This window comes from Acipenser ruthenus, chromosome 6 (assembly GCF_902713425.1).
Source record: "Acipenser ruthenus chromosome 6, fAciRut3.2 maternal haplotype, whole genome shotgun sequence".
NCBI lineage: Eukaryota > Metazoa > Chordata > Actinopteri > Acipenseriformes > Acipenseridae > Acipenser > Acipenser ruthenus.
Window position 1 is genome coordinate 55,221,484 of NC_081194.1, and position 53,752 is coordinate 55,275,235.

At 38.1% G+C, this 53,752-nt stretch overlaps 1 protein-coding gene, 1 long non-coding RNA gene and 1 pseudogene across 3 annotated transcripts; 2 read left to right on the forward strand and 1 right to left on the reverse strand.

Moving 5' to 3' along the window:
* Positions 1-255: 255 nt before the first annotated feature.
* LOC117411217 (solute carrier family 22 member 7-like) lies at positions 256-9,549 on the forward strand (annotated as a pseudogene).
* Positions 9,550-9,823: 274 nt separating this feature from the next.
* Positions 9,824-14,517, forward strand: LOC131737305 (uncharacterized). Its single transcript, XR_009328917.1, has 3 exons — positions 9,824-10,690; positions 12,246-12,788; positions 13,494-14,517. It is a non-coding gene; the product is annotated as an uncharacterized LOC131737305 (long non-coding RNA).
* A 2,083-nt stretch (positions 14,518-16,600) lies between these two features.
* LOC117410585 (cysteine-rich protein 3-like) lies at positions 16,601-51,365 on the reverse strand. Of its 2 annotated transcripts, XM_034017245.3 has the most exons (9): positions 51,197-51,359; positions 38,958-39,052; positions 28,555-28,612; positions 24,956-25,096; positions 21,547-21,621; positions 19,451-19,545; positions 18,434-18,491; positions 17,901-18,004; positions 16,601-17,499 (listed from the first exon to the last, which is right to left on the reverse strand). In XM_034017245.3, the coding sequence occupies exons 1-8, from the start codon at positions 51,237-51,239 to the stop codon at positions 17,928-17,930; spliced, it is 642 nt and encodes a 213-aa protein (XP_033873136.1). In that variant the 5' UTR covers positions 51,240-51,359; the 3' UTR covers positions 16,601-17,499; positions 17,901-17,927. The 2 variants fall into 2 exon arrangements, with proteins under 2 accessions (XP_033873136.1, XP_033873137.1); XM_034017246.3 differs by lacking the exon at positions 18,434-18,491 and having other exon boundaries at positions 51,197-51,365.
* Between the last annotated feature and the right edge of the window lie 2,387 nt (positions 51,366-53,752).

Sequence of the window (53,752 nt, forward strand, 5' to 3'; positions counted from 1 at the left end):
GATGTCTATATAAGTATTCACACTATATCATTATTAGAAAAAGAAAGCTGTGGTTTCTTATGTTTCCCAACCCATGACTTAGAAATCTACACAACCTAAAATTGGCAAGGATAACTCTTAATTTACAGTGACTGAAACAAATCAAACATGTGGTACATATTCTTATGACTGGGAACATCCTCCCATTCATTCCAAGCACTGCCCCGTACCTACTATACTACATCATCTCCTTCTCTCTGGTGCTTCAAAGTGAACATGAGGTTCCAGGAGCTTCTTGATGAAGTTGGTGGGTTCTCCAGGTTCCAGTTTATGGTCCGGTTCTTTTCCTTTGCATTCCAAGAATCATTCTTCCCTTTCGTTTCATGCTCCACAACTTCATCTCAGCTGTGCCCCCTCATCACTGCACCACCCCAGAGATACAAGGTGCTTTCTCCACACTTACTGAAGATGAGAGGCTGTCTGCAAGCATCCCCAGAGAGTCTGATGGGTCTTTCAGCTCATGCAAAATGTTCTCCACAAAGCAACTTCATATCCTGTACAATAACTCTGGAAAAATGTCCAATGATTCCATTGTGCCTTGCCAACAGGTATGGGTGTATGACCAGTCACAATTTATATCAACCACAGCATCTCAGGTAAGCAAACACATGTTTAAGTCAACTGCTTCTGTTTTTTTGTATTAATAAAGAACATAATAGCATGGTTTTGTTTTTCTCAAATCATATACAGTATAATTGTGGTACTTGTGAGAAGGGAACTAGAGTATTTTTTGATAATGACTACATCCTTCTGCAGTCAGAATGAAGTCGAAGTTATGTAAAAGTGAATTTCTTGTTTATTTAACTGTTACACCTTGGTTAAGATTTAAGTGAACATTTGTGTACATTTCAAAGGGATACTTTGCATGAAAACGACAGTGGTTTGTTTGTCTTTTACCTGATTACTGTATTATGAAAACATAATAGGAAAACTTACATTTATCAGTGGCAGTGCATACTGTTTCCCCCATTAAGGATAAAAATAACACATTACAGTAGTCAGTACCATAGAAAGTACTGTAGTTCACCTACAGCCACAGTATATGCAATAGAATATCTTAAATAAAGTGTCAAGACAAAACATTTCCTATAATTCTAGTGGGTCACACATTAACTTCTTAAAAATGCAACAGCAACCTTTTTTTTTTACTGTTAATAACATAAAGGTTCCGAACACAGTGGGGCAGTTTTGCATTGCAGTACACTTTTACTTTATAATTCTACAAAGTACATTTATAACTAGGGCTGAAATCCAATTACAGAAGTTGAATGTGGGCAGAAAGTACAGTCATTATTATTTTTTTATATTTTAAAAACCACATGTCTGTGCTCTTGTTAAACAGGGCAAGAGTAGTAGAAATATGGCGTGTGTTGAGGAGTTTAACAGTGTAATCGAAGTTTCTAAGTTTAGATATTATCTATTATGTTCTGTGTCGATCCACAGCCCGTGCCATTTTTCTGTTTCAATTCATAATTTAATTATTTTCCCAGGTCCTCATCCTTTTCTCACTTCTGCTACTGACACAAACTTTTCCAATTAATCATTTTACTTTAGTTATTTTTTCCATCCCCCTTTTGTACCTTTTCCATCTTGTGTATCACCCATTTAGAGAGGGGGCACAGAAACTACAGTGGTGCTTTAGTGGTTGGCAGCTAACAGGAATATAGTCCAACTACGCCAACCACAAATTCTCTAAGGAAGAGAAGCCTGCAAAAAGCATTCAAATGGCACATGCCACTTACCTTTTGAAATCTATCCTAATGTTCTTTTAATTGAAGCAGGAAATATGCTGGAAAAGTGCTGCGCCATTATCAAAATACCAGTAGAGTGCAATAGAAATGGTGTGTGAGGAGAAAAAGCTGAACCTAGCACTGCAACTGTCTTTTTCATTGGAGTCACACTGGGAGCTGTTGTATTTGGCTACCTGTCAGACAAGTAAGTTATTCTGATCTCTGTATGGTGTATGTACTGATTTACTGTGATAAACACATCCCCCCCCCCCCCCCCCTCCCCCCCCCTCCCCCCCTCCCCCCCCCTCCCCCCAACCTCTGCTTTCCAAGACTTCTGTGGGGAGTGTTCAATCCCAGCTCCATTTCACCGCCTGGACAAGATCTATTATTTAATAGCTTACTAGAAATGTCACTGTCAGTATAATTAACAAACACATTTACATTGTGCAATCTTTGATCTGTATTAAAGACTTTTTCAGCGCAAAAGCAATTTACTGTAATACTAGACAGCAAATAACACACTAGTACCAAAACAACACAGTGCAACTCTGAATGTCTTTATTTATATCCCAGTGAACCAATTACTACTAGTAAACAAAGTTTTGGACCATCTTCTGATGTTTATATAACAGGTATGGACAAGGTTGCAGGTTTTTCAAGGCTAGAACTTTCACCACTTGTTGTAAATTCTATTCATCAGGAGAAAAGGTTTTCAGGGGATTAATCCAGACCTTTTATTATCTTGTAATTTCAACATTGCTACTTTTTATATAGTCTACATTTTCATGTGAGCTATATTAGATCTGTGTTTTATTTGTAGTATTTTGTGACTATCTTTCTTTTGTGCAGAGAACGTTGCTCGTCTTTCCTACATACTTTATATTGTATATTACGTATATACATCTCAAAAACATGCTTTTTAATATAATTTTAACAGACTATGCTCCTAGTGTCCTCCTTAGCCATGGCAGTCTCTGGGTCAATGGCTGCGTTTTCAGTCTCCTATGTGATGTTTGCTATAACAAGGACTCTCTGTGTCCCTGACTGGAATGTCAATAATTTCTTTAGCGCTAAGTCAAGTGAGAGCAATTTCATGTTTTCTTACTTTTCACATGCTTCTGCTGAAAGGGTTTGTCAAGCATAACCCATTGTTGGGGTCTCTGCAAAAGGTGCAAAGTGTTTTAATGCTTCCTGGTTGGCTGAAACAAGTGACAGCACAAAATGTCCTGTTTATAGTCTAGATACTATTTAGTATCACACGTTATTTTTAGTTTTGCCATTTTATTTATCTGGGGAAGTCGGTCTTAACACAATATGGAGATATCACAAGAGAAATGTAAGAAACTTTAAAAATGTACGAATGAGAAGAGGCCATTCGGCCCATCTGTGCTTGCTCATCCAGTTCCTAGTAGCTGACGGGTCGCATAAGAACCTAAGAAAACTGAGGATTGAACCCTGGCCTCTAGGATCTGAGATTGAGTGCTCTCTATGTGGAGACATACTGAAGTCAATTTGTGTTTAAAAACAAGATAACTAGATATACTGGCAACATCCGGTATATAGTTCCATAAAATATAGTTCCATATAATCCTATCACCCTAATATGTATGTTACTCGTTTAGGCATACACATGCACAGTAAAATGTTAAGACATTTCTTTTTTAAACTCACCTCCCAATGTAGTTAGGATAACTTTTATGTGCCTCTTTTGTTAAGGCTACAAATACCAGAATGCATTGCAATATGATTTAGAAACTGCCCCAGTGAAACTGGGGCTAAACAGGCACTAACTTAAGCCTAATACAATTGTAAACAAATTAAAAAAGGGATCTTCTATTTTTATATACTTACAACATTTTACAGGAAATACATTCTTAATACTTTCATCGTGGGTTCAAAGCTACTACATATGTTTTAAATATGTTGTCTTTTTTTAATGCCATGTCTCCCAAATCCATTGTAAAAATGTCAAAAGTCACCTTAGCTATAGAGGGAATTTCTTAGGAATTTGGTCATACAAAACATGTTGACAGGTAGTCTGTAGGTCCCTGGCCTTGACCTCAGCCCGAATTTGGCTGCTACATAGTAGTGACTTTTTGGTTCTTTAAAATTATGAGAATCAGTACCATTGAAATACAAAATTTAAACATCTCTTATCATTGTTGATTAAATATAGCTTTCTAAAACCACCATATGCTTAAATGACATGCATGCATATATTAGTGCCATTTCTGATGTGAAACTTTTTTCTATGTGCCTAGAGCCTGAGCAAAGTACCAGGTGCAGAAGATCCATTTCGAAACTACTCATTCTGGCATCTGGTGAAAACTGCCAAAATGAGAATGAACAGTCTGGTAAGAAGATGAGCTACTGATTGCTTTTCTAAAACCTTTATCTCAATGGCAGCTTCCTACACATGAAATATTTTTGTGAGCAAAAACAGCTTGTAGAGGATTTCCAGAGAAATGGTCATCTCTTTCTTTAACCCTCTCTCTATCTCTCTATGTGTGTAAGCTTTTTGAAAAAATATGACCTTTTACACAAAACCGAAACCAGAATACCAAACCCTGCTGAATTGGCCTGAGCTCAAACAATTTAGTAATTTCCTTGAGTCTAAGTGGATGGATGTGTCACAAAACTGGTAAGGAGGAGGAGTTCCTGAGTCACATAAGCAAATGACAGCCTGGAATGATGAGCAAATCCTACTCCCTCCTCCAGATCCTGTATTAATCATGCTGTGAATCAATAAGAAGCTGTGGAGTGGTCCTGCTTTCTCCTGCATATCACTGTCTCACTCCGCTGTACCTTAGCAAGACAGAGGTGGTTCTGCAGTTAAAAAATATATATATGAAAAGGATTTTAAACACCAGAACATTAAAACGATTCTAAACGACAGGTTAAAGCATCCCCACCACTGACGATTAAAACGACAGGTTAGAGCATCCCCACCACTGTGGCAAGAGCCCACTTCCGTGAAGGAGACGTCTGCTGACTTAGCCACAAGGAGACATCCGCACAAATGATTGACAAGCCCTCATCATTGTGTTTTAACGACAGGTTTGGAGTTGCTTTAACATATTATGGAATCAGCTTTAAAATAACTGGGTTTGGTGTGGACATGTACCTCACTCATTTTATCTATGCAGTGATTGAGATACCAGCCAAAGTGAGCTGTTACTTTGTGCTAGATAAAATTGGACGAAGAAATAGTCAAGCTTGGTTTCTGATTATAACAGGGATCTTAATAGCAATTAATACAGCCATTCCAACAGGTAAGCAAAAAATATCTTCCTTAGCATGCTGTACCTCATGAAGGAAATAATGTGCAGCATTAGGATATCACACTTTATTTTGAAACTTAGGCCATTCACAATTGTGCCTTTGTATTCCATTATAATGCTGGTTCTATACTGGGGGCAATGGCAGCACAAGGGCAGCTGGAGTGGTAGGATCTATTTTCATATGCTGATATATCAATGGTATTAAAATGGCATGAACCAATGGGATCAACAAACAACATTGCAGTACCACTGTACCATATAAGTACCAGTGTGCTCCCATGTTGTATTGCCATTGCTGGTAATTCATGAATAATGGTTCTTATAAGGTTTTGTAAAGATAATTAACTAGTATTAAAAGGGAATCCAAAGAGATATGCTGTTGGACAAAGTAATTACTGAGAAAATGTATTGTGTCTGTTTTTATGAAACTGTACTGTTGTTATGGAATTCAAAAGCAGTTTAGAACTTTTTTTGTGAATTGCAAACTTTATTAAATTCACAAAAACAATCTTAAAGCTTTGTGAATAGGGCATAGCTTTTTAATTTTTTATGTTATGTCATTTGGTGATACATCATAACAGTATGTGAGGCACAAGCATCTTTAACATCAGTATTCATGTTGAAAATATAAAACCAACGATTAGATTTACAAGTACAGTGGAACGTTGCATATCCGACCGCCACATAACCGCCCTGATCAATGAACCGCCTCGCTAAATAAATAAATAAATAAATAAATAAATAAATAAATATTAAAATTAGGCTACGAGAGTAATGGGGCGTTCACACCGGACGTGGCGCAGCAGTGCCACGCGGCAAGAGCAATTGTTTTCAATGAAGGCGGTCACACGCAGCGGCAGAGGGAGGTGGCACTCAAGCAGCACCTGTAGTTAGGAATTCAGTTGATGCCACATGGACAGAAAGAGGCAGGGTTTTTTTTTAAAAGAGCCCTTATGGCTACAGCTTCTATTTCTATCAATATTGTTATGTTGAAATCATTTATACATTGGGAGACCAAATAAAATGACAGAAGACAAATAATCTTTATATTTGTGTAAAACAAAAGTCTTGAAATAATACACTGTTGCAAATGCTTTTTTAAGCAGCTGCAGAAAATGTATTTTTTCTATTTCACATCCAGGCACAAAGATGATTCAGGAAACCAGCCTCCTCCGGAAGAAATGAATGTTCTCTTAATACCAATGACCCAAAATGGAGTGGAACACCGATAAGGGATTTCGGCAGACTAGTAACTTAACTTTCAGGGTTTGGTAATCAAGTTGCTATAGAGATTTTAAAATAAAAAATAATAATAAATTGCACCTGAGGACAAAGTACTGCATATGCTTGAATTATGTATTTAGCACTATGTATCATTTGAAATGTTCGGTATTGTTTGACCAGAATTTGACTTGATTTTTGTTTTTGCTTTCTCCAGGGCCCCTTTGAGCTAGCAGGCCCCGGGGAAATTTCCTTCGCCTCCCCGCCCTCTTGGTGGGCCTTGGTATATCTATTCTGTCTTCCCCAGAAGTGGTGGCATGGAAGTTCCCTAACAAGAGCTATGTTCAATTTGTCTAGCTGCACTGTAGATTATGGGCTGTGATGACAGGATTGATTTGACAACAAAAGTCTGCAAGGCATTACGTGATAATTTATTTCCAGGGGTGCAAATTTGGTTCTATGGCGCTAGATTCTAGCACCAGGGTACCTCATATAGCACCAGCAACATTAAATTCCAGCGCCAGTAGACGTGTAAAAATCTATTTATATTCCTTAGCAACCATAGATGATGATAGTTTCTCATTGGGTCTGGACTCACCTGGCTCACCCACACTCATCCACATACACAGAAGAAGAGAAGGTTTGTGTCATGTGGGAAGTTGTGAGGAGGGTTGATTAGGGCAGGGTTTGATCATTTTCAAAATAGTTTAGCACCAATTTTCAAAACGATTTCCACCCCTGTTTATATGTATGTATTTAACAACACTACAGAGATGCACACGTTCCAGAAGCCTAAACCTCAGTTCAACTGTGGCATATTCAATTAACAACATGGTTTAGATTGTTTAAATTAATTAATTAATAATTCATTCAGTGTTACACATTAATTAAAGGTTGGCTTGACACTTTTTTTTTCCATCCACACAAACAAATGTTCTCATTACGATATAGCACACAAAACATCTGCTGACATACGTTTTTGTGAGAATTTATTTATTTATTTTTTAATACAAAAATCTGTCATAAACAGCATTACCAGGACAGGTGGTTATCTATAGTTTTGGATGTGGAAGTAACCTAATATTCCCTACCAAGACACAATACGGGTATAAGTTCTGGTACACCCAAAACTTGAAAGACAGCATCTTGTTATACAGGAAATGCCTGTGTTCAATGGAATTTTACACACAGTTCCCAAAATAAGGTGTCCTGGCTTTTCTCAAAATATTTATGTTTTTTTATATTATTTACATAATATAAATATTTATGTTTTTATATTATTTTCATAATGTAAACCTTCATAAATAAAGGTTTGGTGGTCCAGTGGTTAAAGAAAGGGGCTTGTTACCGGGTTCCAGGTTCAATCCCAGCTCAGCCACTGACTCTCTGTGTGTGACCATGAGCATGTCTCGTCCTTCGGATGAGACATAAAATCCAAGGTCCTATTGTAAGTGACTCTGCAGCAGCAGTTGTGATGCATAGTTCACCCCCAAGTCTCTCTAAGTTGTTTTGGATAAAAGTATCTGCTAAATAATAATAATAATAATAATAATAATAATAATAATAATAATAATAATAATAATAATAATAATAATAATAATAATAATAATAATAATAATAATAATAATAATAATAATATTTTTTCTGAGCGGTATTTTAAACTCTATTGTAAGGTAAATCCCACTTAATCTCATGTATTTTGTCAGCGCAATCTTGATATTCTGCTTTCATCAGCTTGCATAGACTGGAGCAGGGAATGCAGGGTGAGCCATGCAAGTGTAGTTCGAATCCCACTCACAAGACGTTGCAGATCTTGGCAGGGTTTAAGAGGAAAGTCAGATGGCCCCCATTTCTTCCACTGTTCAGTAGATTGGTAACAATTGTTTGGTCAGTGAGTTCCGGCAGAGGGGACAGTTGGATTGGCCTAATAAACACTGATTTATAAATCCATGGCTACATTTGTTTGGTACATGTACAAATAATGAATTTGTTTGAGATCATTAAGAGAGTGAAGCAGGTGAGGTGCTGCATGTGTTTCAGTAACACCACCAATGCCAGGTTGTGGGCAATGTTAGTGGCTGTTCTGCTTTGTACAGTACACTGTATATTTGTGTGTTTCTATGTTGTACCAACTGGAACGTCGTCCCAATCTGATATTGGCCCATAGCTCACGACACCTTAATGAGAAAAATATATGGTTACAATATGAACCTATGTACACTAGGACAGATTCAGACAGTTGAAGCTTTTCAACTCACATTGCATTGCATTCTGGTGCACTTTACCTTTCACAACAGGACTACACTTACCATAAGGCATTGGGTTGTGAGTTGAAAAGCCTGAACTACACCAAACTGACCTAGTGTATATGAAGTCATATGGTAACCCTAGAAAGAGATTTGATAGTTGGAACTTTACTGATGTGATCCTTCACTTCCAAAAAAAGGAAAATAAAACAGGAAAAGTGTATGTAAGTGAGGTGAGGCAGCTAGAATTAACATCACATGGGAATGGGGAAGGGGAGGATACATCTTTAACAACTCCCCTCCCTGATTCTTTAGTTAATATGCAGCATGAATATTTAAATAATTAAACAGAAATAATTTATAGTATTTTGAAGAGATGGAAAGACCACTTTTTTATTCTATAATAACCAGAAACCATTTTGAAGACCATTAAGAGTACAGGTACTTTTGTTTTCAATGGTCTCCAAGTCCATAAGGAGTTCATACAATAAGTGAAAGAAAGGGTTGTCTGGCACTCTTCTATCATCTCAGTTAAAAGAAGAAGCAACTCCACACTGACTCACTTAGATAAGCAAGTCAAAGATGAAGTTTACAGACTTCCTGGCAGACACTGGAGGCTTTGGGGGGTTCCAGGTTTTTATTTTCATCATCCTATGCTTTCCTATGATTCTCCCGTGGCACTTTCTGCTCCACAAACTTCATTTCAGCTGTACCCAGTCACCACTGTGCCATTTCAGACCCAGACAATGGAGACATCTTTGGGAACCTTACTGCACACCAGAAACTTGCTGTCAGCATCCCAATGGAGCCTAGTGGGACTTTCAGCTCCTGCAAGATGTTCTCTGAGCCCCAGTTTCAACTGCTTTCCAACTCCTCCGTGGAGGCTGGAAATGTTGCTGTAACTGTGAGGTGCCAGTATGGATGGGTTTATGATACATCTATATTCTCTTCAACTCTAGCAATAGAGGTACATCTTTTTTTTAAAATCTTTTTAAGGTAACGTTAAGTCCAAATGGGTTTCAAGTTAACTGAAACCCATCTTTTACCGTTTTACCGTCTTTTGAAGGTATTCTAAATCACATATAAAACAGTCACAGTTATTGATTTTTCAAAATAGCAGTTTTTATCCAGTGGATTGTGATGTAAAAAGTACAATTTAATATTTGCTTAAATGAAAACATACCTATTGAATATTTATTTCTAAGACAATTCTAACAAGAGATCTGGATAAACTCATCTAGGACAAAGAATGCCTAAATCCTTGCTGTAAAGATCGGCTAAGCTTGACTTTGTTAAGCACATTTAGATTGTTATCAGAACTATGTATTGAATTTCAAACAGATTTTGGTTAAACCCTGTACCTTGAAACTGACAACAGGACCATGTAAAGTTCAGACAGACATCAAATCTGAGGAATGTATATTTAATGAGAGTAATACTGCCATCTAGTGGACGATGGAGATGGTTCAGTTTGTAATTAAAATACATTGGCTTCACTGGTAAGCTATGTTAACTGTTATACAAATGATTTATACTTGTGAACTCTTAAATGTACAAAAATAGAAAATGTAAGGTATTAAAAGCCTTAAATAAATCACTTAAAATTAAGTAATTTATCATTTTAGGAAATGGATTAAAATCGAATCAATTCATTAGAATGATAATTATGGGACTTGTGTGATTTATTTTGGTACTGCATTGTGTAAAATCACATCAGGACATAGAAATGTGATTATTAAGTGAAAATGAATAACTTAGGAAAAATTATTTCACAAAAGAGTATTTTTAACTGAATGCATTTTCTGTGATTTATGATCTTTTGTTCAAATGAAAATGGGGAGGTGTCTTTTTGATGAAGTTATGATGTCATCTGTTTACATTCAAAGCAGCCAATAAAATTACCTGATGGAGAGTTTACCAATGGAATGACTAGCAGTAAGGAAATATAAAACACAACTGCTGTAGCCTGTAACAAAAAGAGGAAACCCCTTGGTGTGTGGTTCTGTTGCATTGTGGGACATGGAGTCCTGAAGAAAGAGCGGTCTTGTTTTAGAGGACTACAAACTGAAGATCAGGTTTCTAAACGGAATCACTTTTTAACCACGAGGAGAAAGCTGTATACATTGATTCTTCATTGCGAGACTGTTTCAACTGTCTTCACATATAAGGACTGGTAACTAAACAACTTATGAATTTCCATGGTGCATAAATCGATTATATGATTAATGTTGTTTAAATTTAAGTAATATTAAACTATGTTGAATTGCATGATCGAATATGAATGCATTGTTGAATGTTGAATATATTTAGAATCTTAATTACAACTGAATATATGGTTAATTTGTCTTGAACATACATAGTATAATACATTGAAAACAAATTACTACAATCAAATACAATCTACTTTTGTTTTTGTAACTTTAATAAAAGAAGGCATTTGCTTTCAACAGGATTTGTCGTTTTGTTTTTGTATGTTGAAACAAGCACCGATATATGATAACATTGACTTGAATCAAAGTTGAATATTGTAGAATATATATGCATAAGTTTAAGTCTAACTTTTGACTGCACTTGGATATGAATGTAGTATTGATGGTGATATAGAAGGATAGTCACATAAAACCGTAGATCATTATAGTAAGGTATTGTTTATACATAGCTAAAGGCGTGTCTTGAGAAAGTATCCAAATACATGTTTACTTGTCTTGAGATAGCATAAGGATTTATGTTACAATTACTATATCATAACTTTTATCACCACAGGATGTCTATACACTATAAATAATAACGCATAAATATACACAGCATGCAGCTACAGCTCATTTAACACAGGGGTAGGTTGTCAGAGAGAAGGGTAGGGTAGGCTACTTAAGTTTATTATTCGACTGCCATTGAGGTTTTTTTTTTTTGACTTATTTTATCTAAAGTGAGCAGAAGACAACAGGGGAAAATATGCATTTTCTACTATGTTATAATCTTTTCAGTTTGCAGTATAATTACAATTAATTTAATTTCTACTTGGTTTTTTATATTTAATTGGTTAATTGCAATAATGTACAGTACGTGCTGTTGTTTATCATGGATTATACAACAACTGGACACTGATCTCCCATTGTTTTCTAGTATTAACTAAAATATGTCACATTGCAAGGCAGACATAAAGCTATAAACCTCACACAATTTACTGTATTACTACCAAATCATGGCACCCAAACGACTCACAAATACAAACTAGTCAAGGCCTTTTATTTGGTTTTCACTAAATAATTAAATGTATGTATAGTATGTTTTTGATGCTGTTTAGCACTAGCATTGATTTAATGTGTCTAAGTCAAAAGTAATATAAAATACCAACTAAAAAATGTATGTATTTCTAATGTATGTATGTAATCATTGTTATGTAGTACAACGTGTGAAAAACGGTTAATCAAAGTGATAAGTATACCAAAAGCTGTTAGCAGTGACTTCCTCACATTAGCTTATCTGAGCAGAAACTTGAGATGGCTGGCAATTTAGTGTGGAATTAAACATGGTTAAATTAAACGATCAATAAACAATGAAGCAGACCTCTGTGCAAACTGTGCGACACTGATATTTTGAAAACAGTCAGGGTGAAGGATTAAGGGTTTACTAGTCACACCAGTTATATAATAGTGAAGCTGGCACACACTGTTTTGCTGAACTCTTTGTGAATGAAAATAAAAAATTGTTTTGCTTTTTTTGTTAAGTGGGACATGGTTTGGTGTGATGATAGGAACCATTGTATTTGGCAGCTTCTCAGATAAGTAATTTTTATATTGTACTGCTTCTTTTTAATGTAAAACATTCCTCTACCACCCTTGAAAATGTATGTATATTACTGTCATTTTGAGTTTTTTATTCATTTTGTCACCTGACACTTAATAAAAAAAAAACACCTCTCACCAATGACATACACGTTTTGTCAAAATATTTACTTTTTTTTTTTTTACTTTTTGCTTGTTTACATGTAATTACCTGTAAGGGTGATCAAAAAGATTTGAGCTTGACTAGAGTGTGTTTGGGAATTGTAAACTTGGTTGCTTTTCTGCAAAGGAGAATCCGCCCCTAACCAAAATGTCATCAGCAAGCGCATAAAAGCTCTGTGTGTTATTCTTTCATGTCACTTCTTTTTGTTTCAGCTGCTCAGTCAAGCGCTGGGAGGCCAAAACGGGAGTTGACCGCTTAGAGTCTGGAGGAAGGGCTGCCCTCAGCCACGGATTCCCTGAGGTTTCCCCTAAAAAATTAAAAATGTGAGCAGGGGTTTTTTCCTTACCTGAGTGCTGAGCGATTCGTATTTAGTTCTGCAGGGTGAGTGGTCGGGTTGGACAGGCTGGGCTCTCTCCCACAGCACAGTCATGCTCTGGGGGACGGGTGTTATCTCAGCTGCTGTTTTTCATTAATTTCAATATTTGGGGGTTAGGTGGCAGGGCGCCACTGTGGAGCATGCTAATTATTTATTATTATTCATTCATGGTTTGGCGGCCTCGTCTTTTGTTTTATTAGGAACAATGTCAATATAAGCCATTTCTATTTATTTACTTTTTTTGCCATATACAAATATCTAAGAAAGAAAGAACAGACATCTCCCTGAAACCGCTCAATTGTGATTTAAATTAAAATGCATTCTAAACTGGAATAAGTCAACAGCAATACTTGGGTCAATCACAAGCAATGTCAGTATTGTCTTAATTAATGGTGACCAAAACATTCCAGTGCAAAACTTTAGTGTGGGATCTAATTGTTGAATATTAGTTAGAGAAAGCTTTGAAAAAAGTGTACATTTAAAAGTAACAGACCAGTACATTTATAGACACCTACCCTGCAAGAACAACATGACAAAGCATTTTAAAGTGTCATCATCCAGCACAGTTACCAGGGAGTAGAACTAGAACTTAATTTTAAAGCTCTATTTCCATCCATCCATCCATTATCATTAACCGCTTACTCCTTTACAGGGTCGCGGTGAGCCGGAGCCTAACCCGGCATACACTGGGCGCAAGGCGAGAGTACACCCTGGACGGGACGCCAGTCCATCGCAGGGCACCACACACACACACACACACAGAGGGCAATTTAGAGTGACCAATCAACCGGGACAGCCTGTCTTTGGACTGTGGGAGGAAACCGGAGTACCCGGAGAAAACCCACACGAACACAGGGAGAACATGCAAACTCCACACAGACAGTACCCTAGGATGGATTCAAACCTAGGACCCTGGTGCTGTGAGGCAGCAGCGCAAACCACTACGCCACCGTGCCCCCCTAAAGCTCTATTTACTTGTTTTAAATATTCATTGGATTTCCTTTTGCTATAGGGTTTCAATTGCCTGAATGTTGCTGGCCACAGTAAGGTCAACTGGCTATTTCTGGAAAATAGTGCCCACTAGTGGTTACTTGTGATAGTGAGCAGAGTTTCTGATCCTGACACTCCGCATTGATCACTTTCATCCCTTAAAATGATTAGAATATTTATAAAATCATGTATGTAAGCTATGCAGAACATAAATAAGACATTTTGTCCTGTGGGCCTGTAGTGCTACTGACAGGCTCTGCCATTACGTTTTTTTTTTTTTTTGTCCAAGATATTTATAATGTGCATATTATAGAATAAAGATGGATACATAGGATAAATCTTGTACAGTACAGTAGTTCTCCAGATATTGCTGTCAGTAGCTCAGCCAATTATCTGTATCATCTAGGTAGATTTAAAATACAACAAATGTCTGTGTTTGCTAGTAATGTAAAACAACTATATATATATATATATATATATATATATATATATATATATATATATATATATATATAAAATATATAAAAATTTACTTCTCATAAAATGAGCATAATGCTGGTCGTTCAGTCTCTCTCAAGCAAGACTGGAATGTAGTCAATGTTACAAAATGACCATGCAAGTCTGACAAGTTGATCAGACTCATCTGGATTACTAGTTAACTAATAAAGACACTTTGGTTGATTTAGTATATGTCTATGGCAGTCCACTAGAACTGAAAAGCAGTTGCTGAACTTCTTGTCAAAGTACCTTAAAGAGTAAGTAGCGGGGTTCTGAAAAATACAGCGTTATACGTCCTCATGTGTTGCTACAACTGTTTAAATAATGTACCTGTGATTTTCCTTTCATTGTTAACCTCCTTTGAAAAGTCTTCTGTTTCAAACTATATATATATATATATATATATATATATATATATATATATATATATATATAATATATATCACAACAACGTGCTCTGGCTTTTCTGTTCCGTACCACATTATGGATCGGTATTGCTGTGTTATCTGTTTAACAATGAAGGCAATAATCCTTACACTATCAAGTGCACTAGAGCGGCCATTTTAAAAAGAGCGTTGTCAGGATCAACAATGAAAAGAAAAAATGACAGGTATGATATTTAAATAGTTCTAACTCGTGGGGACATGTAACACTTTTTCAGAACCCCACTACTTACCCTTTAACACAAGCTTAATTAAAACAACAATAAAAAAAAAAAAAAACATTTGAGTTATCGAAGGATTGTAAACATCAGGAAAAGTTAAGGGAGCAGTAAAAAAACAAAATAAAAAAAAGATAAAATAAAATGGAATTTAAAGCTAATTGTTAGGTCTTACAGACATACCACATGCTACTGTTCATAAAACGCAACCGGACACAAGGAGTCTACTACCACAGGCTGAGGGACAAATAGTTACAGCAGGTGTGCCTTTGTTTTCAAGCAATAGAAATAACCCCAAGATGCAGTGTTCTCTTTGACATTTTTATTATCTGTATTTCTACATTTTACATGTTTATTTCCTTTTTGTGACAGTTTAGTACTTGTAAAACACATATGAACAAAAACAAACAAACAAACACTTTTGCACATCTTACTGTTATTTGTCAGTGGCTATTATTAATGCACTAAAAGCTTCATAAGTTTTGCATAAGCACACAGTTATTCATTTTTGATATCTGGTCATTTTTAAAAGTCACTTTGGAGATAGCAGGGACATAACTGAAATGTAATCCTAGGGTTAGGTGTAAAATATAAACACTGAAATTAAGCATCTTACTTTACTGTTACAATATTCTTCTTCTTCTTATTATTTTTTATTTATTTAGCAGACACCTTTATCCAAGGCGACTTACAGAGACTAGGGTGTGTGAACTATGCATCAGCTGCAGAGTCACTTACAATTACATCTCACCCGAAAGACGGAGCACAGGGAGGTTAAGTGACTTGCTCAGGGTCACACAATGAGTCAGTGGCGGAGGTGGGATTTGAACCGGGGACCTCCTGGTTACAAGCCCGTTTCTTTAACCGCTGGACCACACAGCCTCCTATTCTTGGCATATCAATATGATCATAAATGTATTAGAGCATTTCTTAGCTAGTTAGTAAAATTAAATCCATAATAAAAAGGTTTCACAGACCACAATATCTTGAAGTAGATAATGTAAGTTTTTAAGCAAGACAAAATAATAAGTGTGATTTCATTGCACAGGAACTTGCAAACCGGCCTACTATAAACCATGATAACTATGAGAATATTTGATAAATTGTGAAAAACACAGTTCGACTCCCAGACCTGTCCACCTGTTGAGTTTTTTATAATAATAATAATAATAAAAAATGTAACCTTGTGAACAATAACAAGTATTCTCTCCAAACTAAAAATTATAGAAATGAAAAAAAACTATAATAATAATAATAATAATAATAATAATAATAATACATACACTTTTTGGTTGCTATAGAAACTTGCTTTGAGAGTGGTGGTTGTGGCTTCAAATATCGTAAAAGATATAAACAGCATGATGAAGGGACAAAAAAGGTTAAACTCAGGAGCAGTCCTCCCTGGCATCTCACAAGGACTGTTCCTTATGTGGTGCCACAAGAAAAAGATCTTTCCTCATTGTTTTATTACAAAATATTACAATGATCAAATTCACTTGGAGCCCCACGAGTGGAGAGAGAAAAAAAAAATATATATATATATATATATATATATATATATATATATATATATATATATATATATATATATATATATATATATTACACACACACACACAGAGATACAGACATATATTCACTTATCAGAAAAATTATTCAAAAAGGTGCTCGGTTTCCACGGCAATGGTCTTTTAAATCAAGTAGTTAATGCTTGAGCCCAATTATGTAAAACAAGATGTAATAGGTCTGACCAAGAACTGTTGTGGATTAATCCACATCACTACATGTCACATTTCAAAGATTTACTTTATTAAAAATAATAGTCTTTAGTGTTATGAATTGGTTATAATGTATGTGATTGTATAAAGCATTTACGTCACAGGGACTAGCTGTTAAAAGCATTCTTTGCGACATGGCTGTACTGCAAGTGACAGTGACAAGCATTTTATTTCAGCCATAAGAAAGCAAACGATAAAAGTAGCACAAAGTTTACAAGCAAACCTAGTATGTTTGGTTTGAGGTGTTGCGAGAAATAAGATTGCAACAATTTACTTCAAACAGGCAAGCCTGTATAACTACAGCTTGCAGCAGATTGTAGTGTTCTTGTGAATATCTTAAGTAAACACTGCAAAATCTCGCTTAAATTCATATTCCTGTTGCAATAAAGCCTCACAACTGTCAAAGATGACAAAAATCTATTTCTCTGTATTGAAAACAGAGCACCTTCTATTGAGCTAGATATGCAATAAATGAATTACATTAGGTATAAACCTATTTTAAATATACAACATTCTCAAATAACTATACTGTATATTCTATATAAGTATAATCTTTTCTGCACTACCAGTGTATTCTACACACCGACAATACCTACAGTACCAGTGAAAGTGCACAAAATAAATTCATATAGCTGTTAAACAAAGCAAAAAGGTAAACAAAAACTAAAACAAAGTGAATATTATTCAAAGCGTCACATTCATTCTTTTAAATCGTCTTCATTCCAAGGCTTCTGAAAATAGTAAAAACAGACTTTAAAGTTTTACAAGTTGGTTATATTCTGGTAAACCAAAAAGTGCAGGACAAATCATCAACTGGCATTTGTTAAGGAGGATATTGCTGGACAAAACAGCCATTACACTAGCTACTCGGTGCTCTCAAGCTATGCTTTGTGTTCCAGTTTCCTTTTGCAATACACAGCTAGTTACATGTCATAAGAGAGAAAGGATCAGGCCCTTGACTTTCTGACAAAGACACAAATGTGCCTGTGGCCATTAAGGATCACTAATCTAAACAAAATAAAAACATGTCAGAATTAATGTTTAAAAGAAGATTAACGTATTTCGCATGTTTAATATATATTAGAAGATAACGTATTTATTTATTCACAATGTATCCAGTCAGTGTACTTACCTTATTCGTTCCCTTTTACATATGAAGTTAATACTGGCTAGTAATCTCAGGCTGCTCCCTGTCTTTGTCATAAATGTAACATCCAACTTCTCCAATGTTAACACCTAGGAATAAAAGCAATAGGTACAGTAGTTATTCTTGTGTTTTCTACTACAACTTTTGGTTTGTAACATGCACTTGTACAGAACACAGATCGTTGTCCCAGTTTATTACAGGCATCCCGGAACTCCATGTAATCATTTTGTTTAAAACAAGAACATCTGCCATTCATTTAAATGTCAATACTTCAGCTGGTTTTGCCTCCTGGATGACCACTCTACCGAGGTCAAGATTGAACAGGGTATATTTTCAAATTCTAGGGTATACAGGGCAGGAAAGTTGCACATTCTGAATATTTGGAGAGAATACCAATCAAAAGAGAGAAAGGACACAAAATCACAAATCAGGATTTCAATTCAAGTTCTTAATTCCTCCAATATCTTGAAATTCCCTACAATGTTTTAATGTCTTAAATTCAGGGAAATCAGACTAACCTTTTGGTCCAAACAGGTATCCGTAGCAAGGAACATGGCAATATGGTTTTCCTTCATGCTACAAATGATCAGTAAATAATCAGTCAGGTCAGTAAAATGTTATGAAAACTTCTAATACTGTCTTTGAACATGTAATACAAAGCAGAGCCCCCCCTCCCGAGAAACTGCTGTAGCTGGGGGTCCCCAGTTTCCAAGTAAAAGCACTGCTGCTTGGAATGCATGACAAGCTGGTTTGAATTTCAATTACATCAAGTTTACAATCTTGGTTGGGTGCCCTTGGGGAGCCTTTGTACTCCCACAGGGTCTATAAAATCTGGAAACTGTTTGTGAAAATTCAAGGCAGTTACATTCCTTATGTAGACTGCGACAGACAATCTATAATATTCACAGCTTGTCTCAGACTGTGAGTCTGTATTGCATGAAGCTGGATTACCACCAGTTACTGTAAGGTTTTACTGGACTGTAAAATCTCCTATCCATCTATTTACAACATACAACCCCATTCTTCATTTCTGTGCAGCAGAACTTATCCACTAGGGGTCATCATAACACCTCAAAGCTACAAGTTTAATCCTGTTGAGAAGCCATGACCAACAAGCTGCTGACAAAATACAATGATCCTTGGTAACCACAACCCTTTACAACTGCTCTCACAGCTAAAATTTTAGAGGCAAAAATGTTGTATAGACCTTTAGGCAGCATTTAGCTAAAGGTTATACTTTTACAACAACTTTCTCCTACAAAAAAGGTACAATAAGCAACTGTAAACAGCTGCAACTGTAAACAACTGTAAACAACTGCAACTAATATGCCTATAAAAATTAACCCACAGAGCTTCAAAAGCTTCCTGCCTTCATCCTAAAATAATAAGACATGTGCGCTTGTGACAAGGTGAGCGAATGGAAGCATAATTAACAGCTGTTTGATGATGTGGAATCTGCATTGTAAAAGTAGGAGTTGTTGTAAGGTTGCGTGGTGGTTTTCTGATCTGACACAGCCCTGATAATGGCAGTCTACCTCAGCATGGCCCCCAGCGCACAGTGTCTTCTTGCACCTCTCACAGCGCAGGCACGGCCGATGCCAGCTTCTGCCTAGGGACATCACCTTCTCCGCTAGGGGAAAAACCAAAAGACATGGTCAGAGCTACAGAAACCTTGCTTTGGGTTTCAACATCAAGATTTTGTTCTTAATAAACCATCTGCTCGTGTTAACACTACTGTGCCATCTTAAGGGGTATTGGGGGCGTGTGTTTAAGAGTTATAAATACAGTATTGAAATAATAGCCCAGCATCCTTCTAGAGTCATCAGATGATGGAAATATGAACATATCTGACATTACAGCCGGATGCTGGGCCAGGGTACCAACTGTCAAGGCTTTCATACTTGCCTTATTGTCCCAGGCCTGGCATTAATTATGCATACTGGAAAGAAATGTTAATGAGTGCAAGAGCCCCGCCCCCGGTGTGCTGTAGGTGAATATTGAATATTGCATTCTTGAATAGGCACTGTTATTATTTTTGAGCATTGGAGACCCTAACAAAACAGAACTGTAAAATCTATGCATTCACCGTTAAAATGGAAAACAGAGCTGCCCTTCTGCCTCAGCCACGTGGAGCATTTAGCAAGTTGATGCAGAACGTGACAAACAGGACTCTGACCACTAAATGGGTCCTTTTGTTCTGTGTTCCAAATGCCACCAAGCCCGGAAACCTTCTCCCAGAACAGTAAAGAGCTGTGCGGCATGTTTATGAGGCAGACCAGCTGTGCGGCTGTGCGCTTGAGAGGAAGTCCATTACTTCCTCTGCTTTGTGCGTATAAAGAAATAAATAATAGTATAAAGAATGGATGTTCCACTTGAATTTACAAATATGCTGTATTTCATTACCACAGGCACAGTAGCATGCTGAACTAATTAAGGCACAAGGATGTCATATTGATATATGTTGCCTAATTGCACAGCAAATTACAGAAGCAGGAGTATTCCTAAAAGAAACTGTCCAGATAGGTTTTTGCATCTTCCACACATGTTTTAACTGCTCGCTATAACCTCAGAGGTAGACTTACTCAAGCCAGTAAGTAATTAAGTGACTAGAATTATTCACCAACAGGATTGCTAGACACAGGGCTACATTTCTGACAGTTTAGTCATCTATTGGTGATGGTCTATGTAGTATAGTACAATTTCCAGGACAAAATTAACATTGTACAATTTTCTAAGAGAATGGTACCAGAGCCCAGACCCCCTCTACATTACTGCTGCAAGAAATGATGTGTAATGTCATTTTTATCAAGTATATTTCTAAATACATGTTCATTGTAACTCTGTCCAAAAATAAAATAAAGTAAGTGTGGTCTTTACATATAGTTCAAAACACAAGTGACCTTAAACTATGGTCAGGCTTGACAGAAGATAAACACAGAGGTAATGTCAACACTAAACCTAGATTCAGCTGTCAGATAACAACATTTTGATTGGCTCAGTCATTTGGCAACGTGTTTTCCAGTATGCTAGAGAAATGTCGGAAAAATTCATTTGTACCCTCGTGTCATCATTTTGTGGTGTGTAGTTCTGCAAAACTCAATTCTGAATATGTTGGAACAGTATTTCATTTTATAAAATGCTAACAAAAGGTTTTTAAATGTATTAGCCCTATCAATATCACAACAGGGCCCCCTTTTCTGTTTAACACCTTTTGGTTCATGGCTTATATGTAAGTGTGGTGTTTTCTTTCTCCCCCAAATAAAGTTTAGCTGTTCATACTTACCCAGAAACACTACCAGAAAGCAACCAAGTATGCAGGACAATTAAACAAGCAGTAATGAGAATAACCTGAATATATCTTGGATACAATAAAGGGATGGAGCAGGAGCAGTGGTGTAGAACTGCACAGTGATTGTGCGAGAAGGACTTCTAAATCGTTCTGTGTTGGTTGGTGAATTAACCACTGTGTATAGGCTGCCCTTGAACTGCTGTTGTGTGTTATGGAACACTATTGAGATGAATGAGGCCTCTCTGACCAGCCCCAAGGACGGCTCTGAAAACAAGCAGCCTGGCTGTATTGGAACAGTTCCTGCCTAAGCAACAGAAGTAAATAAATTACACGGTTGCTTACCAAAATAAACCACCTTCCCACAGCCAGGGCAGAGCTGTGTTTCTCCAGCAAAAGTCTTCACATAAGTTGAACCAGCTGAAAGATATATACAAAATTAAGACAAAATAATTCAATCATCAAGGACACGTTTTATTGTAGGATAGGGACAGATAAGTTGAAGAAGTAGTTGACATTCCCCATCAGATCGAGGATAAAGAGGTTTTTTTTTTATGAGCTCCCACAGATGCAAATCTTGGAAGTAAAATTTGTAGAAGGGGCAACATTTTCACTGGAGTGCAAAACCTTAGGTTGTTCTGAATGGCGTCTGCAGATACAGTCTTGTCACTAGCTAGCTGGAAGACATTCCAGTAAGCAGTTCCAAGCTCACAGCAGGTCAAGTGTTTTTGAATCAGAGATTTCCCCTCCCGTCACACTTAATTTCAGACTGACAGTTTCCAGCATTGATAGGACTGTAACTTGAACTCTTATTTAAAATTCCAATGAGTAGACACAATTTTGCCGAGGAGTGAGGAATATTCAACCCCCAATGAGAAGTTCTTTAGATGTAGAACATCTCTATGTTTACATAAACCAAGTCTGTCCAACTGATGACCCTCGAGCCTTGTATGACTCGCACAGCTCCCCAATATGGCTTTTTTTGTTTAGAAATGGAGTATGCGAATTAAAAGCTCTTAAACTAAATATATTATTTCATGATAGCCTTCACCCTCCCCTAGAAAATTATATATATATATATATATATATATATATATATATATATATATATATATATATATATATATAAAATTAGGGCAGCTCCGATTAACAGATTAAATCGGACCGATTGATCAACTAAATAGCTGATAACAGATCATTTTTTTTTACAATTTAAAAAATAGGGCAGTTTTTTTTTTTTTTTTTACGGCTGGGCATTTTGAACTTCATTTCCCAACATCCCCTGCTGAGAAAGAATGCACGCGAGAAGGCTTCCCATGTCAGTTCGTATCTGGTTTACTGTTGTTACACCCACACACTTCTTGACATTGTAGAAAATGTAAGAGCAATCAATGTCTTCTGCCAGCTTGGAAAAATATGCCTGCATTTTCTACACTGTTAATATCACATTACTGTTCAAGTGGTTTATGTATACCGATTTCTACTAGTTTATATTGTGGAACATGGGTAGGAGAGTTGTTTTAACCGATGTTTACCTGTTTCATGTTCCTGAAAAATCCGGAAGCCCTAAATATAATGTAAAAAATAAATAAAATAAAGTTTGTTCATAAGGAGCCATAAGTGTTACATACGGTATGTTTGCATCAAAGACAAAAAAAAAAAATCCATTCTCAGTTCTTGTGCATTATATTTTGCAATTAAAAATTCTTTCATGGATTGATATTGTTCTGTGAAAATGTGTTACATTTACTGAAATAAAAACAACCAAATTTCCATTGGGCTTATGTTATTTTAGATTCTATCGATTTATTTTATGTACTACTATGCAGGAAAGCCACTATAATATCGTTACCTTTATTAAAAATGTGCAGGGATGAATCTACCGATGAATCCACCGCTTAATCAAATAATGCCCAAAAAATAACTGATCAAAAATTTTAAATCGAGTGACAGCCCTAATATATTGTAACACAACTGCACCACTCAGGTTGGTTGCCCCTTTAAAAACACTGACCCAGGACACCAGAAATGGAGGTTTCAAAAGCGCGGACGCGCTAATTTTAATACACTAACAAACAAAACAAAACAAAACAAACACCTAGCTCTTTTTTGAGCACTAACTAAACATAACAGGAACCTAAACTATAAAACAGGACAGCTAAGCTGTTTACCTGTAACACAAAACAGAATCTTCAAAACAAAACAAACCACACAGGTTTACACTACCTTTCTTCTTCCTACACTTGTACACACAACCAAGCGGACTCTCCACACAGCAGCCATGAGCAGACTAACTGCTCTTCTTAAATACCCTGCACCTGGCTCTAATTTACAATAGCCAGGTGCAGGTGATAATTAACAAGAAAAGAATTAACAAAACAATTAAACTAAACCCAAAATGTGCCTACGCACATGTTTTTCTGCAGGGAGGATTTAACCCCCTCCCTGCTGTCTTACAATATATATTTAGAAAAAAGAACATCTGTGCACTGCAATGCTTAACCCCAATGAGGTGCCAACCATACAAGGTAATATTATATTAAAACAAAAGAAAAGTCTGTTTGGGCTTACGCTCACTTCTCAAATCGATCCACCATTGTGAACCTGATGAAGACCTGTTGTGTTGAAACGCGTAGTTCTGCTATATATAGACACACACACACACACATATGTTTTGTATGACTAAAGGAGGAGGCTGTGTGGTCCAGTGGTTAAAGAAAGGGGCTTGTAACCAGGAGGTCCCCGGTTCAAATCCCGCCTCAACCACTGACTCATTGTGTGACCCTGAGCAAGTCACTTAACCTCCTTGTGCTCCGTCTTTTGGGCGAGACGTAATTGTAAGTGACTCTGCAGCTGATGCATAGTTCACACACCCTAGTCTCTGTAAGTCGCCTTGGATAAAGGCGTCTGCTAAATAAACAAATAATAATAATAACTAAGAATTCACCATACCAATTCCATTTCTTAGTGCTTCTGATAGTATTCCAACAATGCCGGTGGAATATCTCGAAGGAAAAGTCTTGTTAAAACAAATACTTTAAGGAAGACTAAAGCTAGCTCATTAAAATTCTTCACAGAAGTATTTAATCGGGCTCATTAAATCATTTAGCTGCATCTCCCTTGACAGTTATAACATTTCTATTTTAAACCCATCCGTTCACTCATGAATGTGGTTAGTGTTCTGGCTCCAGATCAAAAGGTTTTCTTTTTCTTTTTCCCCCCTGAAGATCTATGGTGACGAGGGGCTAAATTAGCCCTGAAGTCTCAAATAATAACCCTCCTCCACTCATCAAATCTTCAAGTCTGGAATTAAAGTCTGGCATTCCAACTGTGCACTTTATCATGAACATCAGTGATAATTCATTCTTAAAATCATCATAACATTTTCAAACTGTATAAATGGATTACAGACAACCACTGATTAGTGTGTAATTAGTTGACAAGCATAATAAGGCATACCAGGCATCTGTGGTCGAATGACAAATGCATGCAATGTACTGTTGCTATGACTACATGCTTCCCATCTTAGGGTAAGTAGCGGGGTACCGAAAAATATAGCGTTTCACGTCCCAACGTGTTGCTACAACTGCTTAAATAACGTACCTGGAATTTTTATTTTCATTGTTAACATCCTGACAACACATTGCATAAGACCTCTACCTGTATGGTGAATTATTTACCTAATCTAATACTCAATGAGTGGTCAACCATTGCAGACAATCATTTCATACATTTCCCCCTTCCATTCTCTTACCTGGTCTGAATGGCTTGGTTGTCTGAACAGGTGTCCAGGGTGTAGTAGGCGAGCACTCAGTGGGACTTTCCATTGATTTATTCACAGGAGTGTGTGGTGGGGTTTCATAAACATAAGAACCGGCTCCTCCAATATTAACACCTGTAGACAGAACAGAAACAAATTAATAATCTGGCATATATTTAGTTCTAGGGTTGTTTACTCTGAGATACTCGTATTCTCAGAGTAATTACCTTTTAACAGTATTTGGTCGTTAGGTATTACATAAATCCATTCATTAATGTGTTGATTTCAAAATCAGACCTTTCATCACCTTTACAATTGAGTACCAATCAATGGCAATTAACCTCTGCAATAGGCACTTTAAAAAGTCCATTTGGAAGAGAGTTTTCCTCATCCTACTGTAGGTACTGACATTTTTACTGCCATATTGAGGCCATAAACTGGCAATGAGAATATGTTGCAAAACTAGTAAATGCAACTGATTCGTCTCGTAAATGTGACCCTTCCTTAAGCCTAACAGCTACTGCCAAGGAAAACTGGGACATGTATTTCTGTTGAGTTTAATCAGAGATTACATTTTACCCAGGACTACGATCCCACAATTCACTGCAGAGATTACGCATTTCTAAGGAAAGTGAAGTAAAAATTATTTCATATCAAAAGCATAGAAGAAAGGCAAGACAAACAAGGGGACCCAAGGGACCACATTGTTTTGTGCTGAGTAATTAATATGTTTTATTCCATTTAACTCATACCAAACAACTTCCAAATTTCTAAAGGTAATTACTCGGAAACTAGGAGTATCGGCACACCCCTATTTATTTCTATAAATTCTTACATTTGTAATCATAATTCTAACTCTCAGAGTCAAACTTCCAAACAGTGTTCTGCATTAATCATTATTAATTTATAGGAATGCTATCTTATTACAATATTTTCCATTCATAATTATCTACAGAGGAAATACCGGGGTATTTTGTAGGAAATCAGTCATCAACAAATGCCTTACCTCAGTCAATCTGCATTTCTTCATCTTTACCCATATTTGCAGGGTTAGTGTATATACTGCGTGTAACTTGCCCATTGCACACCAGGGTATATTCTACATATATTTTGACCTTTATGATTGGTATGATTTACCTTTATGATTGGTAATGAATAATGGGTTGGTCCAATCAATCAATAATGTGCATATCAGTAACAGGAATGCAACAGCCTGCAACAGGAATATTTACCAACACTATTTACTGAAACAGTAAGTTGGTGTTTAAATCCTATGCCTGTGATAGTGGGTGCTTGCAGCCGCAGCGCACCGGTGTATCATTATTATTATATTCATGGTTTAGATTTTTTAATTATTTCTTGTGCATATGTGGTTGAGTTTCAATTGTATAATGAGAATCAATTGAAACTCGGCTGCATAAAAACGTCACCAGCACCGCTCAGGAGGAGGAAGAGAGATAGGAGTTTGCGAGAGAGAAAGGAGAACCGTGATCGAGATCCTGAGTAATTATATATATATATATATATATATATATATATTATATATATATATATATATATATATATATATATACACACACACACATACATACATACACATACATACATACACACACACACACCTTTGTTTTGGCCATCGAACCCTTTTGTTTTGTGTTCCTGTTTGTTTTGTTTGCTGCCTTTTCTTTTGGTGTGTTTATTAAATATGCGCTATAGCGCTTAAATGCATTCCCCTGCCTGTATGTCTGTCTTCCGGGTCCTTCAGCAGGGGCTGACGTCATCGCTACACCTTCACCCCGCCACAGTGCCGTACAATTTAAAACACTAGTTACAGACCCAAACTTAAAAGTTAAAACAAAAAGTTTAAATAATGTGACCTTTGCTCAAGGTCAAACTTGGTACAGAACATTGCCTTGGTGTGGCAATTATTTCCCAAGTCAACTTGCAAAAGCTTAATTTGAATTAGGCAGCGATGCCCCAGTGTGTATAACACCATTATCATAATTTCTTTTGACTTAAATAATTACTTGAGGGAATAAGCCAATTAAGGTTCTCATTAGCTCAAAATTGAATAGAAAAATAACGACTTCCGGCAGTGTTTGATTGTAGCATTTCTGTTTTAGCTTTAGAGTACTAAGATCATTCCTGAGTAGGGTTAGGGGGGCAGCATGATATGCGCAAGTATTATTTAGGCAGGCACACATTATCCTGGAAGGTAGAATCCATAGACATTGTTTAAGCGGTTATCCTTGTCAATGAGGGGCAGAGACATTTCAGCTCTCAAAACACATCAGAGCAGGAACACCAACAGACATGCTTCAGAGATGCACAGGACTTCAGTGCATTTACTGCAGCACTAATGATTTATGAACACAACCTTCTAATGTTTTAAGAAGACAGCGCTTATTCCACAGATGGAGGACAAACACTCATAATGCATTTTCCAGGTGCTGACAAATCTCCTTGAAAAACTCAGTTTAGCCAGAGATAAATTCACTGCAGACACATAAAGCAGCAATGTTACGGGGCTCAAAGAAGCAAAGGAACAGACACTGTCTAGCCAAACATGTGTTGCTTCTCTCACAAGGATAAGACAAATGCAAACACTGTACTGGTGAGACTGGCACAGCGTGGTCTGCAGTCTTTCAGGTGTCTGAAGAAGTCAGAAATACACATTTTCACGGTTCGCAAAGCTTCCCTTCGGCATTTTATTTAAGTAGTGCTGTATATTATTCACTGTAAAAAGAACTGCTTATTTCACTGCATTTCAGAGTCTACACAATTAAACATAATATTTATTAAAAGCATGAAAAAACAGCATTGTTTCATTCAAAATTGATCATTTTCTCTAGTTATTATACAACAAATGTTCCTAAATATTTAAATGCCTACATGAAAACCAGCAAATGCTAAATTGTAAACACTTCTTTTATGTCCACCTTTTAAAGACATTGTACGTATTTTGACCCCTCAGTAAATTATCAAACAAATAAATGTAGAGATATCAGATGTGAAATGTACCCTTATTGTACTGGACAGAGTGGTCTTTAGCAGAAATATGCCTGATCTTTGATGCAGCTGGCGTCTTTCGTTTAAGACATTAAGAAACCGTGCAGCTCTATGCAGTGTTAAATCATTTACCGGAAGCAAACTAAACCAGCTGCCAGGTCCCAATAAGGCAAACATTTGCTGTATTTATTTTTAAGTTTAGGGCTGTAACGAAGGGTACATTTTGACCTTCGAAGGTTCGGAACACATTACTGAAGAAAGGTTCGAACCTTCAATTAAGCTAATTTGCATAATTTACTGGTGACGTCACCATAGCTACTTGTCTATATCTGATTGAAAATCATATTTTATGGGTAATCAATATAAATGGAATAAAACACATTCACATTCACAAGCTTGTTGTATTTTGTTGGTTCCTGGTGTCTCAATGGTCAATTGTGAATATATTGCAAGTGGTAGCTAGAGAATGGATCATAGAAATATATTGTTTCTAAATTACAATAGTGTTACGACAGAACTGCAGGAGCATATTCTGTATATCAAATTTCAGACATTTGGAGATTTAGTAAATGAGATGAACTTACCTTTGGGTCCAAACAGTGTAGCATAGCATGGCTGGTGGCAATATGGCATCCCATCGTGCTGCAGTTTGGAAATTAAAGAAATATATTCGTGACATTAAAGAAATATTTTCATACAATCGTTGCAAATTTTAGGAATTCCCACTTCAAAAACACCCCAAAAAACAGCCAAGACAAAGAGATTACACTATTAAGGATTCCGAACAAAACTCTAAGTTTATCACGACACAACACATCTCTTCAGGATAGCAGCTCAGGTTCACTTCCAGTCCTTGCCTCTCCATTCAATTAAATGCACTGAGATGCCAAGTCATTGCAATGCCCAGTCCCATTGCTAAATAAACTAACAAAACATCCATGATCATGCAATGACATAATGGGGTCTATTTTATTGATCTAAAACTGTAACGGATGAACCCGAACACAGTGACTAAACTGAATTTTAAGTGTTGTATTTGTAGTTAAATTAAGAAGTACTTGGACCTAGACTTAAGTTGGCACATTGTGAACTGTAAAATCAGTACTGTACAAATTGGTACCAGAGATTAGTGCAAAGACTAAACACAAAACAGTTGTGTAGAATGGCAGACAAGTGTAAGAGTCTGCCAGCAGAGATACATTTGATCTCAGGCTTAGTGGGAATGTTGCTAAAGACACAGTAATTGTAACCAACAATGCAGTTTTCTATATTACTGCCAACAATCCTACTGTAGAGCTGAGATGATTTCTACTCAGGTGAATATGCGCACATGAATGTATACAGGGTTTCGATTTCCTTTCTTGGAACAATTTCTCCTCAAAAACTTTAGCTGCAGAACAGCATCCATTGCCCTTGTAAGGCACTTAATGCAGCCATCAAGCCATAATTGTCTCTTTAGATGAGGACCTTAATCAGAAGAGATTTATTGGGGAAGGGTACCGTGAAAATACACCCCCCCCCCCCCCCCCCCCCCAAAAAAAACCTCATATAAAAGGTTCTTCATTTAATTACATTTAAAAAGCCCAGGATCAACCCATCTGGTCTAGTTTTATATAAAAGTAGAACAATAAGGCTGCATACACACACACATACTGCAGTTGGCTCGACAATTGTATTAACAAACGACACACGCTGCGGACACCTTTCATTACTGAAGTGAGTGCACTCCCTGTTTAAACAATCCACTGAACTTGGGCCATCATTAAATGCCAATCGTGAGGTTTTGTTTGGCAACATGGAGGCTGTGTTTTTGTTTATGCTTTTGGAGGAAAGTACTGCAAGTAATCGATCGAGAGCTCGTCCAGCACAGCTATGCTTTTTTTCTGCAAAACCAGCGGAGACGCCGTTTTGCTTTTTCTGCACTGCTAAATACAGTGGCGACGATCTGCAGTACCGTGACGGTAGATCGAAACATTTAGGCAATCTTCTGACCAGAAGGCTGGTGGGAACGACTTGAGTGGTTTCCAAACGACTGGATTAAAAATGTACTCATGTCTAAGGAGTCGTATATGCGCCTGTCATTTACGGAGACATTTCCTGAAGTGCCAAAACACACTAATGAGGCGTTCGGTACCGGTGGAAAAACGAGTTGGGGTCTCACTGTGGCGTTTGGGGATACAAATGGTCCCATATTGTTTTATTTAAGTTGCAAAACCAAATAATATAAATATATATTACAACAAAATAGTATACAACTGTACTTTGATTATATAAAAAAAAAGTATATGTATGCACTATTTACCATTGTTATGAATTTACTATTCATCAATATTACAAAATCAACTTGGCTCATCAGGCACCATGTTTTTTTAGCCATGTTTATCACACGGAAATGTCGGATAAACAATGACATCAGTAGTTGTGCAGAAATCCACTGAGCACCAACTGCGGTTGTATTAGTGTGGTTTTAATACACACAGTTAGTGCGCATTAACTAACCAAACTGAATTAATAACCTAATTCGATACTTGCTCTGAAAAGGATTAACTAGTGTGGTTGTTGTTGCCCTTTGTAACCAAACTGTGTGTGTATACAAACCATATTAAGAGCAAAAGGGTGAACTCACAACAGCATTTAGCCTGTGTGTGTACGTAGCCTTAGTTAATTAAATAAAAAATGAAAACTACTACATATTTCCCATTTTTGTTTTATCTTTAAATTCAAGAGTCAGCTTTTTGGACCACAGCAAAAGTTTAGGGAATTTGGGGAACACTCCAGCCAAAAATTCCATTTCAATCACTTCCTTTGTCCCATCCCTATTTTTAGCAAACAGTTTCCATATGTGTGCTCACATTCTAAGTCATGCAAGAAACAAAATAATATTTAGATTAAAAACAGAGGGTTCAGTAGCAAAGAAAAAAAAAAAAAAACATATTGTACCATACACTAAACATTTCACATTACAAACATAATTCACTTGTTCAGCCTAATTTTAGAAAATAGACACCATATGTGTCCAGAGGTTACTCGCTCTTTTCAATTTGTACAGAACCACACAGCAGAGAAACATAAAAATGATTTACTTAAGTGGCTGTTAAAAAAAAAAAAAAAAAAAACCATAAGCAATGCTGCATTTAAGGCAGTGGTGTAGTCGAGGGTATATGCTGGTAAATGGCGTTTACCCACTTTTAATTTGGGCAATATAGCGTTTACCCACTTCTCATATAAGGGATACAGAGTTTACTCATTTCTACTCTCCTGTGATATACAAATCCTGGGTTAAAGACAAGATATTGTAACGGTGAGCGTCTGTGTTGTGTTGCTGCGTGCGAGATTGACACCTGAGAGCTCCTAGTCAGAACTGTGGCACGAGCAGTGGGGCGTGGCCACTGGACTGCGTGTTCTCTGTGTGTGTGCGCGAGTGTTCTGCAATTGGTTGTTTATGTTCCGTTAATGTTCTGTTAGGCACACTGGACCTGCAGAGCAGTGCTAGTAGCCTTCAACCTACCCAGTGAAAGGATGCTCACAGAACTGAAGCGCACCATCGGGTCTGTGACTGTTCACAGAGGGGAAATAACTGTATGTGGGGGGCTCTGGTTGGCTGAGGGTTAATGACAATGTATCCGTTCATGTTTATCTGCTCAATCTATCTGTTGAACTCCAAACGAGGGCGTTTATTCACTTTTTTATTTACCACTACAGCACTGATTTAAGGGTAGAAAATAAAACGTGGCACAGGGGACAGAGGTATGGATTCTTAAACCTAACAGACAGGTTCATTGTGCCAGTAATACGTTTTACCGGCACCTTATTTTTCTGTCCGATTCGGAAAGACTTTTCAGTATTTAACACATTCACATTGTTGTTAGCTTGGTACATACTGTAAAAGCCCATATTTTAAATGATCTAAACCAGTGGAAGTACTTAGATCTGCCACTGTTCAGATCAACTGACACTTGTGTTTTGATGTGTGGGTTTGTGCATCTCTAACATAACTGTAGAGTTATTAATGTATGGCTGTGGCATCAAACTGTCAAGTGTCCAGATAAAATTGAATAGAATCAAATTCTAGCAACTGGAATTGCCATGGTAATGACATACAATTCCCACATAAAAACAAACAGTTTTTGCCTGGTTGAGAATTCCAGGAATGTAATGCATTCCCTACTGTGGTTTGAGACAGTTTAAGGCAACACGTAGCACAGATTATTGATTTATGTTTTTTGAGCAAATATTCTAGCACACCCTGCTGATAAGTCACTTTGTTTCCTACAAAGCTCCATGCAGCAATTGATGCTGGGAATATCCTTGTTAATACAATATTCTGTTCATGCACCTTCCCCCAAATATTGCAACCACAAACACATTTGTACCCTACTTGGGTCCAGTGTACTGCGGGTGAGCCTGGTTTCTAACTGTCCCTAAAGTATTTCTGCATTCCCAATAAAGTGGAGACTGAACATTCTTGAAAGTCAGCCAAAGCACTAAAGTTAAAACTACTTCTTAGACTAGTGCTTTACCTTCAATTTGTCAAAATATTTCAGTGACAAAACTAATTCCATAGCATGCAGTGCTCCAGCTAATGTTTAGTTGAGTCTGCATAACTAATTTGTAATAAAAGTCTCCACCCCCTTCTATCACCTTTTGTTGCCTTATAGCCTGGAATTAAAATGCATTAACATAGTTGTTTTTTTTTCATTTATCTACACATCCTACCCCACAACTTCCAAGTGAAAAAAATATTCTAGAAATTTGTAGAAAATTAATTAAAAATAAAAACTGAAATAGCTTGGTTGGATAAGTGTCCACCCCCCTTGTAATAGCAATCATAAATTAGCTCAGGTGTAACCAATCGCCTTCAAAAATCACACACCAAGTTAAGTGGCCTCCACCTGTGTTAAATTGTAATGATTCTCATGATTTTGGGATAAATTCAGCAGTTCCTGTAGTTTCCCTGTAGTTTCCTGTAGTGCACTTCAAAGCAAAGACTCAACCATGAGCACCAAGGAGCTTTCAAAAGAACTCAGAGACAAAGTTGTTGAAAGGCACAGATCAGGGGATGGGTATAAAAAATATCAAAGGCCTTGAATATCCCTTGGAGCACGGTGAAGACGAGGAAGGTGTATGGCACCACCAAGACCCTGCCTAGATCAGGCCGTCCCTCCAAACTGGATGACTGAGCAAGAAGGAGGCTGATCAGAGAGGCTACCAAGAGGCCAATGACAACTTTGCAAGAGCTACAGGCTTTTATGGCCAAGACTGGTCAAAGTGTGCATGTGACAACAATATCCCAAGCACTCCACAAATCTGGCCTGTATGGTAGGGTGGCAAGAAGGAAGCCATTACTCAAGAAAGCCCACCTTGCATACTTCAAACGGGATTCAAAAAAACACTCAGGAGATTCTGTAGCCATGTGGAAAAAAGTTTTGTGGTCTGACGAAACTAAAATGGAACTTTTTGGCCTAAATGCAAAGCGTTATGTTTGACGCAAACCCAACACAGCGCATCACCCAAAGAACACCATCCCTACTGTGAAGCATGGTGGTGGCAGCATCATGTTATGGGGATCTTTCTCATCGGCAGGGACTGGGGCACTCAGGATAGAAGGGAAAATGAATGGAGCAAAGTACAGAGAAGTCCTTGAGGAAAACCTGCTGCCCTCTGCAAGAAAGCTGAAACTGGGACGGAAGTTCACCTTTCAGCATGACAACGACCCAAAGCACACAGCCAAAGCTACACTGGAGTGACTAAGGAACAAAAAGGTAAATGTCCTTGAGTGGCCCAGTCAGAGCCCCGACCTAAATCCAATCGAAAAATTTGTGGCATGACTTAAAGATTGCTGTCCATCAACACTCCCCAAGGAACTTGACAGAGCTTAAACAGTTTTGTAAAGAAGAATGGTCAAATATTGCCAAATCTAGGTGTGCAAAGTTGGTAGAGACCTATCCCAACAGACTCACAGCTGTAATTGCTGCCAAAGGTGCTTCCACCAAGTATTAACTCAGGGGGGTGGAGACTTATCCAATTATGATCTTTCAGTTTTGTATTTTTAATATATAATTTTTTTCTCAATAAAAACTTTTTTCCCCCTTAACAGTGTGGAGTATGGTGTGTAGATAAGCGGAAAAAAATCATAATTTAAATGCATGAAACTCTGAGGCACTGATACAACAAAACGTGAAAAAAGTTCAAGGGGGTGTAGACTATAGGCACTGTAGTACTTGAAAAATAAGGCTATAGAAGATCTTCAACATTAACTGGAGTAATAAATGTTTGTTTTTTGTAGGGCGACTGGCTAAGTGTCTGCTCCCCATCTCATCTAGTAAAATGGCTTAAAACAGAAATTCCCAAATTTTAGGGCAGGACAAGAGAAGCTTTCAGAGGAACAGACTGATCCTTTAGAACAGTCAACCGAGACTGCTGTTTTGTGAAGAAGTGAACTAGTGTACTGTGTGCACATCAGTCCCAGATGTTTATACTGAAAGTGTAGTCTTTTCCTCTCAAAGATGGCTGGTCACAAACCCAGTAATTATGGGCATCTCCCTGTAATTATGTTCCTGGTGTAAACTCTTGTCCTGGTTGTATAAACAAACGTATTTCTAGCTGGGAACAGCCAGCCTGTGGTTTATCTGGACTGTGCAGAGCAAGACAAGGCGATGCAATGCTCCAGTCTGACAGGAGCAAGACCTTATCCATTATATTCATGTCTGCTTTAGAAGGTTATTCAATGTCTACAGTATGTAATGTGGGACCACACCCTTGCAGTTACTTGAATTCATCAAATCATAGAGGTTAATTGAAAGATACCTTAAAAAAAAAAAAAAAGACTGTCTGTCTATTGTGGAGTAGTGGTTAGGGCTCTGGACCGGAGGGTCGTGGGTTCAATCCCAGGTGGGGGACACTGCTGTTGTACCCTTGAGCAAGGTACTTTACCTAGATTGCTCCAGTAAAAACCCAACTGTATAAATGAGTAATTGTATGTAAAAATAATGTGATATCTTGTAACAATTGTAAGTCGCCCTGGATAAGGGCGTCTGCTAAGAAATAAATAAATACAGATGTCAGGACTGCCCAGTCCCTGACCACATTCCGGCGCCTCCTTAAGACTCACCTCTTCAAACAGCACCTGTAGAACTCCTCTGTTGTATCCTGGGACACTATCACCCTTCATTTAAATATGCTTTATTTTGCTCTTATCTGCCCCCTATTTTACTGCATTTAATCCTGTACCTCAGAATATTGTAATCTCCCAAGTGTTTAATCTGTAGTATTTTGTACTTAATCATATCCTGATGTAACTATCACTACTTAATCATATCCTGATGTAACTTTCACTATTATCTGCTGTATTATTGAATTGTGGTTTGTCACACTTGAGAATTATTGTATTTCTTGTTCTTATTGTATGACTTATATTGTAACACTTGAATGTATTTGTATTTGCTTGCGATTGTAAGTCGCCCTGGATAAGGGCGTCTGCTAAGAAATAAATAATAATAATAATAATAATAAATAATATTGAAGTTGCAAAGATCCTTGAGCCTGCTCCTTATCACCACAAATGATAGATCCTAAAGGTTGAAATACAATATTTTTTTTCTCGACAAAAAAAAAAAAAAAACCTGTCCTAATTACTGTGGGCAGCAATTCATATTGTTAATTGTATGGTAACAGCACATCGTTCTGGGTGAAAAATAAAAGTCTAACCAACAAGGGCAGAATTCAGTCAAAAACTAAGTGTTGTGATATTTTAGTGACTTAACATTTTTTAATGGTTAACTATTCCAATGTAACCTGATTTTACAATGCTGCAGAGCTATACATGGTCTAAATTGTGAAAAATGAAAAGGAGGGTTATAACGAATGCAAGAAATAGGATGCAAGTGTAACAGTAATATTTGCTGATGGGCTTTGATAAATGCATCAAAACCTACATCAGTAGAAGGAAGGACTCCTCCTTGACATCACAGCTGGAACCAATATCCAAGGGAAATGCTTTCTACGGTTTCATGCGAGTTTGTATATCTTAAAAACATTTTACTGACCTGTACTTTAGCAACCCATTATTATTATTATTATTATTATTTATTTCTTAGCAGACGCCCTTATCCAGGGCGACTTACAATTTATTTTTTACATACAATTACCCATTTATACAGTTGGGTTTTTACTGGAGCAATCTAGGTAAAGTACCTTGCTCAAGGGTACAGCAGCAGTGTCCCCTACCAGGGACTGAACCCACAACCCTCCGGTCAAGAGTCCAGAGCCCTAACCACTACTCCACACTGCTGCCCTATAAAAGTAGAGGGCCTGCAAACCAATAAAAATTATATTGCTCTGGAGCTAGAGCAAAGACAACTAAACTCTGTATTTTATGGCTTACTAATTACACAGTAAACAAAACACATGTTGGTCATAGATTCCAGTAAACTTAACAATAAATACCAAACGTTCTATAGAGGCCAGCAATTATTCATTGAAAACTGGCACTTAACAGACAATTCTGGGGGGGGGGGGGGGGGGGGAATAAGAAAAATACATTAAAAAAAAAAAAAAAACATAAATAGGTGTGAACATCTTTCGAAGTAGCAACAACAAATGAAACTGGCTTATTTGGTATTGGCACTTCAGTAAAATGTATTGAAGCTATCTGAAGTTTCCCATGCTCATTACTATATCGATTACAGTTTTTTCAATAAACAGTAGCTTAATTACTCAGACATCATTAACACAATGAATGAATAAATCTTACTCAGTCATCTCCTTTTCTGTCCACTTTCAATGTGTACACAGACAGAGAAATGTTTTGAATAGCAAGTCTTGGAGATATTCTCGATAAGAAAACACAAACATCATTCTGTTGAGAGAGATTTTACATGTACTGTTGAGCTACACACACAAAAGCCTATGACAAAAAGGCAAAGAGTAGGCAGGCAGACTTCAAAGGAATCTTGAAAGAATAAAAGGTTTTATGATCAGGGTATTCTGTAACAGAAAATGGAAGGGATTTCATATTTCCAAACCTTGAATGGCTATAATCCTTGGCACAGACAGAACACAGAACCACTCAGAATGGCTGTAAGCATCATAAAAAAAGCATCATGTTGCCTGTTTTTTCAAGAGGACAGCAAAACGGTTATTTATAGTCTAAAAATCATTAGCATGGGACAACTCGTATAGAACCAAATCAGCACTGACAAAGGCAACAAAATCAATCAATTAAAAAAAAAAAAAACAGCAAAAAATACCAATCAAAAGTTTCCTGCAGCGATTACCAAATCACTTATCAGTAGCAGCAGTATTACCTATTAGTTGCTAGGAAACTGAACTTTTACAGTTTATTAATAGAACATCTAATAAAAATATAAACACATTTTATTTGAAATAACTTCATCTTTAACTTTCTTTTTAACAAATCTTCCCCGCTGGTAAATGTTACCAGATACTCCAAACCAGATACTCATTTTAAATCCCAGGCTTATTTCATTAATAGTTAACCGTTGTACAGGGTGCTGCAGGTGTGTTTTGATGCTCAAGGCAAGGTACTGTACTGGCTGAAGGATGGTAAAAACAGCAGCGCTACTGTACATTCACAACAGACATGTTTCAGATCAGCGAGCTAGAAAATGTTCTTGTTCTTTGGCACAGGACCATCAAACACAACCTCTGACCTACTGCACACTAGACAACCTGCTGTGGAGTTTGATTTTTTTGGGTCAATGCACAGGTATCAGGTTAGCAATCCTGGAAAGCACAAGGTATCTCTCCCCCATTTCTCCCTGCATGCTTTTACTCCAGGGATCTCTGTGAATAAAAACTAATTATTACAGCTATGTGATATTAAATCATGCAGCATAACCTCTTAAAGTTGTGAGATCACTATTTGAAATCATGCTAACTGAAGTCTGCAATGGAATTCTGACTGAGAATAGTGTTAGTGATGTGCAAAAAAAAAAAAACGAATAAATAAATACAAAAGGTCCAATTTCAATCGTATAAAAAGTGGGTGCACATTTTTGTGAAAGCATTTGTCTTTCATTTGTTTGTACTGTAGACTGTCAGGGAAGGCCCAATTTTATAATTTAAAAGGCAGCTGTGTAGATCCACAGTGGTTTATAAAATTAAAGTCTGCTTTGCAGTAAATTCATTTTTAGGACTTACAGCAGAGCCTGTCATATCTGATTTAACTGGTTCCAGGTGTCTCAGAGGGAGTCATTTTACTACATTGTAGTTGCCTTATTAAAGTTGCAGCATTATAAATTAACAATGTCAGGGGCATCAATGTGTCTAAAACACCAAAGTATGGCACGGCACATATACTATACAAAGAAAATCAGTACAAAATATTATGAAATAAAGCACTATAATACAGTACTTAGCAATGTACAATATAGCATTCCAAAAACAGTTATTCCTGTGCTTTCTTCATCTACTGAATGCCAAAGTAATCCAGCAGTTATTTTTTTGTTTGTTTGTTTTGTGTTTTTTTGTGTTTTTTTTTTTTTTTTGCAAATCTGCAACTGAATCCATTCTGTCCTGGTAAGAGCTGAATTTATCAGCACCATTCAGTTGGTAGCAGCATGTGTAAATGACACATGCCACACGTCCATCGCTTAATAGAGGGTATCGTATTTTACAGGATCGGTTATGACACGTTCTACTGTACTAAATTGTTTCAAATAAAATCATTTTATGCCAGCTATAAATATTATTCACATTAAAAAAACACTTTCAGTAGTTTTCACAGAACCACTAATTTTGACCAAACTACAGTAATCTATCAGTGCTAATTGGAGTCTGTGAAAGCAACCATGTTTCACACAAGTACGTAGGTATTAAAGCATAAAGAAAGAAAAAACATGTTTTAATTTGGACAGTTAAGCAATGCCCCCCTTCCAGTTCTGGTGGTACTGTGCGTGAAGCACCCGAGACGTTGGTCCTCGACTGGCTCACAGAGGATAAAGTATCAGAAGAAGTGGCACTTTACCTCGGCATGGCCGCCCGCAGACAGCGTCTTGTTACAGCGTTCACATTTCAGACAAAAACGATGCCAGTTCTTCCCAAGGGAGCTCACTTTTTCAGCTGTTATGTTAAAAAAAGGGAAAATTAGTAAGCAAAGTACAGCATAAGATTCCATTTCAGAACAAACCATGGTATCCAAATACCATTAAACCACAACACTGGATTGTCAATGACAGTTTAAATCACAGGGTTGTAACTGGATATTGGGCATTAATTCACTGAAAGTAAAATTAAAATAAAAATTGATATTTAAAACTTGAAATAACGTTAAATAAAGTGGGTCTGCAGTATCACCAAGTGCTAGAGCCTGACATGTGTTTATTGAAACCTCAAGAAATAACCAGAAAGGAGAGGGGTTATGGAATACAGATTGCATGGAGAGGTCCAACCCCCATAAGCACAACTTCTTGATATTTTAGTATTTGAAAAACACACATTTTAAATCTTGAAAACTCTGCTTCCAAATTAGGCACAGGGATCTTTGGGATATAAATAGTTAACCTCTTGTAAAATTTTTAACCAAACACATACTATAGTACTTGCATTAAGATTTTACTTCAATTTACAATGCAACTTCAAAGCTAAAATAAAAAATTATATTATATATATACACACACAGTGGTTTGCAGAAGTATTCACCCCTTACCAATAATGTCACATTTTGTTGAATTACAAATAATTTATGCACAGTTTTTCAAACAAACTTTTTTTTATTCATAGCTGTAGTGGTTAAACTGAACACTGTTATATGAGGAGGAGGTTAAATGTCAGCAAAACTTGCAAACAAAATGTACAAAATTAAATGACTGATTCAGCCCCTTAAGTCAGTACTTGGCAGAAGCAAATTTTGCAGCAGTTACTGCTATGAGTCTTTTTGGATAGTTGTTCTACTAGCTTTACAGAGTAGGATGGTGACATTTTTGCCCATTCTTCACGGGAAAATTGCTCCAATTCTGGGGATCATCGATGGAGTTTGTTGGGGATCGTCAATGGACTGCAATCTTCAAGTCTCGCCATAAATTTTCGATTGGATTCAAGTCAGGACTTTGACTGGGCCACTCAAGAACATTAATTCTATTTTTGTTCAACCACTCCAGTGTGTCTTTGGCTTTGTGCTTCGGGTCATTGTCCTGCTGAAATGTGAATTTCCTCCCCAGTTTCAGAGTCTTGGCTGACTCAAACCGGTTTCCCTCAAGGATTCCCCTGTACTTTGCACCATCTATTCTCCCCTCTATCCTGACAGGTTTCCCAGTCCCTGCTGAAGAGAAGCATCCCCATAACATGATGCTGCCACCACCATGCTTGACAGTTGGGATGGTATTGACTGGGTGATGTGCAGTGTTGGGCTTGCGCCAGACCAGTTTAGATCGAAAAGTTCAATTTTTGTCTCCTCTGACCGCAAAACCTTTTTCCACATGTCTGCAGTATCATCTACATGCTTTTTCGCAAACTTCATACATGCTTTAAGATGAGGCTTTTTGAGTAATGGCTTCTTTCTTGCCACCCGTCCATACAGGCCAGCTTTGTGTAGGGGCTGGCTTATTGTTGATGTGTGAACACTGACTCCCATCTCAGACACAGAACATTGCAGATCTCTCAAAGTCATTTTTGGCTTCAGAGTGACATTCCAGACCAGTTTCCTGCTTGCCCGGCTTCTCAGTTTGGGAGGGCAACCTGATCTGGGTAGTGTCTGGGTGGTATGATGCATCTTCCACTTCTTAATGATGGACTTCACTGTGCTGAGAGGGATAATCAGCGCCTTTGACATTTTCTTGTACCCTTCTGCTCTGTGCCTCTATACCACTTTATCCCTGACTTGTTTCGAAAGCTCCTTGGTCTTCATGGTTGCTTTCTTGGATCATTATGTGAGTTGCAGCTTTAATGTCTTTATATACCTGAGGGAAATTATCTACAAGTTAAACCACTTTGAATACACACAGGCTGAAACCATTTCACTAATTTCATGACCTTTCAAACAAATCATTTGCACCCGAGCTGATTTAGGGCTGCAGTAGCAAAGGAGGTGAATACTTATGCAACTGAGATTAATCTGTTTTTCTCTGTAAATCTTACTTATTTATATTCTATATGCATTTTTTTAACTTTATCAGTGTGCAGTAGTTTGTGTAGATTCTACATGTAAAGTCTAATTTGAAAGCCTCGTGGAGTACACTCAGGTGCCAACAAAATGTGAAAACTTTGCAGGGGGGTGAATACTTCTGCAAACCACTGTATATTACACAGTGCTCCCTCGCTATAATGCGGGTCTCGGGGGACACACAATATAAGCGTTGTAATCGAAGAGAGTTATAAACGGGTGAGGGGGTGGGGGGTGCGGCGGGACACATAACAACACACATCTGACTAAAATACAAAATAAAATAACTCCTTCTCTATAATGCACATATAGTGAAGCAAAAATGTAACTTTCCATGAATTAACCATGCATAAAGCACCATGTAATCAACGCTATATTTTGACTGCATAAAAAAAATAAAAAAAAAAGGTAACACTCCACTCGTGGATCATTTTAATTTGCAGTTTTTAAACTATAAATAGCCTGGCTAAACGGCAGTCAGGAGTTCCGTTCAAAACGACAGACAAGCAAACCAAGTTCGAGAAGGAGAGCAGGTCGGGAGAGGCGAAGAGGGAATGGGCTCGCCCCAGGTTCAGCTGCCAGAGCGGGGCTGAAGTGAAGCGTCTCGTCTCCCGGAGAAAGCCACAGCTCCTCTCGCAGCAAAAAAGTAAATACATTAGTAAAGAGAACCACATAATAGGCCTAATATTTATTTAGTTATAAAACGAATGCTGAATAAGATGTATGTGTTAAAGTGCCAGCGCAGCTTTTCTTCAGTTCAGATACTATAGTAAAAGGGAGAGACAGAAACGGAAGTTAGACTGAGAAGTTGTTTATAGTTTGAACAACATCGGTACTGTATTTACTGTAGAAATATTGAATGAATCACTAGTATAGGGAATTGAGGGACATGCTGTAAGAGCGTTATATCCGAGGAGCATTATAATCAAGAGCCTTAGAGCGAGGAAGCACTGTATATATATTTCTAAATATAGCTAGTCTATGATAATATCACTGTCAAGTCTGCAGAATCAGGTGTTGGCAACTGTGCTATGAAGATGCATACTTAGTCATCCAATAATTGGATTATTGGAAATGGCTTTCCAACAAAAACAGTAGGAGCAAACTGTCCTGTGAAAAAATAACCTCAGACATGACTGCCAGGACAAATTGAGGAGGGATTAAAGGTCAGTAGATGTTTTTAGATCACAGGGGCATGGGTTAAATTCCTTGTTTGCTTCTGCAGCCCAGACACAGGGTCTAAGCAAGTGCTGTACTCCTGAAAAAATTCACAACAATATTTATGGTGACCTTAACCAAGCAGTCATCTATGTATGATACCAGCCAATTTACGCCAGAATATATGATGTTATGCTTGAATATGTGATTGAAAGAGTAACCTTGTATTAGCAGACAAGAGACAATAATTAGATCAATATAAATTCATAGTTGAGTGTATTAAGGTGTGGGTGATCAAATAATTGTATTTGTCAGTTTCAATGCACTAGAAAAATCGATTAAACCATAGTATTATAAACACTGGCATTTCATTAAGCCATTTAATCTCGGTGTGGGGGTCTCTCATTCCACAAGGGATTGGTGAACGATTCAATAGACCATTCAGTTTTCCCCTCAGGAAATTCAACTAAAACAAAGGGTTTGAATTTGAAGTTGGGAGAAAGTCCTCCCTTTTTCTGAAAGGAAGCCAAACAATACTATTATAAAACTTAGGTTTCAGGTACTGCAGGAGCTGGTGCATTCTTGTTTTGCAAGTTTCATAATGTCAAAAACAAAACAAAACAAAAATTCCTTTCAGCAAAAAAAAATAAAAATTGAAGCAACATAATGCCACTATAAAAAATGTGCCAGTGTTTCAGAAACTGTTGTGTTGGCACTGTAAACAGATGTGTGATAAATGATAAATGATAAATTTGGCCGGAGACCTCATCCATGGGTGCCCGACAGCTACCCGCACGTTGGCCGGCTAGGAGTTTTTATGGTGCTTGGTGATGACGTGTTGGTTAGGGGCAGATTCTCCTTTCCAGAAAAGCAAACAAGTTTTCAATTCTCCAAAACCTTCACAGTGATCCATTCTGTTTGGAAGCCTTGGTTCCTAACTAGTACATTCATGTCTCTGCAGTGCAAAGGCAAATTCAAATTCAGTGAGAAATTCACATTAACTTTATAAAACTAGCAGAAACACCTCATAAGAAAATGGTACAGCTTCTTGTTAGAACCAGGTTGTTTAATGCTATTTTTTATTGTTTTATTTCTTTAAAAAAATGTATACTTGTTTCAAAATATTTTGGTGCCCCAGTGTTGGGTACAGTGTCTTAATTGTAGAGAGGGCTGCATGCAAAAAGCAGTTAAACCGTCATAAAAATGTGACCCTGTTTTCCACTGTGCTGTAATAGGCATGACTTAACCCTTTAAGGACCGTGATCATGTAAACACGATCATACTGAAGTGTCTTTCTGGATCCGTGTGGCAATGCGCCCCGCCCCTGTGTGCATTTGTGTGTTATGTGTTGTATGTTGCGTGCGTGTGTTAATGTTGGTGTATAGATTGGTACACGGGATATAAACGGGTCTGTGTTTCACGTGTGATTTAAAGATGTAGATTTATATTTAGGCACGAGGAGGGCACAAATCACTTCACGTGCTGGTTAAATGTAATATGTGAGCACGGGGTTGCACAGAATTAATTCACGTGCTGGGATTCAAGTGAATAATTAATTAGTAATTGAATCCCAGCACAACAGTATATATAGAGACACGTAGCATTCACTCAGGGTTAGGTGTTCGGTGAGTGGAGAACGAGTGTGGAGAAGGAGAAACTAAATAGTGAAAAAGAAAGATCGTAACGTTTGTTTTGGTTTTACTCACCGTGTTTGTCTCCGTGCACCGTTTGTGTGTTAGTACGTTTTGTTTGTCTTTTTTATTTTGGCGTATAGTGCCGTGTCCTGTGTTTTGTTTCAAACCTTTTATTTTCTGTGCTGTTTATTAAATGCTGAGCGCGATCACGCGCCCAGCTTCACCAAACCCCAAATCTCTGTCTGTTTACTTCCTGCTTCTGGTCTGACGCCACCCACTCCGGCCGTCTTTGTGACACGTGGTGTCATCGTGGGATAAACAGCGCCTCCAAGCGTCAGACCAGGAGAGGGGGTTTTGGATTTACAAAAAAAATATATATATAGTAACGCGAGGATGGGAAGAAAGAGCTGCAGGAAGCAGCGGAAGCAGCAGCAGCAACAACAGCTGCAGCCCTCATCCTGCATGCCGGGCTGGGAGGAGAACAGCCACAACGGGGCAGTAGCCACCCCACTGCCACCGGGTTCCCCACCGTCCCGGGAAATATGGGACTGGCTGGTGCACCCCGAGGGGAACTTCGCCAGTGACCTCCCCTGGGTTATTCACGCGCTGCAGATGCGAGATGGGAAACGATGGGAGGACTGGGAGCAACAGCACAACCCGGCATCCGTTCGTGACCTCACCATGGTGGTGCTGGGGTACCTAGCTGCAGACATGGGAGGGACGCCTTCCAATGAGCAAGAGGGAGAGGAGCAGTCGCTGCCCTCTCCAGTACCTGAGCGGGAGGAGCCTGAGCGTCCACAGCCCGAGCGGGAGGAGCCTGAGCGTCCACAGCCCGAGCGGGAGGAGCCTGAGCGTCCACAGCCCGAGCGGGAGGAGCCTGAGCGTCCACAGCCCGAGCGGGAGGAGCCTGAGCGTCCACAGCCCGAGCGGGAGGAGCCCGAACTTCCTGCGCCTGAGTGGGAGGAGCCCGAACGTCCACAGCCCAAGGGGGAGGAGTCGGGGTGTCCACAGCCCAAAAGGGAGGAGGTCGGGGATGATGGCTGGGAGGTTTTTTTAAAGAACCTCGCGGCAGAGTTATGCCCTGGCTGTGGGGCTTATGGGCACACGTTAGCCATATGCCCCACCCAGTATGAAGAGGAGGAACTAGCGCCCAGACGGGGGGACCGCGAGCATCCAGCGCCCAGACGGGGGGACCGCGGGAATCCGAAGCCTGAGAGGCAGCTGTTCCCACCTTCACCAGCAGAGCAAGAATGCCTGCTGGTTTCCCCAGCACAACCAGCAGAGGAAGAATGCCTGCTGGTTTCCCCAGCACAACCAGCAGAGGAAGAATGCCTGCTGGTTTCCCCAGCCCAACCAGCAGAGGAAGAATGCCTGCTGGTTTCCCCAGCACAACCAGCAGAGGAAGAATGCCTGCTGGTTTTCCCTTCAGAGGCAGAACCGCACCAGTCCCCTGAAATAGGAGCGGAGCCGCACCAGTTCCTTGCAAGAGAGGCAGAGCAGCACCAGTCCCCTGGAAAAGGGGGAGACTACATGCTGCTCCCACCTCCATCGGCAGGAGACTACACGCTGCTCCCACCTTCACCGGCAGGAGCAGAGCAGCCGGAGCTGCCTCTGCCTCCGCCACCTACACCGGCAGGAGCAGAGGAGCAGGAGCTGCCTCTGCCACTTCCAGGAGCAGAGGTGCAGGAGCTGCCTCTGCCACTTCCAGGAGCAGAGGAGCAGGAGCTGCCTCTGCCACTTCCAGGAGCAGAGGAGCAGGAGCTGCCTCTGCCACTTCCAGGAGCAGAGGAGCAGGAGCTGCCTCTGCCACTTCCAGGAGCAGAGGAGCAGGAGCTGCCTCTGCCACAAGCAGAACAGCAGGAGCTGTCTCTGATTCCCGTACCTCCACCACGGGGAGTACGGTGGCCGGAGCCCCAGAAAGGGGAGCTGGCGGCCACGAAGAAGGGGGAGGAGGTCTGGAGACCACCAACCCCAGCAGCAGTTTCGCTGCCGGAGATCGTGGGGGAGGTCAAGAGACCTGCTCCCACTGCAGCACTTGTGCTGCAGAAGAGACTGTGGCCGGAGCCCCGGAAGAGGGAGCTGCCGGCTACGAAGAAGAGGGGAGGTCAGGAGACCATCCCCCAAGCAGCCTTTCTGCTGCCAGGACTGCCCCGGCTGAAGGAGTCAGTCTGGGAGCTGACAGCATGGCCAGTAGCAGCCTGGCTACTGGCAACATTGCCACCTGTGGGCCCCTGGAAGCCTCCCTTCCCAGCCAGAGACTTTGGCCTGGACTGCTGGATTTTTAAGGGGGGAGGTGGCCGTTGAGGCCATGTGTGCTGCGCACAAGGGGGGGTATATGTGGCAATGTGCCCCGTCCCTGTGTGCATTTGTATGTTGCGTGCGTGTGTTAATGTTGGTGTATAGATTGGTACACGGGATATAAACGGGTCTGTGTTTCACGTGTGATTTAAAGATGTAGATTTATATTTAGGCACGAGGAGGGCACAAATCACTTCACGTGCTGGTTAAATGTAATATGTGAGCACGGGGTTGCACAGAATTAATTCACGTGCTGGGATTCAAGTGAATAATTAATTAGTAATTGAATCCCAGCACAACAGTATATATAGAGACACGTAGCATTCACTCAGGGTTAGGTGTTCGGTGAGTGGAGAACGAGTGTGGAGAAGGAGAAACTAAATAGTGAAAAAGAAAGATCGTAACGTTTGTTTTGGTTTTACTCACCGTGTTTGTCTCCGTGCACCGTTTGTGTGTTAGTACGTTTTGTTTGTCTTTTTTATTTTGGCGTATAGTGCCGTGTCCTGTGTTTTGTTTCAAACCTTTTATTTTCTGTGCTGTTTATTAAATGCTGAGCGCGATCACGCGCCCAGCTTCACCAAACCCCAAATCTCTGTCTGTTTACTTCCTGCTTCTGGTCTGACGCCACCCACTCCGGCCGTCTTTGTGACAATCCGTGATCGGGTAAACACGATAAAAAAGACGTGCTTCATTTTATTGACTTAGTGGGCCACCATACTTTGCCATACAGGTTGGAAATGCATATCATTGGATGAGGGAGGGATTGAATTTCGCTCCCTGCTTTTTTCGTGTGACGTGGGGGGCATTTAAATTTTAAAAGGGCAGAGAAAGTTTTCAACAGCACGCAGAGAGAAAGCATCAGAGGACCTTGTTTAGAGACAAGAAAGAAAAGGAAAAACACTGTAAAATCCAATGTATTTGACATACCATATGAGAACATTTATTTTACTGTGTTTTTACAACATGTATAAATATCAAGAAACAAGTGGATATAAGCAGATAATGGTTTCATGAACAAATTTTTTTTATATTACTGAATGGAATGAAGAACTATTATTTTATTTATACATATTTAATCTGAGAAAATAAAAATCGAGAGTAGTGTCCATTATTGCTAATAAAGATCCTGAGAATAAATGTTTATTATTGCAATTGTACTTTTTGCTTAGAATAATTCATGTTTTTTAGTTTATTTAGCACTATTTATTCGGTTATTGCGGTTTGTAAAATATTGCTTTGTTAATAGAATATTCTGTGTAAGTTACAGAAACTGATTTGCACACAAGAATAGAAAACGTTTCCACTCTAGAATTTCATTTCAAGATGGCAAGACGATTAGATGAATCATTGTTGGCAGAAATACTGGCGTCTGGAGAATCAACATTTTCTGACAGAGATTCAGTTTATATAATACAGGCGTTCTCAGTATTATTTATTTTTTAAATAAATGTTTAGTTCTAAATCATGTGTTGTCATGTATTGTGTATAACAATTTGGTAGTGGATTTTAATACAACTTTTGTTTAAGTAAAATGCATTATACAAATCAAAAGATCAAATTACGAATGCAAGTGACATTTAATGTGAGATTTATAGTATTTACACATTGTCAAATGGTTTCTTTTAACAGAGAGAAAAAAAAAAAAGACATACAGTGCGTAAATGCCGCCTGAAGGTTTAGATCTAACTTTGAATTTCTGGCTAGCGAATGAACCTTCGAACCTCTGAACCTTTAAACACAGCCCTAAAAATCAGTACAGTATTTTTGTTTTAGTTTCTATAATATTGTATAATATTCTCTAGAGTGTCCTGAACCAAGAAATACAGTTTTCAAGTATCTACTACTAAAAATGAATGTAATGTAAAACCGAGATCCTATTTTAAGTGACTCTGCAGCAGCAGTTGTGATGCATAGTTCACCCCCTAGTCAAGAGGTTTTCAAACTGTAGGTTATTAGGGGGTCGCCAATATCTGACTAGAAAATACTTTTTTCTAACTTCCTGACGATTGTAAAAGCTCTGTGGTAAATGGCAGACTCGGTAGGCCTCCAGGATCATTGACTCAATCAACTACCCAGGCAGAGCTCATGTTTAATCCTCCAACCCCCTGTTAAATCTGACCAATCCCCATCCAGAGACCTTCTGTCGTTTCAGACCTATCGTAGCTCAGCGGCTCCATCGCCAGCCCTCCTTCATTTGAAAGTGCAGTGGTGGCAGGTTTTAATATCAAATACATTTTGTTCACAAATAAAATCCAAATAAAAAAATGGATTGATACACCTGCAATTTATAAATGGGGGGGGGGGGGGGTAGCTTTTAGTTTCATTTACGGATTTTGCTGCATACAAAATGTAGGACGGGCAAACAAGGGTGCTGGACAAACACTACAATTACTATTCATAATTGCATTCACATTAATCAAGACTAGTCACTTATTAAAATGTTGCACCCTCATTTTCTCGTTATTACACGAAAGTAAGAACTTGGGTGATTTAAAAGCTCATTTAGTTGTTTCACAGCAAAACACTGTCAATTAAACTGATTTTATTACTATTATTGTAGTATTGTTAATATAGTATACCTTTTATTTTACAAACAAACAAATTGAAATTTCAATGATCGTAGATTAAAAGCACCAACAGTGTTACTACTAGTTAAACCAGATTGTGATATAAACAAAAAGGTATACTGTAATAACAACATTGTAATAATAATAGTACAATCAGTTTATTTTACAGGGTTTGGCTGTGAAACAATGAATGGGCTTTTAAATCCTCCACATCCTTACTTTCTCATTTAAATGTAGAATGAAGAATGGGAATAAGTGACTATGTATTGCTGATACAGTAGTGACTGTAATAAAGTGGATCCATATTAAAAATACATATTATAAGTTTATTAAGGATGAGTCGCTTCTTTAAACGTTGCACCTCTACTGATAATTATGATTCTAATTTGAATGAGTACAGGCACATCAATGATACATAATTGAGGCTGCCACACAATTCCAGTGCACATGAAATATAATAACTAGGCTAATGAAAGATAATAAACAGAATCTAATGTTAACTGCATTCTAATTTAAGCAAGGCACAAAATGCTAGTTGGCTGAACTACAATATTCTAATGTACTAATGTGTTTAATATACAAGTCAAGGGTTTCCAAACATCGTATGCATAATAAGAACTGGTCAGCTTTTATGGAGAGGAAAGATCCAAGGACGGCTGTTTTGCTTTGTTCAGGGTTTGTTGTATGCGGTAATAAAACACAAGCCTTTGTCATTTTAAGATGTCACGGCATGTCAGAAACCAGAGTTACTATGAATGTACCCAGCATGGTATAACCTCTTCCGTTCAGCCAAGTGGTACAGTAGCATGAAGCAATAGTGGGAGAATATAAGGAGGTACAGGGTAGGTAAAGCTACTGTATAATTAGGGCTTGAATTTATTTTTGTTTTTATTATTATTTGGCAAAATCGGTTATTTTCAGTTTTTAAAAATAAAAACCTGCTCAAAAAGCATCAACTTTCAGTTCCTATAAGTAATTACATGTACGTTTCACCAATACATACCGCTATGGCCAAAGGTTTTGCATCACCAACAATTTTTGGATTGAGACACAAAAAATAAAAATATCACAAGTCTACCAAAAGCCACCATAGTAGTATAGTACTATTGTTAGTGCAAGAGAAGTATTGTACATACAAGCGCCTCCACTATAGAGCCGTATGCTATTATTACAAATTACCAGTGCCTTTATAATGATTTGAAAGTACGCTGTAGAAGCTCTTAAACAGATTTTATCATAAATGTGATGCATCTCTTGTACTTTGAAACCTCCCACGCTATGTCGATGTGCCATCCTCCTACTGAACATCTGCTGCAAAAAGTACAGATTCATGACTGTATGCATTAGTACTGTATGCACCAGTGTACAGTATCTGAAACAAACAATTCCTGGGTTAAAAGGTCACATTGGAGGTATCAGAAGAATGGAAAGTGTGAACATGTAGTATTATACTGTTCTCTGTTATAGGAAGACTATTTTGCATGCACAATTACTGTACAACTCAATGGGTGCCTGTCAGAACTAACTATTGCTAATGGTCCATATATTTGTAATATATTTTAGCAGTTTAAAGGGACATTACACTTTTACGACAATATCAATCTTAGCAGCAGGTCTCATATCATGTGATTTTAACAATCAAGTGTTCTGATTTTACAACACCACTTAAACAAACACCAAATAGCTGCTTCGCCAGCCTAGACAGTGATTAATCTTGATACAATTATACTCTCTCCATGTGTTTCATTCACACCCCAATGCACCGGAGGCAAGGTTAATAAACTTTACATCATTTAAACAAAAGGCAGTTTATGTAGTTGTACTTGTTAATTTAAAGGGGAGAGGGGGGGGGGGGGGGGTTCTGTGTAACGTAAAATAATATACAAATTGATCCAAACATCCACCTTAAAACGGTGATCCATGGTTTATATGACTGTCATGTAATCGAGCCCTTCAACACTACGAGTCTATACCATATACAGACACTGTAATTCAGGTTTAATTTGAAGTGTAAATTAATTATACAAGATGCCATTAACCATAAAGCAAATCTTAAGTTTATTTTTGAAATCCCGACTTGTTGTATTTTTAAAATAGTACATACATTTTAGGTACCCCTTACCGGATATCAAAAGAAAACGTGTGGATTTGTGTATTTTGCTACAGCTGTCACAACACGTAATGGTTTAGTTTTGATCATTCAAAATGAAATCTTACAATCGAAATAATTAATGTATATATTGAATTTATACTACATATGCTTAAACAAACGACAAAGACGTCCAAATTAATCATTGTACTTCAGCAGTCTGTTAAAAAAAAAACAGCACATAGATGACTACTGCTGTGATACATCGGTCTGCTTCATGTCTACTTAGACGAGTATATTAAACTTAAAAGAAACAACTGACAACAAACGTTGGTAAATAAATACCGTAGACACGCTTACCGAAATAGACAGGTTTCTCACATCTGGGACACTTAGAAGTCATCTTGCTGAAAATTTCAGTTGCAATCCACAGACTTAATCCCTGGTAATGTATTTGCTCTCTTTGCTACGGTAACACCGCTCTATCCATGCATCCTCTGCTCTGCGCCGCAAAATTATTCAATTTAAAGAGTTACAGCCCCACCTCCTCAGACAGCCTCGAGTAGAATTACTATTAGAGGCAACTTGTGATAGGTCAGTTTACCTGTCACTCGCTACAAATTTCTGTTGGCAATATAGGGGCTCAATTGTAGAAAATTGTATTCTGCAGTACATGTTTATAAACAACTGCTTGTAATCTGGAGAGGAGAGTGTCTGCTTGGTTACGTGCCCCTAAAACAGAAAATACATTTTAGGAATGTAGAAACAATAAATAAATAAATAAATAAAATAGCGTGCACATAAATCTATGGAAGCCTGTAAAAGCAGACATCAAAGAATTAGCCAGCAGTGGATTTTTGGTACACTGCAGCTTTAACACTATTTTGATATAAAATCCAGAAAGTCTTATTACATTATATGGAAAAGGAGCAGCTCACATTAAAGGTTGTATTAATTCTTTAGAATATATTATTTTAAATGGCAATTGAACAGAGAGTTATTACCTTTGAAGAGAATATGATTATTCATATAACACAAGGCATGTGTGCTGGTAAAACATACTGTAAATACAAATACAGTACTTTTCCCTTTGTTTTAATATCCTCCTGAAAAATATGCTTGTCAGTGTCTCAGTGTTTAAGAAGATAATGCCACAAATCAAGTTCAGTGACATGGTGTTTCCTAGCCTAAAACATGTGTGTCCTGCCCATTCCTAGGACACATTCAAAGCCTAATGTTACACTGTCCCAACTACTTATAAATAACATCTCTTTTTGTACTGATATTTTACAGGACATACAGCACTGACATTAAGCATGAACTGATAAGGTAACAACCGTCTAAAAGGTGTTCCAGTTCATTACATGTGGCACTGCACCTTAAAAGTACAGATCTTAATTTAGAACTTCGAATAGACTCATAACAGCCACCAACACAAAAAGGTGCTTTTGTGGCAGTAGATTTGGGAAAACAATGCATTACTCAGCAACTACTGAGACATACATACATGGGTAGCCTTGTGCAGGAAGTGTCTGGAGGATAGGAAGGAAGTTCCTAGTTATGAATAAAAATCAGTGGCCAGTGTTTGGTCCCATTTATAACTGCAGGGTATCATTTTAAAATAGCAGAGTTCATTTTCTTCAATGTTCAGGAAGTTTAAGTGGATATTTGGCTAAGAGCTAGTGGTTGAGATGTTCTCCAGGGATAATAAAGACTGTGTTACTGGCTTACACACACAGACATAGGGAACATACTGCAACTGAGTTATTTCCCAGTTCTATAGCAGCATTCAATCATACTTTCTAGCACAGTTTGTATGTTTAAAATTAAAAAGCAACTTCTATGTGATTTTTATGAATATATTTCTTACTGTCCATCCACTAGATGCAGAGTTTTGTAGGCTGACAGGCTTAGGGTAGCAATCTGGTGTATCAGATGCACTTCGAGATTAGACAAGATTCTGAGAGCTAGAGCCAGAGAGAATCTAAACAATAAGAATACATTAGGTAAGACAAAGTCAAGTACACTGAAGAGGGTGCTAGTCTACATGTGTCTACTTGAATTGTGAATGAGTGTTTTGAAGTTGTGGATGATTGGTGTGCATCAGTGACTGTGGTAAATCACATGTAATGTTTTACTTTGGAAATTGTCCTTCCTGTGCTACATCTTGTTAATGTCCCAAGTAGTAGTACATACTGTAAAATCCCATGACCTGTCAAAGTGTGCGACTTTTGGAGCCTGTGTTATAGTTTGTTTATTTTTCAATAGAACACTCTGTTTTTGTGTATGATTTAAATGCTGTTTCAGTTGCATCTTGACGTGATTACCTACAGAAACACTAATTAAGTGAGTGGCTCAGTAAAAGAATCAACTTAATCAACTTAACGACTCGCTCAGGTCCCGCTGAGCCGCTCAGAGCACTCCTGAGCATTTTTCATCAGTGATCAGAGTGAGCGGACGGAAAGGCCACCTGCAGGAAACAAGTGGAGATGACAGGCAGGATTGACAAATACGTTTGTCAAGAATGATGAACTGGTTTCGATTTATGAAGTTATGTATTATATTGGCTAAATAAGATGGTAAAAATTGTTGTTTTCGAATTTGTATCATTTAATTTCATTTTTTTTAAATGTAGAGCTGTTTTATAGTTAGTAATGTATTATTATTAGGCTTGTAGTATTAATATTATTCATAATTTTCATTATTAACGTCGGTATTGCCGGTATTAAACACAGCCAGATATGAGGTTCAGTCCAAACAGAGCGCCGAACTCAGCGAGGTACAACAGGGGAAAGTAACTTCACATGGGGCCATTTTATCTACCATCACCTCAGAAACACAAACAAGCAAATAATTATTATTCGCCATTTTTAAAAGTCGCTCAGCGCTCTTGTGGAGCAGAGCGTTAAGTCATTT

Coding starts and splice junctions, on each gene's coding strand:
- LOC117410585 (XM_034017245.3), bottom strand. CDS start 51,239: ATGACTTCTAAGTGTCCCAGATGTGAGAAACCTGTCTATTTCG. Junction 19,546..21,546: donor TGGGAAGGTGGTTTATTTTG/GTAAGCAACCGT, acceptor TTTTTCCCCTAG/CGGAGAAGGTGATGTCCCTA. Junction 18,492..19,450: donor GCGCTGGGGGCCATGCTGAG/GTAGACTGCCAT, acceptor GATCATTTGTAG/CATGAAGGAAAACCATATTG.